This window comes from Delphinus delphis, chromosome 10, assembly GCF_949987515.2.
Source record: "Delphinus delphis chromosome 10, mDelDel1.2, whole genome shotgun sequence".
Classification (NCBI taxonomy): Eukaryota; Metazoa; Chordata; class Mammalia; order Artiodactyla; family Delphinidae; genus Delphinus; species Delphinus delphis.
In genome coordinates this window covers 34597768-34668916 of record NC_082692.2, presented here as the reverse complement: position 1 = coordinate 34668916, position 71149 = coordinate 34597768, and the positions used below count along the sequence as shown (strand labels likewise).

Sequence of the window (71149 nt, the reverse complement as noted above, 5' to 3'; positions counted from 1 at the left end):
CAAGGGGCAGAGCATCTTGTACTCAGCAAGTCACTGAATGTGAATTGTCCTGATTTCTAGTCTCCCGCACAGGGCTGCTGGCCTCTGTCTTAAAGTTCACGGCCCAGGTGTTAGGAGTCAGGACTTTAGGAATTAAGGAACTGTCTATGTTTCATATCAATTCCAACACAGGAAAATGTGTTTATTGAAGGCTTCCTCAGCCCTGTCACTCCCCAGGACTGTGACCTTGGACATAGAGGTTTGTTTAACCTCTCTGTGCCTCAGTTTGCTCATCTGGAACATGGATATCCTGCCCCACGTCACGGGCTTACTGAGGGTTAACTGGCAGAGCGCATGTGCAAAGAAGCACAAGCTTCTCCCTTCTCTACTCATAAAGCCCTTTCTGCATCGTTAAGAACTTTCCTTTTCATGGAGTCTCAGAACAGTCAAGGAAGGTCAGCAGGGGCCCCACCTCTTGGGCTTCTGTCTTTCATCACAGATGCCAGGGCTTGGCCCATCCAAGTGCCCCGGGAGGCTAGATCTTGGCATTCCTCCTCTGCTCCCCTTTCCCTGACCTCCAGCTTAGCCCCACTCCCCATACGCAGGAGTCGCAGCTGACCCAGGGATCGTGACGGTTTTTAAAAGACCGGTGGCTCATTATTTCCTCCCTCTGCACTTTGGTCCAGTGGGCGGGGCTCAGCTCATCTGAGGTCAGGACCTGGGTTGGGGTGATGGGTAGAGCTCGGCCACAGAATATTTATAGCGGAGTCTGGAGCCAGGCTTCTTAACTTGTCCCAGATGTGACAGCTGTTGTGTCCCCAAGAACATGTGCATCTCCACACCCACCGATCCAGGTTAAAAACTGACAGGTAAGAGTGACAGGTATCAGGAGCCCTGAGGTGCCCAACAGGGGGGACACAGCCCCCAAAGCAGGAAGAAAGAGCACCCTGAGGCCAGAGCACAGGCTCCCCTTCCTCAGAGGGCTGGCCAGTGCCTTTGTATGTTGACAGACACATTGGCTGCCACTCCCACTCCTGCCACGGACTCCCTAGTGGCTGGGACATGAGCATAGAGAAAAAAGAAAGGAAAAATCGGGGTGCCTCCCCATGTTCTGAGTTTTAGGAGTCTCCTCTTTCACTGGTCTAACCAGAACCAGGGGGTCTCTTCTGCATCTCTCTCTCTGTGTCTCTGCACCTAGCACTCACTTCTGGGTTTCAGGCTGTGCTGAGTTCTGCTCAGGGGAGGCCCGAGGGAAAAACAGGCTCACTTCACCACCAGTTCAGTGGTACTTGGAATCCTGGTGCCTCTTACCCCCCAATTCACTTGCTGGTACTTACTGTTCAGAGACTTCAAATAGCCGTTCCGTACACCCTGCTCAGGTTTTATAGTCAGTGGGAGACAGGCTGCCATGGGTTTACTGCATCTCTCCTGGAACTGGAACACAGTAAGATTTTAAAGCCCCACCAAGCTACAAAACACTTGGTCCTTCTCCTCTCTCCAGGAAGAAGGAGACGAGTCCTGGCTGACTGTCACATTGTCCTCCATCCCCATATGAAAACACAATCACACCTATTCACTTATTCATTCCTCTCACAAATATTTCTCGAGCTCCGGTTCTGTGCTGGGCCACTTCTAGACACCGAGAATTCAGCAATTAAGAAACAGACAAAGCCACTGTCAGGCAATGCAGTCAGAATATAAACAAATAATTAAATATATCCTATGTAGGCGATAAGTACTATTGTGAAAAATAAAAGAAGGTAAAAGGATGGAAATGCTTTTTTACAAAGGGTGGACAGGCAGAGCCTCTTTGAATAGGTAATGAAATCTAAGGAGAAAGTAGAAAAAAGTGAGTTCTCTAAATATCTGAGGCAGAAGTATTCCAGGAAGAAGAAACTGTCAGGGCCCTTTGAAGACAGAGAAAGCATGTCCGTTCGGCAGGTCTGAGGAACAGCCAGGGGGCCTGTGTAAGCGGGGAGCACAGGGCAAGGAGGGGCGCTGTTGAGGATGAGGTCAGAGGTTGGTGGGGGGTGGGGCAGATCACATGTAACCATGTAGGTCATTGTTAGGACGCTGGGGAACAGGGAGTTTGACACGGAGGAGTGGCATTGCCTGACTTCTAATTTAAAAGGATGGGACTTCCCTGGTGGTCCAGTGGTTAAGACTCCGCCTTCCAATGCAGGGGGTGCAGGTTTGATCCCTGGTGGGGGAGCTAAGATCCCACATGCCTCACGACCAAAAAACCAAACCATGAAACAGAAGCAATATTGTAACAAATTCAATAAAGACTTTAAAAATGGTCCACATAAAAAAAAGGTCTTTAAAAAATTTTTTTAAAGGATCAGTTGACTGCTCTTTTGAGAATAGACTTGGGCAGGAGAGTGGGGGGCCAAGAGGGAAGCAGAGGAATCATCTAGAAGACCACGAAATAATTCAGGAGAGAGAACACCGTGGATTGGTCCAGGGCGATTCAGATGGAGGAAGTTAGAAATGGTTGGGTTCTTAATATATTGATATGTTGAAGGTAGCGTGGACAAGAGCTACTGACAGTGAGCGTCCAGATGGAGAGAGAAGATGAACGGTCAACTTGGCGTTGCTCTGGAGACCGTTTGGCAATCACCCTGCTGACCCAGGAATCTCCAGCTCAACGTCCCTGACATGATATTCAGCCACTTAATGCACACTCCTGGGGAGAGAGGATCCACCACCTCACACAACGGCCTCACGCAGTGCTTGAAAGTTCTTTCTTTCTTTTTTTTTTTTTGCGGTACTCGGGGCCTCTCACTGTTGTGGCCACTCCCGTTGCAGAGCACAGGCTCCAGACGCGCAGGCTCAGCAGCCATGGCTCACGGGACCAGCCGCTCCGCGACATGTGGGATCTTCCCGGACTGGGGCACGAACCCGTGTCCCCTGCATCGGCAGGCGGACTCTCAACCACTGCGCCACCAGGGAAGCCTGAAAGTTCTTTCTTATACTCAAAGGCTACATCTGTGCTTTCTCTCACTGCTCCTAAAGCAATATAGGGCAGGTCTCCAACACCTCCCTCACACAGTCCTCCAGATTGTCTGATTTCTCTCTCGGTTCGCATCCCCCATCAATGCCATTTTCAGTTGCTCTGGACATGAACACATTCCAGAAGGAAGTAGCTCTGGGTGCTCTACTTCCTTCCTCGGTAGAAGGGCCAGGGACTGATTGTTCTCTGAGGTCCTTCTAGAACATCATTCACAGATTATGGTAAATGATTTGCATTCAGACCACAAATTTAAATTTGGCAAATTCACTCAACCCTTACCCTTTTTCAGGTGGGAGGAATTAGAGAGTTAGCTTAGATCTTGCTTCTTACCACTGAGAAAGCCAAAGCCATTAGAAGAGCATCTCCTTAGGTACCACCTGTCAGCATCCATGTCCACACCCCCTGCTTTCCTTCCCATTACAAAAATGGACTATCTGTGCTCCTATCTAAATTCAGCCCCTCCACTTTTCTGCTATATTCCACCCCTTCTCTCATGTTCAAGAACACTGGTGACCTGAGAGTTGGAGGGAACAATGGAATAGAACTAATATTTTTAAAATAAAATTTAAGAATCCTTTATAGAAATAAAAGAAAGCCTAAATTTATGTAAGAGCTAACCATGTGTCTGGGAAAATTGAGAATGATCAACTCAGAGACACAGCCTAAAAAATGATTAGACTTTAAAGACAAAGAAATCATACTCAAGGACTCCAGGCACAATACTCGTAATACCTACAAGAGTATGAAAATTATATTGGCATCAGGATATTTAAGAGCAACCTGCAAAGCAAGGCAAGAATGGAACGTTATTTTCAGGTAACCAAAAGAAAGGAAACAAATTGTGAGCCAAGGACTTTATATGCAACAAAGCCATCATCTAATTACCAAGACTATAGAAAAATAAATTATATACATAACGAGTAGGGCTTCCCTGGTGGCGCAGTGGTTGAGAGTCCGCCTGCCGATTCAGGGGACATGGGTTTGTGCCCCGGTCCGGGAAGATCCCACATGCCGTGGAGCGGCTGGGCCCGTGAGCCATGGCCACTGAGCCTGCACATCTGGAGCCTGTGCTCCGCAATGGGAGAGGCCACAACAGTGAGAGGCCCGTGTACCACAAAAAAAAAAAAAAAAGAGTAAAAGAATCTGTGCAAATGAGCCCTTCATGGATAACCTGCTAGAGGATGAATTCTATCCAATCAAGAGATGATGGGGGAAACTTTGGCAAAAGAATGATGGAGGATGTAATGTATTTAAAGTGTATTTATTTATTATTATTATTTTATTTTGCGGAGGTTCCTTAAAAAACTACAAATAGAACTACCATACGACCCAGCCATCCCACTACTGGGCATATACCCTGATTATACATTTTATATGGTTTGAAATTTAGAATCATGTTAATATTTCACATATTCAAAGAATAAAATGGAATCAATATGAGGGAAAAGATACTTACATCATCTCTAAGTATCTGCCAACAAATTACTTACTAATTCCAAAAGAAAAAAGTAATAACTTTACAATGGTGAAATCTGGCTTAAAAACATTTTGATGAAGTGATGAACATTAGCCTAACCAACAATGAGACAAACCAACATCATGGTCCCCTATTATTTCACTGACAAGGACAAGATTCACTTAGAGTTTTTGCCAAGGATGCACTAACTGAATCCAATCTACGTGTAATACAATACAAAAGAAGAGGGAACTGTTCCAGATTAAAGAGACATGACAACTAAATGCAGAATGATGCTGAACTGAATTCCGGGCTGGAAAACATAATTGGTACAAAGGACACTACCTGAATAATAGAAGAAATTAGAATATAAATACAATATAAATTGATTAAATACTAGTATTGTATAGATGTTAACTTTCCTGATTGTTAATGATACCGAGCTCATAGGACAGAATTTCCTTCTACTTAGAAAAAAAATAACTATGGAAGAGTAAACAGGCATGATGAAATGTAAATTACTAGTAAATGAGAGAGAGAGAGAGAGAATGATAAAGCAAATATAGTAAAATGTTAACCATGAATAGATCTAAGTAAGCAAATATAGGAATTCATGTACTATTCTTGGAACTTTTCTATAAATTGGCAACTAAAACAAAATAAATGTTAAAAAATTGTATTCACACCTCTCCTATAGCAGCCCTTATACCCATTAAGTACCCCAATTTCTATATTCCATAACACTTAAGTTCTAATATCAAATATATAGTATGTTTATCATGAATCTCCCTCCATAAAAATACGAGTTCTCAGGGACAGGAACATTTGCAATTTTGTACAACGAGGTAATCCTGTTTCTAGAACTGTACCTAGCATTTCGTAGATGTAACATAGATATTCTTCAGTGAATGAATAAATGTATAATTGGTTAAAATAGGCTCTAGGGTCACATGAGTCAAATCCTTGCTCTTAGTGTTCCTTGATACAACATGGGCAAGTTACTGAACCTCTCAGGAGCTTAGCTCCTAATAAGTATTTACTTCAATACTTATTGAGGAGAGTGACATGAGGATATGAGGAGAGTGACATCCGCAAAAATTGTGCAGTAGGAACAAACTCCAAAAGTTTGTTCTCCACAAAAGCAATAAATATACTGGCAAAAACTGTGAGAATCAACTTTTTTCAGAACTCTGGAATCGAATCAAAATTTACCACAAGCAGAGAAATGATTAATTGATTAAGAAAAAAAAAAAAAACAGATGAGTCTAGATAAGAGAGCTTTGTGACATTTTAACTTACCCTGATACCATCTCCCACTTCCCAGCTTGCAGTGGCATGAAGACAACAGCTGGCATTCCTAGTATGTACCTGGAACCAGAGGGAGCAGAACAGACTTTATTCTCAAACAAATGTAGTTTTTTTCTGACCTGTCTGGTGCTTCCTTGAAGAACCCTGTCAAATGGCTTGCTTTACTTCACCTCACTCAGAACATTCCCAGGGTGGAAGCAGCTACCCAGGGAAAATTTGTTCAAAACATTTAAAGGCAAATGTATTAGCTTTTGCTTCCTGAGACCGGGAATAACGGTTGGGGAAAACAATAGACTAACCTAAAAGTTTGGGAGGAAAGGCTGGGAAATGAGATGATTTGGGGAATAAGGATTTTGAAATGCAGTCACATATTTCTGGGAATCTAGAAGGCCATGCACCTATTCAGGGCTGGGCGTATGCTAAGAAAAGACCTGAGAAGGCCCTAGGTTCTTACCTCTGGCTGAATCCAGGCTCTGTAGGAGCAGGGAGTGAAGGCTTAGGGGGAGTTGTAGTCTGCTTGACTGAGTGCTGGAATGCATGTCCCAACACACACACACATACACACGCACATGCATGCGCAGAGTCCATCTGCAAAGACTTGAGGAATTTTTTCTTTTAGTTCTAAGAGCATAAGGAAATTTCTCTTGAACCACTAACTGAGCATTAATCTAACAGAACAGACTTTAATGACCACACATAACAAAGGATACAAACTTTCCAAAACTAGTTCAGAAAAGTCAAAGAACAAGGGACACGCAAATCAAAACCACAGTGAGATGCCATTCACACCTACTAAGATGGCTATAATTTTTTTTTAATAAAAGTAAAAAGTGTTGATGAAGGTGTAGAGAAACTGGAACTCTCATATATTGCTGGTAAGAATGCAAAATGGTACATCAATTCCATGTTGGCAGTTCCTCAAAAAGTTAACTATAGACTTATCATATGACCCAGCAGTTCCACTCCTAGATATATATCCGAGAGAGAACTGAAAACAGATACTCAAACAAAAAAACACGTGTACACAAATGTTTATAGCAGAATTATTCATAACCGAAAGGTGGAAACAATCCAAATGTCCACCAACATGAATGGATAAAGAAAATATGGTATATATGTGCAGCGGAATATTATTTAGCCTTAAAAAGAATGAAGTACTGATACGTGCTACAACATCGATAAACCTTGAAAACATTAGGCTAAAAGAAGTCAGACACAAAAGGTTATATACTGTGTGATTCCACTTACATAGAACGTCTAGAATAGGCAAGTCATCAAAGCAGAAACCTGATTAGTGGATGCCAGAGGCAAAGGGGAGGGGAGAATGGGGATTAACTGCTTAATGTGTACGGGACTCCCCGGGTTGTAGGAATGGTGCGTGACAAAATGTTCTGGAATACTGGTAATGGTTGCACAACGTTGTGAAGCCACTGAATCGTACTTTTAAAAATGGTTAAAGTGATAAACTTTATGTTATGTGAATTCTATTTCAATTTTTTTTTTTTTAATGGGATCTCAGTTCCCCCACCATGGATTGAACTCCGGCCTCTGCAGTGAAAGCTGCAAATACTAACCACTAGACCACCAGGGAACTCCCTATTTCCATATTTAAAGAAATAACATGGGATGCTCAAATACAATGATGGATTTTGAACTTTTCAGGACTGACTCTTTCAAAATAAGTGCCCAGTGAATATTCACACATGGGCCTCCTCCAACTGGCCTCTAAGACATTTTCTTATTCTCATTGGTCAGGGGCATCCTCATCTGCTCAGCAACCCTCTCCCATTGGCTGGATCCTTCAACCCTCTCCCATTGGCTGGATCCTCGATGCCAAGGCTCTGAGTGAGAACCCGGGTCCCCCAGGTTCTGTGGCAGGGACACAAGGAAGCATGGGATAATGGCAAACCGTCCTAGAAGGGTCTGGGTCCCCAGGGGCTGGCTGAGACTGGGTAAAGCTTCCTCTATAGTGAGAGGCCTTTGGTTGGTGGGAAAAGGTCGGAAGTTGTCATTAGGGGGCTCTGAATTGCAGCTCAGCCCCTAACTCCTATGAGGCCTCAAGCTATTCACACCTCTCCTGTAGCTCCTATAGCTGGACGGTGCTTTTCTCTGAGGTTAAATGGAAGTGAGGACTCTGGGATCACAGGCATCACATTATCAATGTGGTTTGATGTTCTGCTAAATATAAAGTGAGGACCACAGCCCTCAGAGGCCAGACTGCAGCCTATCTACATTCTGGACGGTCTACGGGCTCCCATCCCCTCCCACACCCCCAACTCCTACTCACAGTGCTTGGCCCATCCAAGACTCAGAGGTTCCCTAGAAGCCCCCAAACTCCATGGAGTCCAGGCGGCCTCTCCCCCTACTCCTGCCTTGGGACTGCTGGTGTAGGACCAGTCGAAGGCTCTGAAACGTTCTAGAAGGCGCGAGGCCATCCTCCGCTTCCCTCTTACACACCGCAGGGGTGGGCAGAGGGAGGAGGGCCTCTGATTGGAGGAGGCTTGGTGGGAGGGTGGCTTGATGGGCGTGGCCAACGGCTGGAGGAGAAGCAGTTGAGAGCAGTTAATTTCGGGAAGCGCCCTGAGCATTTTTCCTGAGGTGGCGCTGACTTAGTTGAGGAACAGGCTTTTGGGGATTCCCCCCTCCAGGAAGATCAGAACTGCTATAAGGACGCAGGAAAACCCTTGAGGCCCAGGACGTGGAGAACTGGGCACACTCTCCCTCAACCCAGGTTGGTCGCAGAAGTTGCGGCCGGAGGGTCCCCTGGGACCACAGCCCTGCCGTCCTTGGGGCCTGGTGCTCCTGTCCCGCCAGGAGATGGGCGGTGGTTGGCAGGGCCCCGAAGCCCCTCCCAAGCCCCCTCCCCCTGGCCTCTGGCCTCACCAGAACGTTTCTCTGCTCTTTTCTCCGTTTACCTCTTATTGCCTCTCTCATGGAGGAAGGATTCCAGTCTCCCATCCCAAGGAGGAGAGCCACCTGAATGCCATGAAAGACACTGGGACTCCGGGGACAAGTACGTGCCTGGCAGAGTGACCTCCCAGCCCATTCCTGTGTGCCCTGCTCTGCGCTCTGCCGGCTTCTACCAGGCCTCTCTTTCCGGGTCTGAGGGTATTTTTCCTGGCTTCTTAGTCTCATTTCTCAACTCCCTTTCTGCTGTGACTTGTGAAGGGTTGGGGTGGACAAACTGGAGACCTGCGGGGTCAGGGATCTCAGTTTCGAGTCCAAAGACGTCCCTCTAAGCTCTGGGTGATCATGGGAAATACGCTAGCCCCTTCATGGGTGTGTGCTCTCACGTGGAAAGTGACAAAATCATAATGCTAATTCCGAGTCTTGGTGAGAATGGGAGTGATTTATGTGAATGTCTTTTGAAAACGGATGTGCTACAAATTACTTATTGTGATTTTAACTCTGTTCTTCCCACTCCCCGCCACCCAGCTGCGGCCTTTCTAGGTACCGAGTTTCTTCTGATTGCCTTTTTACTTCCACAGGATGGGTCAATCAAGCCATAACAAAGAGCATGGAGGCAGCCCTTTTGTCCACCCCGCCATCTTCTAGGAACTGGGAAGCACCCTTCAGGAGTCTCCGCTCCAGTGGACCTTCCCAGGCTCCTTCCTTCCCAGCCTTTGCTGTGGCATTAGCCATCTGGAAAAGGAGCTGCTAGTAGGACCCTGACTTTTGTTCCCGGCGCCACTCCCACCCCTTCCCCTCCTGATATCCAGTACTCTACCTTCAGGGAGGAGACGTGAATTTCAGGCAGCAGGAAAAAAAACCGAGCCTTCAGGGTTATGGTTCCCTCCGAGGCCAAGGTTCCCATGACCGTCAGTAGAGAGGGCTGGGCTGGGCCCCTTCCCTTCCTCACTCTTCTTTTCCCTTTTTGTCTAAGAGCTCCGCTCTGACCCCAAGGCTTTTCCATTTACCATCAACATGGAAACTTGACTCTTCACACAAGTATATTCTTCCTCGTTTGTGCATTACGTTGTTCCTCAAAACTGCCCTTCCATGCAGGAGGCCTGTAGGGCTCAAGGGGCCTGGTCAGTCAGCTAGGCCCCCCTTTAGGGCCTCTCAAACCACAGGTCGAGTGGAAAAGTTTAATAAAGGCTGCATGTCCTTCTTGACCACTGGCTTGTGGTCAGTGTGCTGATTTGGAAGTGAAGACTCAGGGATCCTTTCTATCCTTCCCACCCAAACCAGGTGGATGGTGTTTGTGCCGCTGGGAAATGCAAAGAGGGGCAGGTGGGAGGGCTGTTCAAGTGGGCACCCCTGGCCCTCCCACCTCCCTTTTGAATAAAGCTCGTCACTGTCTCATCTCGGGACCTGGCCCCAGCTGGTTTACAGACACCTGGCAGAGTGCGCCGAGCATTTGCGTTGTAATAGGGCAGGAGCTAAAGGAACAAATTTATCCACCAGAATGTCAGGTCACGGGGAAGGTTGTAGGAGCAGGTAAACAGTGATTCACACTGAGGTCCTGGAATTTGATTAGTTACTATTTTTATAACTTTGCTCTTTTAGTCCTTGATTGAGGATAAAGGGGGAATTGGAACAAATCACAGGTGGGAGGGCATGGAGGGGGTTGTCGTCCTCATTAGAGTGGGAACGGAGGAGTGCAGGTATGCGTCATCAGCCTGTGCTGTGTACCTGAGAGGTGTGGAAAACTTTCCTGGATCCCACAGTGGGGAGTGCAAGTCCCAGAACACAAAACATCGGCTTATTGGGGCCTCAGAGGTTGCCCGGTGCCCCTGCCCCTCTCCCCCACCTGTTTTCCCTGTGTGCCATGGAGACCAGAGCTGATTTGGCAAGAGCACAGACATCCCTCAGACTCCCCATCTGGGGCCCTGGTTCTGTTCTCTTCTACCCCAGTGGTGACCACAGAATATTCTGGGAGTTGTCTTCTGTTGTGACTCTGGGGGCCTTCTAAGGAGCAGTAATGGTGGAGTCTGTACAAACCTGGAGCTCATTGACACACAGGGCACGTGTTCTTCATCTATTCTCTTCCTTGGTGGACTTCGGAATTAAAGGTATAGACCCATTTATAATCATGATGCCACCTGGCAGGGATATTGGTGCATGGAGGAGGGCTTATTTGGAGACCTCTGATCTCTCCAGCCCTCAGACTCTGGGCCTGATATGCGTATAATAATCACTAATGTCCTGGAATTTATGACAGTGTTATCATTGATCCGTGTCATTACTCATCATGAATTGGTGACTTCTCGAACCCTATGGGTTATTTGTACTGCGTAGAGCTCTGTGATTAACAAACACAAAAATCGTTGGAGGTAGAGAGGTACTATGCTATTTTACAGATGAGGATACTGAAACGGGAAAAAGACCCAACAACCCAAGCGAGGGGTTATGCAGTGCACTTGCCTTGCTGTTGCTATATTACTCCTCCCCTGTCTCCAACCCTCACACTTTGGAAAGCGAAAACAAAAAAGAACAGGCATCTGGGGATTATTTAACGCTCAGTTTGTCAGGACAAAGTTTAAGGACTCTTAGGAGGCACTGGGACAGGCACAGAGAAGTCACTAGATATTTGCTCAGTCCATTTCTCCATGTCTTCTGCTTTTCAATGTTACATTTGTTCTTAACTCTCATGGCTCACCTTCCAGAGAATCTGCTGAAATTCTAATGTCCTTTGCTGTTCCATAGGTTACTTTGGGGCAACTCCAGTTTTCGAGTGACTACCTAGCCCTCCCCCTAACTAGTTGTATGACCCGGCAGCAAGTCATTAACACCTGTCTGCGTGCCTGTTTTCTCGGTGAGAAAATGGGTGATCTAACCCATTTATGAGGTGCTTACTACACTGTTTGCTAAATAAGACTAGTTCCCTCTCTCCTGCTTGGACAGTCCTTTGTATTCTGTCAAGAGCTTGCCTGTTTATGGTGTATCACAACCAAAAGGAAAGAGTCCCAAGTCCTCCCTCCCGTAGCTGGTTCAAGACCAACCCAGATACCATAAAACTTTCTGAAAGACTTCCATCCTTCTGTGCAACAGCCCCCCTGCCCAACCCAGAGACTGGGTGTGACAGGTCAGTGCACCTGGAACAATCTGAAAGGCCTGGGGCTCACTGCCTTCCATCACTCTCCACTCATTTAGTCTCCAGCCATCCCCTCGTGGAGACCTGGAAGGGACAAGCGGACTTGATGGTGGGGCCGTGCCCCGAAGCCTACAGTATTCATGGAGAAGCCAGCCCTTCCTTCCTTCACTAGGCCTCGAAATGCAGGTGTAGACATAGCCACGATTTTCCAATGTGCTTCTCTCTTCCTACACGGGGTCAAGAGTCTTTGCCGGACTAGTTCCTTTGAGGAATTAGAGCCTCAGAGCATACAGCACAGTCACTCGAATCCTGAAAACGACCTCAACTCCCGGATAGCCTTCTGGCTTCACTAGGTAGAGGGCCCTCCAGGACACTCCATGTGGAGCCCGAGCCCTGTCCTGTGCTCCTTCCCCCTTTTCTAGATGTGGACGTCACATGGGCTGGATCCACACCTCGGACCTGCACAGCTGTGTCCTCCCAACAGCTCTTCTGGTCCTGCCCCTCATCCCTGCCCTACTCGACCCTGCCTGGACCCGTCTCACGCCCCTTCTTTTTTGCTTAGCCCCCAGTGGACGATGGTGTCTAACCCCTGTCCCAGCTGGACTGGCCCTGGAGGGCTGAGAGAGCCTCATGTCCACAGAGGATCCCTGGCAGAGCTGCCCTTCTCAGCCCTATCTCTCAACTTTCCAGGGTCCTATAGCCTCTGTCTGCCTCTCCAAGACCTGCTTGTGGGGCTTCTGTCTTTCCTACCTCTGGCTGCCTTCCTATCTATCGTGGCAGCCAGCACTGTAACGGCTGAGTGTCAGTGGTGTGGCATGAAGAGAACTCCAGTTGTGGGGTCAGAAGATACAAAGTTTGAGACCCACTTCTGCTTTATAAGCTCTATAAGAACTTGGGGGAAAATGAACAACTTTCATCCTCAATTTGGAAAATCTATAAAGTGGGGAAAGCAGTAATGTGTAAATTGGAGTTTTTAGGTAAGGAATGGAAGGAATGATAATCCGTGTGAAGGAATTTATTTGTAATAGTGAGATGCCGTACAGTCTAACTCTGCTGCTGACCGTGTATCTTAAATGTCTCCAGTTATGTTTCATCCCTCACGATTCTGCAGACACGTTGGGGGTAGGGAAGGAAACTTGGTTGACCACCCCTGGAATTGGATACTCTTGCCTGGGCCCACTCCATCTTGTTCTTTACTCCAAACCGAAGATGGAGGGGTTCAGGCAAGAGGATCTTGCTTTTTCACGCCTGGCGCAAAGCCGCACTTTCCAGAAATCTTAGGGAGGTGGAAGGCCCTAGAGCTCAAGAGAAAAGTCCCAGCCTCTGCTTCCCTAACAAGTCAGGGCTGAACTAAGCTACAGCTGTTTGCAGGATTCCTCAGAAGGTAGAATCTCATCAGAACGCTTAAAAGTGTGAAGATCAAGAATTTGGTCCCTTGAGTGCTGTTAAGGCCCTCCCCACCTCCTCCCAGACCTCTGGGGTGATCCACAGTTGTCTCCATTTACTCTCGACATGGAAGCCAAGCTCTTGGTGTGTGGGGGTCACCTAATCCCCGGCATCGTGTCCTGCTGTCCTTCCTGAAGCACCTGTGCACCATCAGCTCTCCCAAGGGGCCTGTCCAGCTATGCACACTCTAGCCAGCCCCCTCTGACCTCCAGAGGGAGTGAAATATTTCTCTAACGTTCCTTCTTCATTCAAGCTGGGACTAATGTGCTGCTTCAGAAGTAAAATCCCAACTGGGAGCCAATCTTAATCTTCCCTCCTCAGGCAGGTGGATGTCGTTTGTGCTACAGGAGACCTGGATGTTAAGGAGAGGCTGCCTGGGGTCATCCCATCACCCCTCGGAAAGTGCTCACCGCCTGACTCAGGTGGGGACCCTCTGGCCCACTCTACGTCCTTGAACAGAGCCGGCCTCTCCCTGGATGGCTTACCTGGCACCTGGCAGAGTCTTCCCATGGGTATTTACATTGTAGAAGGGAAAAAGTCTTTTAACCCAAAGGAATAAAGAAAAGCCAATGGGAGATTTTTAGTGGCAGCATTTGTGTCATTCCAGAGCCCTGGCTGTTAGATTTTCGTCACTATGCCAGATGTGAGACAAGGGTGAAGTGTGAGCAGGGATAAGGGAACCGATGAGTGAGGGAACCCAGGGGAGAGGTCTGGAATCTTCCAGGTCCTTCTAGCTGCTGGGACAGTGGATCTCAGAACACAAAGGAGTATCGGGCTGCAGAGGCTACCATGTGCTTTCTGTCCCTTTCCTCCCTCCCTCCTTTTCTCAATGTCATGACCAGCGTTGACTCAACAGGGGAACAGCCCCTCCACAGATGTTCCCAGGCAGGGCCCTGGCTCTGTACCTGGTTTCCTACCTACCTGTGGTTTGGCCACAGCAGTCTCTGAAAGCTGCTTTCTCTCTGGGCTCTGGATTTCACGTGAAGGCAGGAATAATGGTTCTGCAAGGGCCCACCAGGAATACGGAAACATAACCATCCGGCACTGATCTGATTGGAGTAGAGGGAGCCACAGCCTGCCTGGGTAAATTCTGAAATTCCTCCTGCACGATCTTGCCTGTAGTGAGATTAATAACAGTTTTCATGGATATTGAACAGGGGATTCTAATACCCGCTGAGGGAGGCTAGAGCGGATGACCTCTAATAGCTCTGTGACTCCTGGGATTCGGTGAACTTGAGATACCTATTATCACTAATATGCTGTAATTTATAATAATGTTTTCAATGATGCATACCATTAATAATAATGACTTTTATCACTCTGCCTTTTCCAACCTGATGTGTGATCTATATAACTAAGTGGTAACTCCTCAGGCGTACTTACTGAAGTTGACGCTTACCATCGATACTTTACAGGAAAGGAAACTCAGGCCAAGAAATAGGCTCTGAACCCAGCTCCTCCCACTGGATGGCCCCTCCCCGCCAGGAGCAACTGCACCTGCCTTGGGCTACTCAGGACCCTCCAGTTCTTTGCAACTTCCCCTCCTGCCCTCCTCCAGGCCTGCTTTGTTGTCTCATCCCCCCTCCCACCCACCTCAGAAGCTCCTGGGCAGCTAGAATTGTCTCCTTCTGTCCCTGCTTGTCCACTACAGGATTCCAGTCCTGGCTGGGCCCGTCTGACCCAAAGCCAGTCACTTCGCCATGCTGGTCCGTTTGGAGATTAAAATCTAGTGAATTCTTCCAGCCAGAGGCGCCACATGGGCTCCTGGCCAATCCATCCACCCATCTGTCTCCTCCCGGATAGTGGGTTCTTCAGAGCTATAGGTTATCTTAAAACGAGTGAAAACAGGCCATCTTTGTAAAACCAGAGATCTAGAAACCAGCTAATGTCCCTGCCCCTCGGAAGTGTGTGAGGCCCTCCAGTGCATGCCCAGTGTCCTTCACTTTTATTTTGATTTCTCTCGATACCGGGCACAGTGCAGGGCACACAGTAGGTCAGCAAATGCATGCTGAAAACATACAGCAATGATTTCTCCACTCTCTCACTTTCTCTGCTGGACTGTTTTCTCACATTCAAGGTTTATATACCAGGACTCAGGCCTTTGACCTGAAACCCAGCAAGCTCTGCATTTCTAATGGTCTGTGCAGTTCTGTTAGTAACTTCAGTGTAAATCAATTTATTGAGTGTTTACCCAGCTCTGCCACTCACTAGCTGTGTGACCTTGGGCAAGTTATTTAACCCCTCTCTACCTTAGCTTCCCCAGTGGGGATGATAATGATACCCACTTGATTGAATTGTTTTGATGATAAAGTGAAATGATCTATAGCAAGCTCTTAGAATAGTGCATGGCACATAGGAAACTCAATGAACAGCTGTTATCAATTTAATTTTGCAGTTCAACATCCACTCGGAAAATGCCAACCTTGTGTCAACCTAATGAAGGGATAAGAACTTTCTCATAATTAGTCAGGGTAGGTAAGGCAACGAGGCCATCCTTGGTAGACAGGCAGAATCATATCCTTGAGAGATTCCCCAAAAGAATGTGTGGGGAAAAGTATGACAGAGAACCCAGGAGGGGAACCTTCAAGATCACTGGATGTAAATGAGGGCTTAATTCTCTTCTTCTCGGTAATATTCCTTCTCAAATGGTGAGCAAGATACTTGCTTGTTACCAGGACATGCCAAGTCAGTGACTGAGGGGACAGGTGTGGGGCTCTGAGGTTTTGTCTCATGAGAAAGCGGGAATGGTCTCAGGAAGGTCAGCTGACAGAGGTAACCACGGTTTGGGGAACAGGGGACATCTGGAGATAGCCCTGGCCGTTCAAAGGAAAGAAAACTCACCCTTGCAAAACATATAAATGCTGGAGTCCTTGCTGGGTGTGCCAGGGAGCACCAATGAACACATGTTACAGAGGAGGTGGCAGAAGAAGAGGGGGTATGACAATCATCACCTAAGCAGATGGGCAGCCCGGACGGAGGGGCCCAGGGCTGTGGGAGGCTGGTCAGTAGGCTGACTGGCTGTGGACCAGATGGGCTTGGGGATCCCATGGAGATGGGTGTAATGCCAGATTCACCCCCTCATCAGTAGGGAACCAAGTGGGTAACTGTGGGAGACACTGACATCTCCGAAAGGGGCTGGATAGTGAGATCTTCCTTGCTGCAGCCCCAGAGAGACTCCAGCACAAAATGGTGGAGAGAATGCTGGCTCTGAGTCACTTGGGCTACATTTGACTGTTGGCTAAAGGGATCAGATCAGTTATCCCAACAAAAACAAGAAAATAACCAGACAAGAGCCTGCAATCTGGGCCCATTTCCCCGGAGTTGGTGAGCAGAAGAAAGATGCCAAACGTCCCAAATGTGGACATGGCTGTTGCACCTGTGGGAAGATGCTAAATGGCCAGGATGGGGACCACAGGATAGCTGCAGAGGTAAAGCTCAGCTCCCCTCCTTGGTCTGTTGGGAAGCATATCAATTTCCCCCTGCCAGAGGCTGCAGGGAAGGGAAGCCTGCGAGCCTGTAAACATTCACTGGCTGTGAGTTGGGGGACCTGGAATAAGATAATGCAATAAGCTGAGAAAATAAGATCTTTGGCTTAAAGGCTGAAAGCACAAGTAGATATTTTTAAACGGAGAAGGGGGCAGCGTTCCTCTGAGATGTTTGCAGAGCAACCTGGATGGGTCTGATTCTATTACGCAAAAGTAGAAGCCTCAGGTGTTTACCTGTGAGAAGCCTTCTTGTCACAACGAACTTTTCCTGCTGCCAACTGCATCACACAGAACGTTGCTGGGTTTGGGATCTGGGTGTGCTGTATAAAATTGTGTGTTCAGGTTTTGACTGCTGCCTGCCAACAGTCTTTTTTTTTGAATAAGTGTGTCTAATTTACCAGCAGCCGTTTGCAAACCCCCATGGCTGCAAGAACAGAGGAAACCCCACCCAGTTTGCTGAAGCCCTGAGACCTTTACTGCAGACACACTGAGAACAGAGAACAGAAGACACGGAAGTACTCAGGCTGTACTTATGAAAAGTCTATACCCACAGACTCTGGGAGAAAAGTTACTACCCATTTGGGAAGGGGGACATCTGAGACAGTGACCTTCCTCTTACCTGGTTAGAAATGATATCCCTTATAAAAAAAAAAAAGCGAGTCTAAGTTATTTTGGAATTTCAATGCTGTAATCATGGCAAAATGAAAAAAATCTACTTTGAGGGGAATCTGAGGGATGTGTCATTATCAAGAACTTGGGGAGAGGGGGTCGAACACTTGCCAGAAACTCAGTAATTCAGCCAGGCTCAGAGTGTATCAGCTACCTCTCTTCTGTGAGAGATCAGAGAGCTAAAGGCTTCTCTCTGTCAGGAAAGAGGATCTGGGTAGGCAAGCATCTCTCCTGATAGGGACAAAAGTTTTGAATTAGGAAGAGGCGAGAAGATGGGTTTGGGCATTAGAGTGAGCTGGTGTGAGGTTTTCTGTCTTAAGGGTACAGAGTTATAGGTTTTCAGGGCAGAGGGGGCCAGATGAGGCTGGAGGTTGGAAAGCTATTAAACAAGGGACCTCTAGCGGTCACCAGGCCAGGAGAAGGGATGATCAGGGGAATTTTCCTGGGATGGGAATGTGTTACAAGCTAAAAAAAGGGCCAGAAAGGCTCGTGCAGGGTCAGAAGAAACCACTTAACCAAGGGGCCCTTGCCTGGAGTCAACACTCTGAGAATTTTAGCAGACCTTTGGGCCAAACCCAGGGTTTCCAGATCAGGCTATAAATTTGAGTACTTCAGTCACTGTAAAATATAGTCTGTAACGAATGAGTTGAAGAGAGGAAGAAAGGATAGGGGAGGCCGTGTGATGTCACGTGAAGAGCTAAGGCTTGCAGCCATGTGTGACCTTGGGCAAGTCACTTAACCCCTCCGAGCCTCAGCCCCTTCATTTGTAAAACTGGCATAATAATAGTTACCTTGAGAGGCTGCAGTGAGGATTCAGCGAGACATGCGCGTGAAGCAGCAACACAGGACCTGGAACCATTAGCTTCCTTCCCCTTCCAGAAGCTGTGCTTGCAAGTCAGTGGTTGTGTGTGTAGAGCTGCACTGCACCAGCCCCATGCGGCTCTCAAGCACTTTAAAGGCAGCTAGTCTGAACTGAGATATGCCATGTGAAACACACATCAGATTCCCAACACTTTGCACAAAAAAAAGAGTAAAATATCTTATTAATCATTTTATAGTGATTATACATTGAAATGAAAATATTTTTATATATTGGGTTAAATAAACTATATTGTTAAATTAATTTCACCTGTTTCTTTATACTTGATTTAATGGGCTACTAGAAAATTTAAAATTACAGTGAGGTTCACACTTTATTCCTCTTGGACAGTGCTGACCTAGACACTAGAGGAAGATAGGGTCAGGAAGCTGTGTTCCAGAAGCTCATTTGTTTCTCTACCGTGGGTCTGTGCTTTAGTTTGTTGTCCTGGTTCCCCGGTAAAAGAACCTTTTGAAAAAATGCCACCTTGGGCTCAAAGCGGGTAGAAGGTACTCGGGCTCCCCTAGTGGCTACGTGCGGTAGTGGCCATCCAGGGAAAAGGAGGCAGGGCTGGAAGGCAACGGGATGGAGGGATCAGGTTGTAGCCGGGGATGGACTATCCCTTCTCAGCCTGGAGCTTAATTCCAGACCCTCTACTGACCTTTACTCCAGGAGGCCGGCCCCATTCTCTCTTATTTCAGAAGGCTCCCATCTTATACGTGAACTTGGCAGGAAGCAGGCTCTCACTAGGCGGTAGCAAACACAGGTGTAAGGGAAGATGCCACCTCAAAGCCACCTTCAGAAAACCACAGCGTTTCCAGAGAAATAAACAACAGACATTCACAGACACAGGAATGTTCTTTTTTCGCTCTCTCCCAAGAAGTGTGATCCGTTGTTGTTTTTAAAACTGTACATTTTACTGTACATTTTTTTTTTAGCAAAAGAGAAGATTGGCATTTGTATTCTGCCCACAGGGATGTCACTTTCCAAAACTCCAAGTCAGAAACCTGACAAACACAAGCGTGAGTACATACCATGTCACGACAGAGCTCGTAGCCGCTGATGAGGACAGAGAGTTGATTCCCCCCCTTCCGATGTCCACCACTTTCCCTCTGGGCATCTGAACCCAAAGGCAAAAAGAGAGGTGGTATTTGGGGTCACTTCCTCAATGGCTACATTTAGAAAGGCTTAGTGAGAAAGTGCAGAGGGAAAAAAGAGTGGAGGAAAACGGGTCCGAGAAAGAGGGAGGATGGGAGAAAGCATGTGCTCTGGCACCGGGGCTGAAAGTCAGCTTGTGGTCTCAGGAAGAGACTGGCCTGGCCTGTTAATGGCCTGGTCTGTTTAATGTCCTGGTCAGGACCAGAAAGGGACTGGGGGAGGCAGAGAGGCACCAGAAGAAAAAGAATGAAGACAGGAGAGTAGAGGGAAGATGAGGAGAGAAAGGAGGACAGGGAGGAAGGACGAAGGCATGGGTTTTGGAGGCTCCTGGGAGGAGCCAGAAGGCAGTCCTGCATAGACAGCTCCCCGCCCTCTCCCTGTGTGTTCTGGGCGAGGTTGGGGGCCACCAGCTCAGCTCCAGGTCTGAGCCCATTAGAACGTTTCAGCCCCAAATGGACTCACCTGTATGCTTCGTAGGCTGTGTAGTGAGCAAGTGGCAGAAGGAGGGAGAACAAGAGACAGAAGCTAGAGATCTATGGCAGATGCTCGGGAGAGGGAAGAATGAGGTGGAGAGAGGTAGTGCGTTGACAATGAGGAGAGACCTGGAACAGACAGGGACCAGGAGAGACAGAGATGCGGGGAAAGACCTTCAGATGCTTCCAAAGCCTTTTCTCCCCCGCCACGTCTCGTCTGCCCCCTCTGGCCACCATCTGGGAACGTAGGGGTCAATTCCTAGATGGAAAGGAGCCCGTGTGTCCCTCCCATCGCCATCCTGACATTTCCATGACGGACCCTCCTCATGGAAGGCATCCCCCGTGTCCCCATGTCCCACCCTGAGCCACCTTCTTCAGGAACAAACAAGGGACAGACTTTGGACATAGAAACACCCTAGCTACAGTGAAGACAGGGTAATGGATTTCAAGCACCACCCCAGGAGGTAAGTGGCCTTGGGCCCTGCCCTGACTTGGTCACTAATGCACTATGTGACCTTGGGCAAGTCCTTTAGACCCTTGGGGGACGGGAAGAGAGGGTTAAGGATGAGATGATCGCAAACACCTCTTCAAGCTTCAGAACCCTACAATTCATTTAGTCATGAAGGTCCTTAGTCCTTCGAGCTGGAAGGGAATTGGAGACTTCGTATGATCGCATTCGTTTACGAATTAGGAGCCCGAGGTCCAAAGAGAGAAAGGGTCTTGCCCACTGTGTTTAGCTGGTTGTTCGGTGGTGGCTCTGGAACCCAAACTCAGAGCTTTGGACCCCGTGTCCAGTGCTCCTCTGCCACCCCACTCTGCTCTCCTTAATTAAGAGAAGCCCTCTTGCCCCCCCCCATGTCCATGGGGACTCCCTGTGCCAGCTTCCCCCCAAAGAGGCAAAAATCCCAAAGCAACTCCAAAAGTTAACATCCCTTATGTCCTTGTGTCTCATAAAAACCCTTCTCCCTCTCCCGCACGTAGAGTCCCGGAAGTTACCCTTCTAGTTTAAGCTGATGTGATGGGTGTTTGAGAAGCAAAGGAAGCTGAGCCAGGGATGGGGGAGGTCACTTATCCCTCCCAAGTGTGGGGACTCTTGGGAATAATGAGGCGTCTGGGCAGGGGACTCCAGTCTTCCCCCAAACAAATGTGCAGCCCAAATCATTCCCTGCTCTTCTCAATTGGCAATGATCGCCCACCGCCAGGGCTGCTTTCGTGTGTAGAGTAAACTCTCCGTTATCCGTGTCACTGAAGAGAAGGAGTCGGGGAAGTGGAAGAAATAAATTAAGAAATAAAAACAACACCGGAACCATCAGCAATGCAAAGCCGCTTGCTTATAGGCTACATTTGTGATTAGAAAGGCAGGAGCCCCGCCTTTCCAAACACTCAGGGCTTAGTCTGACATTTGAGCCATCGAGCCTGCTTTCCCTGAGCACAGCCTGATGGGCGGTGGGGGACGGGCCTGGGAAGGTGGTGTGTGTGGTGTGGTGGGGAGGGGAGGCCGTTGACAGGGAGACAAAACTGTCCCTGGATGTAAACATCACCATGGAAACGCCACAAAGACTTGTGGGTAAAGATGCTTTCCTCTTCTCTCACCCTGACAGGGTGGGAGGGAGGATGCCCACCCGCCCACCCAGGCCTACACCGTGCTCTCCATCACCCACTCGGAGCTGCCAAAAGTTCCCCGGGCCCCCGCCAGGTCACTCTCCTCAAAGGGCAAGAGCATGCCGTTGACAGAGAGACTGCGTTTTGTCCAGATGTTCGAGACCCTCCGAGGGGGGCTGTAGCCACCAGGGGCGACCCCTCCCGCAGCCGCAGCTGCAAAGTCCCCCATGTCGAAGGAGTGGCTGCGTTTGGCCTTGCCCTCCAGGGGCAAAGGGAGCAGGCTCCTGGCCCGGGCCGCAGGCGGCCCCAGCAGTGGCTCTCGGTCCGAGGGGTGGCCCCTGGCCGATGTCCCAGACCCTCTCCCGCCTGGAGTCCTGGAGTCCAGCAGCTCCTCCTTTCTCTGACTTTTGAGGTCCAAGGAGGCGAAGGCCCCCATCAGGCGATCAAGGTTGGGCTTGGGGCGGGGGGCGGGGGGTGGGAGCCTCCAGGGGCCCCGTCCCAGCCCTGCAGCCTCCCCGAAGCCCAGGGAACTGGAGGAAGAGGAGTCGCTGCCTCGGGCCAGGCCAGCGCTGAAGTCCATGAGCTCGTGGCCCACCACCACCTTGGGTGGCCCAGGTGCGGGGGCCCCGCTGGGTGCGCTGCCCAGCGCGGGGGGCTGGGCCCCATTGGTCTGCGAGTGCATGTTGCTGACGGTGGCCGCCGGCTTCCCGGTGCCCTCCTGGTTGCAGACCTTGTAGCGCACCATGAGGATGACGATGAAGACCAGCAGCGTGGCCACGATGATGCCACCGATGACGAGGATCATGGTGCCGCCCAGGATCTGGCTGTGCATGGACTGGCACTGTGGGTAGTCGGCCTTGGTGAAGAACTGGGCACAGCCCACGATGTTGGTGGCCGTGAGCGTGGTGGCCGTGTCATCCCACATGGCCAGCACGCACAGGTCGTAGCCAGTCCCTGACACCAGGTTGTTGACCACGAAGGCCTTGTTGGAGGCTGGGATCATCCTGTGGGGGGTGGGTGGGCAGAGAGGGGGAGGGATGGTGAGGGACAGTAGGGTGACGGGGGGACAGAGGAGAAGTAGAAAAAAGAGAGAGGGTGACAGAGACAGGAGAGATGGAGAGGGAGAGGGAGCCACAGACGCAAGGACACAGAATGAGGCAGAGCAGAAGAGGGTGACAGGTGGAGAGACAGGAAAAGGGAGAGACGGGGAGACAGAGGGGAGGGGGAGGAGGGGGACCCAGGTGAGAGAACAGAGACAGGTTGGGGTGGAAAGGGAAACGAGAGAGAAAGATTCCGGGGTGGAGGGTGGAAGTGCCAGAAGCAGGTACACAGAGAAAGACACCGGCGATCAGTTGCAGGGAACAACCCAGAAGATGTGGAAATAAAAGAAGGGAATGAGATGGGGGATAGTTGATGGTAGAGACAGTGGAAATTGGTTAGCGATGGAGGTTCAGGGAAGAAAGGGGAGAGATTCAGCAGAGAGGAGAGAGGAAGCACACGGGGAGGGGCAGAGGGAGGGACAGAAGAGACAGAGATTAAAGGTGTGAAGAAGCAAAAACTGAACAAAAGGGACTCCCCACCTCCCCACTTCTGCCTTGTCTGCTGCAAATGGTCCCTGGGTCTCTGGACAGTGGGGTTGAGAGTAAGGCCGGCCCTGGCCCCTCAGCACCCTCCCAGAGGCCGGGTCCACCCCTTGTCTGTCCTGCGAGATTCCTCAGCACTGACAGCCTTGTTCTGAGCCTGGAGCTGTACTGAGTCACAGACAAGGTCCTGCCCTCAGGGACCAACTCCATCCTCATCTCCACATGGCTTTCTGGTGCCTCGGGAGGGAGAACACTCGCTGGTGCAGACTGGGGTCTAAGCAGAAGAAAACTGGAGGTGGAAAGAGGGGGTGTTGCGTGGAGGGGAAGGGCACGGTGCAATGTTGAAGAATGGTGGGCAACTGTTTCTCAGAAGGAGGGGCCGGGTCCTCCATCACTGCCAATAGCAGGCCAGGTGCATCCAAAGACACCTGGGAAAGGGTATCACTGGTTGGGGAGGCCTTGACTGGTCTCTCACCTTAAGGGAGGGTCTGAGGGGGCAGCAGTCTCCCCTCACTGGGGCCCATCCACCATAGCCTGGGCCCCTTCTGCCTGGACCTTCAGGAAGCGTGGATACAAACTGTGACCTCTAAGGCCTTTGTGCAAGTATCATGCCTTCTGGTGGGGGTCCCTAGAAATGACACCTGTCTCACCCCATAAACACTCCTGCAGAAATACCTCGGCCTGAAGGTGGCACATCTCTCTCTGCAGCCTTCCCCACCTCCCTCCACTCTCAAAGAGCCCTCCGTTTTCCTGTCCCCTACTAATCCAGGGCTCCATCTATACTTGCCAACCCCTCACACCTAGAGCCAGGCAGCTTAATTGAGATCTCAAATATGAAATACTGGAGCCTGAACACTTCCACCCGGGAACCGCGCACGGAGGCTGGGACTGACAGGCAGGTATTGACAACCCGTCAGTGGGCAGCCCTGGAGGCTGCTGCCTCCCTGCTCACTCTTGGCCCACACAGCTGCTGGGGAAGCCACATGGAAGAAATTGAGTACTCTGCCCCCATCCCCATCCCCAACCCATAGCTACAGTGCATGGGGCAGAAGAGGCGGGTGGAGGAGGTTGGAGCCCAGATCCAGCATGCGTCCTGCAAGCCAGACCTTTAGGTCTATCTGTCTCACCTGGGCATCATGGTAATGCTGTGTCCTCATGTCACAAAGGAGGAATGGCCAAGGCTCAGAGAGGCTGAGTGATTTGCCTCAGGTCACACAGCTGGGACTGCCAAGATGAAGCAGTTGGGGCTTTAACACTAGCTTCTAGATCCACAGTCTGGTCTTATGCTTTTCCACAAACTCGGACGTTTTTCTTCATCTCAGTGAAAACTGCAGGCCCCGCCCCGGGCCTGTGGCAGGTCAGCCACCCCCTTCCCTGGAGAATATTCAGAGCCCACTGAGGCTCAGTTCTGCTGGGCCAACTGCTGTGCAGAGCCCAGGGCTACATGGGCCCACTTCCTCCCCCCTCAGGGAAGTGATGTGAGTTGGAGGGGCAGGAGCTGTGCACACCCAGAACGGTGACAATAGTAGAGCAAACACTTAATGGCAAGTGTGTGCCAGGCTCTATTTTTGGTGTCCTACTTCTATCAACTCACTTAGCCCTACGGCAACTCTCTGAAGCAGCCACTGTCGTGACCCTTGCTCTGCAGAGGTATTAAGCAGATGTAACATGGCAGAGCCGGCATTCAATCCCAGGCAGTCTGGCTCCCGTCCACTCTGACCCACCTTGTTCCGCCACCTCTCTGGGTCGTGAGCAATGGAAGAGCATATCCATGGAGGAGGGGATGGGCTGGCTGCTTTATTGAACACTTGGTATGTGACAAGGGTTTCCACATTCAATATTGCATTTAAACTTCACCACAATTCCAGGACACAGGAGATGGACTCCGAGCCCAGAAATCATCTCAGTGTTTAGCCATCTTATCCTGGGAAGCAGACCCCACTACTACTACTACTTCTAACAGTTTAACACTAGCAAACAAATCTACAGCTGATTTCTACAGCTGATAACAGAGGTTTAAGAAGAAATCACACGGGAGCATACTGGTTATTCTGCTATTGGCTCTCAGGTCTGTCTTCCCTTTCACCTGCCTTCCCATGGACAACAAGGAACTACATTTCCCAGGCTCCCTTGCCTGTTCCCAGGCTCCTTTGCCTCCCAGATAGAGCTGGCCACTGGAGACCCCAGAGGAAGACTGGAGGGTGGGAGGAGGGGAGAAGCCAGGTATTTCTACCTTTTTCTGCTTTAAGTGGTGTCTCCCTCTCAGCTCCTGAGCCTCCTCTGTGATCCCAGTTCCAGGGGCTCTACCTCCTGCCAGAGAGACCTGGATCTTAGGCTCTGATGAAACCATCTTCTCCATTACCTCCATCCTTGGGCGGGGTGGGTGGTGGCAGTGGCTTCCTGCTGTAGCTAATCTCTGTGATGCTGACCCCTCAACAATCCCATCACCTGTAACCCAACCCCAGTACTGCATTCCCTCTTCTATCTAGCGTGTTCTTTGTTTTATTTTCTCCTTACAGAATCCTAGGTGACACAAGGACATATAATTTACACAAGAAGGAAAAACTTATTTTTTCCTTGCACTTTGGGGAAAAACTATCATTACTTGACGTCAGCAGTAGCACATCTTATCTAGTAGAACCCCAGCTGGAGGAAGCACTTTGCCACCTTCTCAGAATCATTCATCACTCCCCAAATCTACCACCTGACGCCTTTGCGTAGAGCAGCCCCTCGTCCTAGAAACCACTTATCTTTCTCCACATGGTGACCTCATCCTTCGAGGCCTGACTCAACGTCACCTCTGACCCAACCTCTGCTCTCTGCTCCCACAGCCCCCCTGCCTTCCTCTGCTAGAGGCCCTTCTCAGTGGATGCCTGTGTCTCCCCGGAAGAAATGGGCTGTGTCTTCACCTTTGTATCTCTGTTGCCAGTCATCATATCTGGCCTTGCGTCACTGCTGAGTAAATATTTACCCTATAGTTGAGCAGTGAATGAAAGACTGCTTTGTTAAATACTAAGGCCTGTACAAATGTCAGGGATTCTTAGTTAAATATGACAGCTGGTGACCCTTAGACACTGCCTGGTCCTGAGGATGTCTCGGGAGAGGCGTTTCTACATCTTTGAAGTACACCCCTGACGATCTTGATGGACTTGCATGTAGATATGTGGTGGGGTGTGTGAGTGCAGATGAATGTGTGTGCATGTGTGAGAAACGATGTGTGGGGGGCATGTCTATCATTTGAGAGCCGGCTGCATGGGTATTTGTGAACGTGTGTGTGTGTGTGTGTGTGTGTGTGTGTGTATAGGCGTTCACTTATACATAGTACACAAAGGTTCTAGTTCCAGACAATGTTGGTCACTGCTTTGTCCCTCTTCCACCCAGCCCCCCAGAGGCTCCACATGTCCCCTAACACTTCTGAGGGGACATCCCATGTAACCTCTCCCAGAGACACTTGCAGACCAAGTTTGCTCTTTCCTAACTGCTGCCATTAAAGCTACTATTTGGGGCAGCTGGGAACGGAGATGGGAGAGGTTCTTAGAGTCTCCCCCTGAGCCTCAGGGCAAAGCCTATGAGCTGACCACCAAAGTCTACTGTCCCCCTTTCGTGGGCTCAGTCCAGACCACATTCCCCGGCCAACTGTGCACTTAGTGGTGTCCAGGTGGCGAGTTCTGGCCAATGGAATATGGTGGCAGCAGTGTGTGTACCTCTGCGCCAGGCCTTACAAGAGGGGGAATACTTGCCCAACTCTCCTTCCACTCTGCTGGCTGGACCCTGGGTGCAGTGACCAGCCTTGGCCAGGCAGATGACAACAAGGCCCACCCGAGGGATGCTGGAGTCTCCACACGAGGAAGGCCTCCTGATGAAGCCGGTAAACCGCCCTGGACTCTCAGGAGAGCGAGAAATCAAATTCTGCCGTGTTTGAGCCTTTATGCATTTGCATCCATTTGCTGTAGTAGTTGGCCTCTCCTAGCTAATCCAGGCCCCTGCAGATACGATGAGGTGAACTTGAGGAGTCTGTTATGTGTAGGCGTGACAGAGAAAAAGAGGGCGTGAGTGTGTGTGTGGGTGACTGAAGAGGTGCGTGTGTCTTTGTGTAAGAGGGGGAAGTCGGTGCTGGTGTCTACACAAGAAATGCGATTCTTGCCTTCCTGGACTTGTCAGCAAACGCCACCTCTTTTACCTCCAGCCTCCATCCCCCTCAGCTCCCAGCATCACCACTTTTAGGTGCTCTCCTCCTCCCCTCCCCCATCGATGAGGCACCGGCTGCCTGCTGAGCCCCAGCACTAATTTGGAGACACCATGTCAAGCTGCCCTCACTCCACTTCCCTGGCTCTGCACCCTCATTACTGGCTCTTCACAGAATCACCAGCCTGCCAACCTCTCTGGCCGGCCATGACATCTCAGGGCACATGAAAGGGACTCATTAAACCAAGGCAAGCATCCTGGCTCCCCAGCCTCTCCCTCTAACTGCCAGCCCCAAAGGGGACTGTTTGCTTTCCTGCACAACTGCAAGGGAGCAGAGGAGACATGGCTCGTTCTATCTAGCGTACGATTCATTGAGTACGTACTATAAGCCTGGCACTTGACAGGCTGGGTCTCTGATTCTGCACACTGACTCTGTGAGGTAGGAATAGTTATCCCCACACTACAGATGAAGAAACTGAGGCTCAGGCAGATCGGTCACCTGCTCAAGGTCACACAGCTGGAAGGCGGCTGAGCCAGCGTTGTTAGCCAGGGCTGCCAGGCCACCAAGCATGGTCTTCCCTATACTGTATTACCGTGAACTGAATTGAGCAGAATCAGATGGTAGCAGGAAGCAAGTCTTAGAGTCAGGGTAACTATCTGACAGCAATTAAAAACCAAAAACAGAAACATGTATTACTACAAAGGCAGCTAACATTTATTGAACACACTATATGTCAAGCAGTGTTCTGAGTACTCTACCTGTATTAACTAATTTAATCCTCACAGCAACTCTATGAGGGAGGTACTATTATTATCCCCATTTTACAGAAGAAGAAATCAAGGCTCAGAGAAGTTAAGTGATTTGCCCAAGGTCTCATGGAGAGAATGTTTGTGCCTAGCCAAGATTTGAAGCCAGCACTGTCACATTATTTCAATAAATGCTCTTGATAACCCTGGGAAGTACCTTTCGGTACTTCCCCATTTGAGAGACAGGTATGAACTGAATTACCCCCTATAGCTAATTAGGGGTAGAGATGAGAGTCTCATGAGGGTTGTTTTGCTACTTCTGAATGCTCATGGGAAGACTGAAGGAAGTGAGGGAGCTATGTGGATGTCTGTGGGCAGTGTTCCCACAGAGGGAGCTGCCAGTGCAATGGCCCTGAGGCAGGAGCCATGAGGAGGCCGGTGTGACAGAAAAAGAGTGAGGGAAAGGGAGAGTGGTAGCAAATGAGGTCACCAAGGTAGTAGCCAGGAGCCAGGTTCTAGAGGCCTTGCAAACGCATTGTGTCTTGTGTGCCAGCGCTGAGGATTTGCTGGGTGCCAGTTTTGAGAAGGATTCTGAGGCTGTGCTCAGACTCAGTGGGACTCAGTGCTATGGGTCTGGAAGAATCTGTTTTATATTTGTTGCTTCTCGTCTCAGGATCAGAGAGCCATTAGAGAGGAGTACTGGAAATACCGGTACAAGTGGTAGAAGCCCCTCTTCTGGTTTCGGTGCCGGACGCTGGCCTTCCCTGAATGCACGGCCATGAGTGATAACAGGGGAAGGCGCAGGGCTGCTCTTTAGAGCAGGATTACCATAGAGCTGGCGTGACTCAGTGAGGGCTCCGAGAATCAGGAGCCTCTCGTTAACTTCTGAGACAGGCCAGGGGCCGGGGGCCAGGCTCTGTCGCTGCCCCACTGCCTGTGCCCCTGCTGAGAACATGGGGCTCCCCTGGCTGCCCTGAGACACTCTGTCTTATTGGCAATGGCTTTGCCCCATCAGCAAGTAAAGGAGGCACATTCAACATGACTGAGATTCTGAGGCGGGGAACCCCAATATCCATTCCCACAGCCCTCAGAACAGCAGGCAGGTGGGGATCAAAACTCTTGGTTGCGTTGGCCTCTGGATGAACTCTCTTGCTCCCCTCCCCCCACCTCTCCTCTACAAGCAGCCAGAGGGATCCTGTTAAAACCCAGATCAGACCAAGTCCTTCCTCTGCTCAATGCCCCCAGTGAGGCCTGTCCCACGTAGTCAAAGTCCTGACGTGGTCCCCAGACCCCTTGTGACCTGACTCTCACCCCTCCGAGTTCCTCTCCTCCTACTTACCCTGCTCACTCTGCACCAGTCACCTGGCCTCCCTGCTGTTCCTCAGGGTGTTGCCAAGGGTGCTCCTGCCACAGGGCCTTTGCACTGCCTGTTACCCTTGCCTGGATGCTCTTTCTCCAGATGTCCATATGCTCTCTGCCTCACCTCTTTCAATTCTGCTCCAACGTCACCTCCTCTGACTGTCCCGTTTAACACTGAGGGCTTCCCCCATCTTTACCTTGAGCCCCCAGCCCCTTAGTCTGCTCCATCTTTTCCCATTACACTTTTATTGCCTGACAGACACTAACATTTGCTTATTTACTAGGCCTCCTGTTAATTCTCTCTCTCTCTCCTTCCACTCCTAAGAGCAGGCTTTTTTGTCTGCTTTGTTCCCTGATGTTTCCCCAGCCTCTAGAACAACACTCGGCACATAGTAGGCCCTCAACAACATTCTGTGGGGCAGGTGAATGAAATGAATGTTCCGTACCGGCACTGTCCAATACAGTAGCCATATGTGGCCTTTTAAACTGAACTTCAAACTAATTAAATTTAAATGAAATTAAAAACTCAGTTCCTCAGTCACGTTAGGCACACTTCAAGGGCTCAGTAGTCACATGTGGCCAGCGGCTGCCACACTGGACAGCACAGCTCGGGGGCAGCCCACCGTCTCCGAGTTCTACTGGCCAGGGCTCTTGTTATGCCCTCTGGCAGGTGGTAGGAATCCTGCCATCTCCTATGTGAGTCCTGGCGCCCCAAACAGATGGGCCAGGCCAGGGAGGCTTGTCCAGCTCCAGGACAGCTCCCGCACCGGGACAATTGGTCTTGAAGGCTTCAGTCCGGGCCTCTGCACTCTCTGTCTCCCCAGGCGTTCTCTCCATGACGCTGGATAGCTTCATCCCTTCTTTTTGGTTCTTCCAGCTTCTCTCGACTCCTGGGACCTCCAAGTTCAGTGGGGTCTCTCTGGGGCTCCCCCAGGCCTGACTCAAGCTCATCTGCCCCCCAGGAGTGCTCTGACTCTCCACCTCCCACTCAGCCTGTGGTCCAGCCCCTTCCCAAGACTCTGTCCTGTGGCAGTACCACCTCCCTTTACCCACGGTCCACAGGCTGGGCCAGCCCTGGGCCAAGTGGAGCCTTTGGGCCCCTCTGGTCCTCCATGGCTATACCCTGTTCCTGCTTTTCCACTTCACATCTACTAGTTACCCTTGTACTTCTGTTGTGTAAGTCTCTATTAAGAAAACTCCCTGATAAATCCAGTCACCATGATGAATGTCACCCCTCTCAGGAACAGTGACCATTAGAAAGAGAGGCGGCAGAGGGCAGTGGTGAGGAGCACAGAGTCTCGAGCTAGACTGCTGGGGTCAAACGCTGGTTCTGCCTCTTCCTAGCAGTAATCACTTACTGTGGGCCATTCCTTTACCTATCTGTGCCGTAGTTTCCTAGAAATATCCTATTTCTGGAAAAAATGGGGCATTTATAATCTCTGCTCTATAGGGTTATTATGAGGTTTGAATGAGTCGTGACTCATAAGGAACCCGGGTCAGTGTCTGGCCCACAGTAAACTCCACTGGAGGGTTTGTTATATAAAGGGGGGGTGATGATGAACTAAAAGTAATGTATCTCTGATAGTGGAAATCCAGGCCTCGAGGGTTTGTGGCCGGCAAATCTCATGCAAGCTAGACCCTGGGACATGTGTGCAGCTCCTGGATCCTGGCTGGGCTGATAGGAGACATCGTGGCTTCGACATTCACAGCAGCAGGACATGTTCCCCCCTGCGTGTGGCTCCAAAAGTCTTTTTCAGAAGAAATGTGGTGACAATGTTAGTCCAGCCCTGGCTGAGTGAATGAAGGGATTACTGGAAATTCAACCAAAGCGAGCCAAGCCCCAGCAGGCTGCCTCTTCACTCATCGCCCCAGAGTAAGTTCCATCCTGTTCCATGGTGCTCCTTCACCAATGGGATACAGCCGGGAGTGAGAGTGCGAGCCTGGGACTGGACCACCAGGGTTCAAAGCCCAGTGCCGTCGCTTACCGGCTGTGTGACCTTGGGCAAGCCACTTAACCTCTCTGTAATGGGGGAAAGATGATAGGGCCTCCCTCACAGAGTTGCTCTGAGGACGAAATGAGTCAGTGCCTGTAATTTAAACCATGCCTGGTCCATCGCGAGCTTAGCATATGTAGTGATTCTGACTGAGGGAGTCATCTGGCCCCAACAAGGATGGAGATGAATCCCACAGCATGAGGTTAGATTAAATATGGGCTAGTGAGGCAGGTACACAGCCCAGCTCAGGGGCCAGCCAGCTGAGCCCTGGCGGTCTGTCTCTTCTGCTGGCCTCAGCCTGCCCTCCAGCCTAGCACTTCTCTGGCTGACCCACCAAGATGATGCCGGCTCTTTCTAGTTCCCCCTGTGCCATCTCCACTCACAGACCACAGGAAAGCCGGGTTGAGGGGGCCCATCGACCCCCTGGCTGTCAGCGCTCCACTCACACACTTCCAGGGACACGCCAGGCAGCCCCCCATCCCCCAGCTTCGCGCATCTCTGAGCTGCTCAGAATCCCTGCTCACGTTGCTATGGTCTGACGGCTGCTGCTTGGTCCCACCAGCCCCAACTCAACCCCACAGAGACACCCGGGACAAGGTGTTTCTTTCTTGAACACATTTCAGCGCTTCCCAAATTGTGCACCAGCTCCCTCACGCGCCCCCCCGCCTTGAGTTTCCACTTCTCCAGAGTGAACATTTCCATTCCTTCCCACCATCTTTTCGGGACACGCTCTCCAGCTTGCCTCGCAGCTGCTCCTCACTGATCACACGCCAATCTGTCTTTGGCCCTCCTCTGAGTGTATGGGGGCGGTGGGCAGGGTCTGAACCGGAGGACAGAGTCACGTTCCCCCAACCAGACGTCCTGCTTCTCCTGAGGCCCCCCACCCAAGACAACACGGAACTTTCTGGAAGCTGCATCGCCTCGGTGGCTCACACTGAGCAGGTGGCTAATGGAAACACCCTGTGATTTCCCCAGAGCTGCAATTAAGCCACGTTGCTCCCATTCTGTCCCCTAAAGTAACGTTTCTACCATCATAGGCTGAGCCGACCCAGGCGAGGTCCCCTCCCCTCATCAGGCCTTTTCCTCTCTCTGTATATCTTTATCTCTCTCTCTGTTTCTCCTCATCCAAGTTTCTATGGATGTGGAACTTTTTCCTGCATCTAATTGTCCTTAGCTCCCAACCCCCAAGGATTGGGTGGGCACATCACAGGAAAAAAAAAAAAAAAATGTGGGCTCTGGGATCTGACAGAAATCTCTCTTCGAAGGCTGGTTCTGCCCCTGACCAACGGTGTGACTCGGGGTCAGTTTTTCCTCTCTCTGAACCCAATTTGCTCATGTATGAAATGGGACTAGCGGTCCCAACCTCCTGTGCTGAATGCGAGACATTAAGTGTGCTGGGGAAAACATGACTGCCCTCTCCTCTCCCTTCCCAGGGCCATTCAGTACTCCTGTGACGACAACGATGGCCACGATCTTGCCATTTATCTCCTCAAGGATCTGAGAAAAGCTTGCTCAATAACAATTCATCACTTACAGAAGAAATGCAGAAGGTGTCAGACCAATTATACCTCGTTGTAAACACAGGAGTGAACAAAATGAAGATTCCCCACCAGCCGCCTCCAAACGCACTAGAACCACCGGCAGACGCCAAATCAGCACCATCCAGTGATGTACCTGATCAGGCAACCCTGCCCGGTTAGCAGATCCATAATTTCCCAGGGGCACCACGCAGGGGCAAAGTCACCTGTGGCACCGACTCCTTAAAACGGCTATGATGGTGCTCACGTCAGCTGCACATATACTCAAACTGGAATGATGGAGAAGAGATTAGTATGGTCCTTGCACAAGGATGGCATGCAAATTCGTGAAGCATTCCATATTTTTATTCTGACCCACGTTACAGCTTGGATGAATGTTGAGGACATTATGCTAAGTGAAATAAGCCGGAAGCAAAAGGACAGATATTGTGTGTTTCCCCTTATATGAGGTACCAGAGTGGTCACATTCATAGACTGAAAGTAGAAGAGTGTTTGCCACGGGGAGGAGGAAATGAGGAGTTGGTATCGGATAGGTACAGCGTTTCAGTCTGCGATGATGAAAGAGTTGTGAAGGTGGATGGTGGTGACGGTTGCACACAAATGTGAATATACTTATGGCCCCTGCACTGTACACTTAAAAATGGTTAAAATGGTAAATGTTATGTTATGTCTCTTTTAGCACGACAACCAAGTGACCAAAAAGATGCTATCGCAGAGCAAATGCTGCCAGGTGGGCAGGAAGAGGAGAGTTCGTTGGTGTCATTTGTCACGTCAGTGTGGCTGATGTGCACTCGGGTGCAGTCACCCCCGGCAGGACCTTGTGGGTCTGTTGTTGCCAGGCTTGGTTGGCCCAGTCAGGTCTGGGGAGGGCACAGGGTGGGGCAGAGTGGCCCCCTGGCCATCCGCTTGCTCTTTTATATCTGTCCTGTTGTTGGAGAACAAGGCAGCTTCAGAGCAGAACTTGGCACACACCAAATGCACGCAAAGAGGTTGCAGAAGATAAAGCATGGTGGTTCCCAGCATCCGCTGTGCTGTCAGCTGGATCTGGGTTCAAGTCTCACTCTGCCACTGACTGACTAGTTGTGTGACCTGAGGCAGATTATCTAACCCTCTCTGTTTTAGTTACATAGAATGCTAGTACCTACTTTGCAGGAATAGTGTCAGGATTAAATGAGGTAAAATGTGTCAAATATTTGGCATGACTCCTGGCAATAAATCAGGGAACAGCAAACACAAGGTTTTGTTTGAATGACAATGGTGACGTCAGTGATGACCCTTGATAGAAAAGCTCAAGATGAAATGAAGTCCTCAGTCATCTCATGGATGGGTTTTGGGGCCCTGCCTTTTCCCCCAGTTCTAATCCCCTCCCTCTGTCAGATCAGAAGCTCCTTGAAGAAGGCAACTTTATCACCCCCCAGGTAAGTTTGTACTATGGTGTAAAAAGCTTACTGACTGCGCAATGTAGGTAAGTCACTTCATATCTCTGAGCCTCAGTTTTCTTGCCTGCAAAATGGGTTAATAGTATTGATCCTATGGCATCTTGTGAAACTTAAATACAGTGATACTTGTTCAGTACTGAGTATAGTGCATAGGCTATATTTGTGCAATAAGAAGCGGCCATCAGTAGAAACGAACACAACATTTTAAGTCGACTATACGCCAATAAAAATTTTTTAAAAATAGCAGTAATCAGTATTACCTTTAGTAACTTGGCAATAAGTGATTCTCTGTGCTGTTTCTTTCTTTCTTTTTTTTTTTTTTTTTTGCGGTATGCGGGCCTCTCACTGTTGTGGCCTCTCACTGTTGTGGCCTCCCCTGTTGCGGAGCACAGGCTCCGGATGCACAGGCTCAGCGGCCATGGCTCACGGGCCCAGCCGCTCTGCGGCATGTGGGATCTTCCCGGACCGGGGCACAAACCCGTGTCCCCTGCATCGGCAGGCGGACTCCCAACCACTGCGCCACCAGGGAAGTCCTGTGCTGTTTCTTAAATAAGCCTCAGAATTTATTGAAAAACAAAAGCAGCCATGATGACACTTGGATTAGGTGTCTGAAGATCAAGTTCAAATCCTAGCCCTGAGAGCTGCTAGCTGAGGGATCTTGAACCAGGAGATCGTTGGGAAAACCTACCAAGCTCCTTGGCTGCACTTAGTAAAGTGCTCACAAAGCTGAGGTGTCATTTTTTATAATGGGGACCCTCAGAACCCCTGCATGAATGAGTGACTGAGAAACTGACAGGCACCTCCCTGAGGGCTTCTCCAAGCTGCAAGCCTGGAGGCTGGACTCCACGACTAAGTGGCCTGCCCGACTTCCAGCTCGCTAAGCTGCAGTGCCGGAGTGCCTGCTGCCTCACCCCGAGGAGAGACGCCCTTTCCAGCTGGTGGTCTGGAGGAGCCCGCTTAGCACTTCTCCAGCCTGTGTTTCTGCTGATCCGGCCCTAGACACCTCCGCCTCTAACAAGCAGGCTGGCCGGGATGGGACGAATCAGGTCAGGAGAGAAACAACCTCTGAAGTGAGATCTCATTGGGCAGTGGGGAGGTCACTGTCCAGTCAAGTGGATGGAGGAGCAGAGCTGTCCCCACCCACCAAATAGTCTCAAGTTCAGCTGGATGGACAAGGCTCTAACCCTGACTCTCTCATGGAATTGCTGTGTGACCTTGGGCAAGTCACTTTCCTCCTCTGTGCTTCAATGTCCAATTCTGACATTCTAGAATTCCAAAGAATATCACCAGGAGAGGGGTGACAGGAGCAAGGGAGAGGCAGGAGGAAGGAAGGCAAGGCACAGTCATCAAAGAGCTGTGGGAGTTCGGGCACCAGGTCCCCAATTCTGAGCACACGTGGGATTTGGCAACAGAGTGACCGGGGTTCTGGGCTTAAATCCTGACTCATAACTTATGGGCTGCATAATCTTTACCCCAGTACTTAACTTCCCAGAACTTCAGTCTTGTTTGTAAAAGCAGTCTGCCAACCTAATTTGCAGAGTCATATGAGGATTAGAAGTAAAGTATGGAAAGCACTGGCATACGATATATACTCAATAGACCATATATGTATCTAGTGAATGCTTACCTACTTTATCATCTATCATCTATCTATCATTTGTCCATATCTATCTATCTATCTATCCATCTATCTATCGTCATAGTTTTTATAGAGAATGCTAACACCATCCAACCCACCCATCTCCCAGAAGGACCTCTGGCAGTGGCGAAGGTGAACTATCTGGGGGGAATGGTGGGTTGCCTGGGGGTTGGCCCTTTGTGCTGAGTGGGAAGGTAAGCTTCACTGTGGAATTCCTTCATTTGTCATGAGTTTCCAGGTGAGGCTGGCCTGGCCTAGAGGTGCATCACCCTGGTTTTAACTGGGAACAACTCAAAGCAGTATTGTTGCCCTCCCCCTCCCCCTCCCCTCCGCAAGCCTGGGGCAGCAGCTCCTGTGGGGACAATGAGCCCCTAAATGTGCTTCAAGGCCCCTGGAGGATGGCCCTGTGGGTGTGTGATCTTAGTATGGAAGTAATCACGTGAGCAAATCTAATGGAGTAAATCACAGACTTCCATCTGTAACTTTCTGGTGGTCTCCCCAGCACTGTATATTGGGGTGCATGGGTCTGAGGCTCCAGAAATTGGTTTGCTTTCCTCCCTCTTCTGGTGCAGGCTGGGAGGGGTGTCGCTGGGCTGCAGAGGGGGCAAAAGGCGGGTGAGCGGCCTGCCCCTCTCCCACCCACACAGGCGGGATGGAGGCTGGAGCCCGGCGGGGGAGCTGTGTGTGTGTCTGCTGACTGGTGTGTATGTGTGTAGGTGTGTTGTGTGTGTGTGTGTGTGTGTGTGTGTGTCTACTGACCAGACTAGAAGCATCATTGGTGTGTGAGTAGATGAGAGGAGGGTGTTGGCTTGAGGCTGTGAGCCTCTGTGAGCATTTAAAGGAGGTGAGCATTTGAATGAGTCAGAGCCTGGAGAAAACACCCTCCCGGGGCCTGCAAGGCTCCTCGTGGTCTGGCCCCACTACCTCCCTGCCCCGTCTCCTGGACTCTGCCCCTAGCTCTCTCCCGCTACTGCGGCCACCCTGGCCCCCGTTGCTCCTCAGACATGCTCCAGCCTTGAGGCCTCGCCCTGGCCGGTCCCTCTGCCTGAAATGCCCTTCCCGCAGACCTGTTTGGCTCACCTCCTTCAAGTCTCGGTCCTGACTCACCTTCTCAGTGAGGTCCGCCGGGCCACCCTATTTAATATTGCAATTTGCCCACCCCCTGGGTAAGACAGAGCTCCTTACCCTGCTCTGTAGGTTCCTTTTTGTGTAACACTGATTTTCTCCCCTCACCTCTATAATTTGCCCATATATCATGCTTGTTGCCCGTTTCCCCCGCGAAGACGAGGATCTCCAGGTGTTCTGTTCACTGATGCATCCCGAGCACCCAGAACAGTAGCATTTATTTGACGGCATATTTGCCTCTAGTTTCTCATCTGTAACACGGGGACAATAAGAGAAGCTATCCACTTCAGAGAGTTGTTGGGCAGATTAAATGAATGAATACCTAAAAGCACCGAGAACGGTGCTCGGCACACAGCTTAATACATGTTAGCTGTTGTTGTCACACTCCATCACTGCTTGGGAGGTGGAATTGAGTGAGTGATCCGTGTGAGGGACCCAGCACACCGGCCGTCACCCAGGGGTGAAGGTGCTTACTAAACGCTTCTCGCTTCACTCTCACCCCACCCCTTAAAAATTCCCAGGAAGGAAAATTCCCTGACCCCTTCCAGTCATGGAGCCCGTATTTTTGGGCCCTCTTTGGGTTAGGAAGTTAGTTATCAGTAAATTTACTATCTGTTCGGGTTTTGTTGTTGTTGTTTGTTTTTTATCAAAGGAAGAAGCAAGCAAGAACCCAGCCTGCCCCACCCGGGGCTGCATAGCTCCCAGGTCCTATAGGTAGTTAATAGCATGTGACTAACAAGCACATCCTTTGTTGGGTGCAATAGCAGCTTGGACTACGCGGCACCTGAGCCCAGGAGTCGGGTGCCCAGATTCTTCTCCCAGCTCTGCAACCCCCGATAGGCTGGATGACTGGGGCACGTCCCAACCCCAATCTGAGTCTCTGCTCTTCCCTGGTAAAGGGTTGGGATTAGACCATTGCTAACGTCTTTCCAGACTCATCTGTTCATCCGATTTTTATGGAGCACCTGCTATGTGCCAGTGCTGCTAGAGGGGATACAGCAGTGAGCAGAGGACACAGGTCCTTGTCCCGTGAAGTTGACGTTCTGGGCGGGGGGAGGGTGAACAGTAAATGATTAACACAATTGGTAAATCATGTACTATGTTAGAAAGTGGAGTGTGCTATGGGCAAAAGAAAAAGCATAGCAGATTAAGAGAAGGTGAAAGGGTTTGGGCGTGGGGAGGGCAGACTCAGCTCCATGTGGGCTGGTCAGGGATAATCTCCTTTAGCGGTGACATTTGAGGTGAAGGACATCTTACATTCCAGGAACCTACGAATCTCTGTGATTCTCTATTCCGTTCGGGGTCCCCTGGAGTCCCCATCTCTTATTTTCTCTCCTTCTCTGAGCACACTGAGCCCCAGCTTGCCCAGTGGGTGACGGGGCCAGAAGACAGGTCAGCCAAGTCCCCAGCGGTGGTGAGTGATCTATCACCATCTTCATTCACATTCCAGTATTTCACGGCTCCCGTGGCTCTGATGGAATAAATATGACCTTTTATTCTTCACCTCGCTTAAGGCTCAAGGTCAACAGCCCAGCTGCGATCTATCGGCTGCTCCCGCCACTGGCTGTCTGTGAGCCAGGGAGCCCCATGGCTGCCAGAGATTCATGGCGCCACCTCCCAGCCCCACGCTCCGCCTGCCCCTAGGCACTGGGCCTGGGCCTTGCTTGTCTGAGGAAGCAGCAGCCACGGTGGCTCGGGGGACCACGGCTTATTGAGGGCAGAGACCAAGCCGTAAATCTCCCCCCTCTCCCCTGAGCACCGCCCATCACTAAGGTTGAACCCATGACCCGGGTTTCATTTCAGTCCTGGGAGGAGGCAGCCACGGGAAGGCCAAGCAGCCACGGTTCAAAGGGCAAGTCATACATTAGAACGCCAAGGGCACGGCCATCAGTCTTCTCAGCATGGAGAAGGGACGAAAAGGCATCGGCCTGCCTGCCTCAGATGGAACCCTCCAGGCCCTTCCGGCAGCCGAGGCTCCTGCTTTCAGAGAAGCCTGGTTTTGCTTGTCAGACACCACCAGCACTCCTGGAGGTTCTTCCACTTGTCTGACGGAGACCCATCCCTGCAGCACCCGCCTCTTTCCTCTCGTTTCCTCCTTATGTGTGGGTGGTGGGTGGGATGGGATGGTCTGGTTCATACTTCCCCTGCTTCCTCATGGTAGTCTGAGTGACACGGGCTGCTGGTCTGGGTTCGCTAATAGATTAGGTGGCTGGGAAGGGGCGGCTAGACAGTCTAGAAAGGAAACGCAGTCACTGGCCTGTATTTTGAACACACCACCTGTGACCCTAAGATACCATCTTGCTCCTCTCCATCCTAACTCATGTCCTGGGAGGAAAAGGAGGGGTCAGGAGCTCTCTGGAGCACAGCCAACCTGGGTTTGAATTCTGGCTCTGCCACTTCCAAGCTGGGAGAACTTGGGCAGCTTACTTACCCTCTCTGATCCCAGAGATTCCTACCCTGCAAAGCACCCGTAATAGTCCCAGCTGTCTCCCAGGGGTGGTGCACATGCTCGATGCGGGGTGGGGGGGTGGGGGGGAAGCACAGAGCAAGCACTCAAATGCTAAATGAGTATTAGCAAGGCCTCGAGGTGCAGACTCTAGAGCCAGCCCACCTGGGTTCAAATCCCAGGTGGGACACCTTGGGTAAGATTCTTAACCTCTTCGGGCCTCAGTTTTCTCATCAGGATAATAACATCTCATGGGGATGTTGCAGGAATTAAATGGGCCAATAAATGGAAAGCACTTAGAAGAGCACCTGGCACGTAATCATTTCTCAGAAAGGTCGGCTCTTATTATCATCACCATGACTGGAGGAGAAACCATCTGCAATCACTTGGCACTTTTGACCTAAGCCCCATCAACTGTTTTTGGGATTTATAACCCACCAACCTCCAACCAAGCTTATAAAGGGCCTTGCAACATAAAAACATATATAAAACGAGACGAGTAAATTTTTAAAATGCTTTATGGCAGATCATGAGCCGGCAAGAAGGCTTGAACTAGAGGACCCCAGGATGCTTGCTGTGATGTCCAAACAGTAACCTCACTTATAACCCCCGCATACCCACCAGGTTGCCACACAGTGCTGGGCCACTTCATCTTGGGAGAGCCTCGGGAGGAGGGGGCGTGATGGCCTCAGAACATGTGAGGGCCACCCTTTCAGTGTGGGACTTGGACCAGAGGAGGCCAGTGGGGCTGAGGCAGCCTTCAGATGAGGGGCACCCCCGGCCCATGAGGAACTGCCCCAGTCCACTTTGCTCTGGTCAGGCCACATCCAGCATACTGCCCACTGTTGGATCCCACACATGCAGAGGGATGGCACAAGCTGGTACACGTCTGAGGCAAGAGACCAGGAGATGTGCCACAGGACACACCCCAGGTCCCTTCCTGCTCCAGGGACAGACATGACAGCCCTTTACCTGTAATCCCTCCCACGTCTCTTCACTGATCGCCCTCCTACTTGACCTTCTGGGTCACCTCCAGGAAGCCTTCCCTGACCGCCCCAGGCTCTCACAGGCTCACACAGCTTATCACAGCTGTAGTATCTGAATCAGTGACTACACAAGTACCTAGTCCTTTAATGCCTGTCTCCCCAGGAAATGTGAGCTGCAGGAGGGCAGGGGTGTCCCATTCTCAGCTGTCTTCCCCGTGAGTGGCCCAGACCCAGCATCATAAATACCTCTTGAATGACTAAAAGTAAAAGGCGAAAATGGACGGTGGCAGGGAGGGAAGATGTTGCATCTGAAAAAAATAGCACTAGGTAAACCATGAGAATTATCTGCAAAAATTAAATAGACATATTATGGAAGAAGAATGAGTTTTATTCCTGATGAGAATGAAGACAGAATCTACGGCTAGGAGGTAGAGGGAGATGGAGTTTGGGGCCTGTAAAAAAAACTTCTTAGCTTAAAGGCACCCAGCAGTGATCTGGGCTCTTGAATAAAAAAGAGGGCAGGTTCCTGGGTCTGGAAGTTATCCCCACGTGGGGCCAGTCAGCATCCCAAGGAGGTGGTAGGCGTGGGGGTGGTCAGTAGGAAGGGTGGTGGGCATCATAAGGATTCATGAACAAAGGAGAGAGCTGGCCTGGATGACTTTGAACTGTCCCCTTTTCACTCTGGACTTTTTTCAGTCTATGAGAGTAGCAAGAACTAGGCCCATTTTAAAGATAGAACAACTGAGTCACAAGAGAGTTTTTAACAAATGAACAGCTGAATTGGTCCCCAGACCTCGGCTTTTCCTCCCTCTCCCTGAGCTCTCTCAAGCCCTCGGCAATGTGTCCACACAAGGGAACTAGGCTTTGAGGATGCCTGATGACCCCTTCCTGACCCCCTCTCCCTCCTCCTGTTAGAGCCTCCACTGTGCCCTCCATCATGTCTGCATCCTCTGTTGGCCAGTCCCAGAGGAAACCACTTGAGTATCTCCCATGGCAAATGCAAAGAAACACATCTCTAATGGTGGGATTTCAGATCTTCTGATCTTTTGTGAAGGCAGTATTTTTGGATGGGATTCTATTCCTAGGCCCACTCTAGGCAGGACGAGGGAGACTGGAGTTTGGGTCTGGACCTGGGCAATCCTTTCCCGACCTCAGGAAGGTAGGCTCCACCCACTCACTTCTTCTGCAGGACAGAAGCTTCTTTCCAGCCCCCCTACCTGAGGGCAAGGACTGCTGAACACCAGCCTAGCCAACCTGAGAATTTTCAAAGCCTCCCTGTTCCACGCAGACCTTCTTTAGATCAGTCTTTTAGATCGATAGTCAAAGCTTGGCGGAAAAGCAGCCTTGGGAACCAGCCCTTGGCACTGGCTCATAGACGGTGGCATTCTGACGGGTGGTAAAAATATCTCTCTGGTGTTCAGTGCCAGCTGCCGCCACCATCTCAGCTTCTAAGATCCTGTCTCCATGCCCAGGACCTCAGCAACCTCCACACCTGTCCACACACACACCCCAGGAGACAGAACACAGGTCACCCAGCCCCTGACCACTGGCCACCCTCACACCCACAAATGCCACCCCAATTGTTGCAGCCAGGCACCAGCAGAAAAGGCCCTTAAGAGCCACCAGAGAGGGAGATGTATTCTCAGAAATACTGCAGCACATTCCTAATGAGCTAATTAAACAAGAACATAAATAATTACTCCCTATCAGAGTGAGAGGACTTGGGGGGAGGGGGGGTGATGACTGAGGAGCTGGGACAGTGATGGGTGAGCTGTGATGCTCTGGAGGGGGAGATGGGAAACTCCTGTCCACTGTGGCTGTGGGTTGGGCCTCAGGGAGGTCCCCGGGCCAGGGAGATGGAGCCCCAAGGAGTCTGCCAGAAACATCATCACAAAATGCTGCTTTGTTCCCTACCTGAGTGTTTCCTGCTCACTGACGTGCCCACGCCCTGACCTCCCTCCGCCGTCATAACAAGCCCAAACGGGAAATTTTGGTGGAAGGGGTCGTTCCCCCCATTTTATGGATGTTGACATTAAGGATCAGGAGGGTCTCAAGACATTGCTAAGACCCCTGAAACTGTCCCCTACCTGGTCTCCCTGCTTCCACCCCTGCCCCGAGAGTCTCTTTTCCACTCAGCTGCCAGAACCTTCTTTCTTAGTCACGTCATGCCACTCTCCAGTGTTCAACCACCCAATGGCTCCCATCCCATTCCAGATAAAGTCCAAGGCCTCGCCATGGCCTATGAGGCCCTACATGGTGCAGCCCCATCCAGTTCTCTAACCTCATTCACTGTCACCCTTCCTCCAGACTCCCTGGAGTCTTGCTGCGTCTCCAGCATCCTACCCTAAGGGCCTTCGCACTTGCTGCTTCCCCTGCATGGCTCTTCCTCTCACTCCATTCAGGTCTCTGTTCCAAGTTCACTCTTTAGAGAGGCCACCTCTGACCACCCATGTAAAACAGCGGCTCCCCAGTCTCTGTCTCCTTACACTACTTATTTTTCTTCCTAGTGCACATTTAAATTTTTTCCTCCATAAGAATGGAAGCTCCTTGTAGAAAGCACTTTGCCTATCTTGTTCTAACCCTATGGTCTTGACTAGATTCTACCCCAAAGCAGACACAAAATAAGTATTTACTGATTGAATAAATAAAAGTCTAGATACCAAAAGTCGAAGTGTGATTTGTGCCTAGACTATCCAGTTCCAAATCCAGAGTTTTTCCACCACAGGTCATTTCTCCCCTCAGAACTTGACCATGGTTCCCCACTGCCAACAGGAGAAATCTTGAAGTCAGGAACAGAGCACTGGCTACAAACTCCAGCTCTGCCACCTCCAAGCTGGGGAACCTTGTAAGTCCTGTCACCTCCCTATGGCTCAGGGTCTTCAACTGTCAAATGGCAATGTCATACCTCACACGGTTAATGTACCAAATAAGAGAATAACTTACACAGCACATCTTTAAAACCATACCTAGAATGTAGTAAGGGCTCAGTAAATATAGCTATTGTGTGTGACACTCAAGGCCACCCTCTGTCTGCCCTCTTCCATCCTCTCTGAACAAACGTCTTATTATTTCCCTAGACCAGAGGGTCTCAAAGAGTGGCCCCCAGATGGACAGCTCAGCATCACTGCGAGAATGCATTAGAACTGCAGATTCTCCGACCCCACTCCAGACCAAATGAGTCAGAAGCTCAGGGGGGCTGGGCCCTGTATCAGCGTGCTAACAAGTCTGCCAGGTGATTCTGATGCGTGCTCAAGTCTGAGAACCACTGCACTAGAGACAGCCTTTCCACCAGGTAAGCCAGATGTGGTAGACTGAGCTGTTGGACCTGGTTCTTCACTTCTCTTTAATAAGATAAAACCTCCACAGCCTTGCCGTGGCCTGACAGTAGGTGATATGCAGGCCCTGCTTGGCCTTGTAACTTGCTTTGGCCCATGGGATTTAGCAGATGTAATGCCAGCAGAGGCTTGACATTTGCTTCTTCACCTGCCCACTTGCATTTCTGCTATCACCATGAGAAGAACATACTCTGGGTGGCCACTACACCCTACCTGGGCTCCAGAACGAGATACACAGAGAACATTTAAACCAGACCCAGAGCCTGGAGCCCAACCCAGCTGAGACCAGGTGAACTCCAACCAACCTGCAGACCCACAAGTAAGAAGATTCAATAGGTTGTATGTCATGTAGATTTTGAACTTGGTTGTCACGCAGCACTATCCTGGTGACACTGACTAATATACTGGGGCTCTCAGGGGTCCTTGACCAGGCCTGATCATTCCTGCCTCGGCCTCTTTATTGCTTCCACCTAAAAGAGCTAACCCCTCCCCTCTTCCTTCCAAATCCCACCTACTCCCCCGGACACAGCTTATACCTCACTCCACCTGCTCCCAGAAGCTCTGCCCCACCCAGCCACAGAATACACCCCTCCCAACCCAGGCATGTGAACGCACTTCCATTAGCTCATGAAAAAGCTCAAGTGTATCAAGTTCACCAAGCAAATTCATTTACATTTTCACCTTTTGGGTGGCTAATTACTAAGCTGAAATGCCCCTTAACTTAGTATCATCACTAACTAATTACCTGGTTAGAAGGTTAAGGGTCTTATAGTTCCGTGTGGTGTTTAATTTCTGAACAAGTACCTTCCTGACGCTGCAACAGTAGTTAGTTCCCACCCACATCATCAGCCCTGCAGCCACAGCACAAGTGGGAGCCCGTCTTTGGAGCCCACCCCAGCTAGAAATAGCTCTCCTTTGTAAATAGCTAATGAGCTTGTTCATGCGTGTTGCGTGTCTCCATTGCCCTGCTTTCACCTTGGGCTGGCATATCACAGTCTGGTTTTGTCTGATTCTGTGGGCTCACCACCCCCCACCACCTCTGAGGCTCTGAAGATGATGGGCATTAATCTGACTTCATGTTTGGAACCCTTCTGTCACCTACGGGGTGCCCACTCTCGTCACACACACACATGCCGGACCACAGGCCTAATTGGCAAGGACTCAGACAACCCTCTTGGCTTCTCTCTCTGTCTCAGTGTCTCTAGAGATGAGCAAAGAGCACGCACAGAGTGGCAGAAAATCAGCCCAGATCACCTTCCTTCCCAGGCTGGCCTCAGCTAAACTACGCACTGGCTACTGGCTCCCGGGATCTTGTGGGCAGGTGCCAGGAGACGTGGATGACACAGACGCTTTCGCCCATATGGCTCTGTGGCGGTTGTACTCCTGCCCAACATCCATCCTCTTCTTCTAACTCCCCGGCAGAGCCCTGATTTTATTTGGGAAAGCAACATGCCCGAGCAAATGACCAACTTTCTTGGGCTCTGATGTGGTCTGAGGAAATACAATGAGATGGAAGCAGGAGTCATCGGGTGGGACTTCTGGGGGACTCTTTAAAGGGGCTGACTCATCCAGAAGGTTGGTACCTGTCTTAGTTGGGCTTTCCCGGGAGCAGACTCTACGATGAAGATTTGAGTGCCAGTAGTTTAATTGGGAGGTGGGCCCAGGATTCTCTGGAATGGGCAAGAAAGGCCAAACAGGCTGTTTCGCTAAGCAACTTACCCTTGTGCGCAATCTGGGCTCAGTCCTACTGGGACCCTCTGGGAGACAGCACAGAACATGCCTCAGCTGTCCTTCTTCTTTCCCCCCGGGGGAGGAAGCTGGGGTATTAATCCTCCAACTCCCTCTGGCATAGGGTGGGGCTGCTCCTGGGGACGTCAACTCTGCTGCACTTCAGCTGCCCTCCCTGTGGGCTGGGCACACCTGAGGAAGTCCCAGAGGGAAGGGTCAGTGAGCCACATGTTGAAGACGGCAACTGACCTAAGAAGGAGCTTCAGTCCCTGAGGCCCATGGAACTCCCATACCAGCCCTGAGCTATATCCCTCTGGAATTCCATGACGTGACAGAAACAAACCCCCAATTTTGTCAAACCACTACAGTCAGATCTTCGCTACGAGAAGCACTTCACACTATCTGAAGATGCTCTTCACGTCTTACATCTTTTATCATTTCACAACATCCTTGTGAGTTATTATCATCCCCATTCCGCAGATGAGAAGCTTGAGGCTCAGAGAAGGAAAGGGAGGGGATAAGAGACCACGTCTGGAGCCCTGGATTCGATCCTCCTGGTATTAATCGCTAAGCCTCAGCTGAGGGGTAAGAAAAATGACTCCAGCAACTAAAATGCACAGGATGCTTTTGTTTCCTAAATGTTTCACATGCTTTATCTCTTTGGAGATAACCCCATTTGAAGGGGTTTGTATTTCAATGTTATAGACGAAGCAAAGTCTCAGAGTGGTGAGATGACCAGGGCAAGGTAGAGCTGGATGGGAAGCCAGGTCTCCTGACTTCTTCCCTCACCAGAAGTTCAGAGACCAAACCCCAGCTGTGGGATTTACAGCAGCTCTGCCCACCAGTACTGCCCATTCCCTAGGTGCAACGGCCCAATGCTGAACACACACCAGAGTCACCGGGGGAGCTTTAACAACACGGATGCCTGGGCCCCACCCCAAGCTGACTCAGGGTCCCTTGGAGAGAGGATACAGCTCCCCATGGATTCCGGTGCACAGCTAGGTTTGGGGAACACTGGGGTGGTGGGAAACCTCAGGCTCCAGGTCAGAATGCCTGGGTTTCACACTTCCCCCACCCACAGTTCTCCTGGAGCTGTTACGAGGCTGAAAGGAGCTGGCTGCTGTGAACGTGTTTGAGGGAAATTCTAGTTGTCAGGTGAGTGTTTGTGTTTGGTGTCATTCTGATGGCTGCCACCACCAGCATGATCCCCAAGTCCCAGACACTCCTCAAGCCTAACCCCTCCCTCTGTAAACCTTCTTTGGTAATTTCCTGGTGAGAAATAAGTAATATCCCCACCCGCACCCCCAAACCAACCAAATGTATATAAAATTAACAAGGAACTGGTTCTCTGGTTCTCACTTGCTAGAGGGGGAAAAGCCACATTCCAAAAGAAAAGTAGACTGGATGCGCAATTCTACTCCCTTTACTCCTGCTAATTATTTCTCCCTTCGAAGATGTCTTCAGACAGAACTTTTTGAGAATAAAGAGTGAATGACAAGTAGAGAATTTAGTCACTTCTGAACAGATGCCCTGAAGGTTTTTGAATCTGAGTGGAGTCATCTTCTTGTGCAGAGCAGGAGGGGCAGGATGAAAAAATGGTGATATGATTTGAGATGCTCTTGGAAGGCACCCCTGAAAAATGTCTCTCCTATGCACAAACTTGCTGTGGGTTTTGAAATTCCACCATTAGAGATTCACTCCTTTGGGTCTTTCAGAGTTTCCAATTGAACTGCGAAGATTTCTGAAAGGGGTGACACCTTATACTTTGATCTCTTAAAACTCTATCAGATTGTTTTCCTAATTTACAGTTCTCTTAGAGTAAGGTTTTGAAGAATGGAGCCACAAGAAGAAGCCTGGAGAACAGGGACGAAAAGAGGGGGCTAAGAAAGGAAAGTGGACAGGCTCCTAATAACAATAAGTAATGACATGTATCCTGTACTTCACAGTTGACTATGAAAGATGCACTTTCAAATAGGTGATCTCATTCAGTTCATGCCACTGTCTATATAACATATGCAGAAAGGAATCTCTGTTCCCATTTTACAGACAAGAAAACAGAGACTGACAGTGACGCAGTGTTTTGCCCATGATCCCAAGACTAGTAAATGGTAGAGTTAGGGTGCAAACTCAGGTTCTAGAAGTGCTAGCTGCCTCTTTGTCTTCTGTATATTACTGGCAGTGCATTGTGCCTAGTTTTAAAAGAACTACATTTCCCAGCCCCCCTTGCAGACATGTGTGGCCATAAGAGATATAAGCAGAAGTTATTGGGTAGAGTTTCAGAGAACCTCTTCCCCTTTGCCCCCTGGCTCGTCTGCTTTTTATCTTTCCTGCTGTATAGAAAGGAGATGTGAAAGCTAGAGTGCCAGCAGCCATTTTGCACCATGAGGGAACCTTAAGGACAGAAACTGTGTGCTGAGGATGGCAGATGAGAGAGGTAGGAGCTGGGCCCTTGGTGGCCATGCTTCCCAGAAACCCAGGCTAAACTCTCTTCCACTGGACTTCTCTTACACAAGAGACATAAACCCTTATGAACTTAAATCTCATTAGGTTAAGTTTTCTATCCATCCTAATTGCCACGGCTAGGCCTTAGAGATGTGGGGAAAGCAACTAAAGCTGGAAGAGAAAATCTCAGCAGACTCCCAGTGGGTTACCCCATCCTTCCGAGAAAAAGAAGTTATAGTTGGTGCCCCCCAGCCCAAGTCTCCAGCCTTAAGGAAAACTCCTTGAGGTATCAGTGAGATGTGCCCCACAGCATGGTACCTGGCATTGGATGTAGGACACCACATTTCTAGTCTTTGCTTGTGGAACCTTGGGAAATCCACTCAATTCACTAAAGACGTAGTTTCACCATCTATAAAATGGGTATAATATTGGTCCTGTCCATCTCCACTTGTGGACATCAGATTTCTATTGTCAAGCAATGTAAAAGAAATTTAGAAAAATATAAAACCCAAGGCAGGCTGATCTGGCTCTGACCAGGGAGTTGCCAGGGATCTTTCTACCCCACACACCCCAATTTCCTTCTTCACACCTTTTTTTCCTCTGCCTGTCAGGGTTCAATCCACTGTTTCAGGAGAAGCTGAGATGTCAAAGAAGCAGCTGAGTCAAAGAAACTTCCCCCTGTATAGGTGTCAGGTTTTGCATATGGCATGACCCTTCCTTTAGGGAGCACCTGTCCCTAGCAGTTTCTTCCCATATCCACAAGATCCCAGGTTCATCAGTAAATTTGCCTCCACCCCAAGGTGGGGAGGGCTACATTTTCATGGGGTAGGGGGGACCAACTGAGGTGTTGATTCATAAGATCCTGATGGGGTAGAAACTGGCTGAATCTGCCATTTTATTTTTTCCCCAGAGGGGAAACAGAGCAACAGTTAAAAAAAAAAAACAAAAAAACAATGCCCTAACCCCAGCCCTGCAAAACTCTGTGGGGTGGTTCAGTCTCCCCCAAGGTGGGGAGTGTGTCTGACAATCATGGAAGAATATGGCATGGAAAGGGGGGTCTGAAGATAATTGGGGGTCGGGGCATGGAATGGTTACTATCTTCTACTACCTTCAGGTCTCTTGCCTCATAATCCCTCACGTTTTCTACACGGAATTGATGACAACAGACTAAGCTGCACGAAGACAAGGCTGCATCCTGGCTAATTCCACACTGTGCTATAGAAGTATGCTGGCTGTTCCCCTGGCCCTCCTGGGGACTGTTCCAACATCATGCCTGGAGGCAAGTGTTTGTGAATGTCATTTGGGCTGCTAATGACATGCAGGGCACTTAACTTACCATGTCACACGGGGGATGAAGCAGAGCTGGGATGGGCTTCTGCTTTCTCATGCACGAGGGGAGGCCCCCTTCTTTCTGACTCCCCTCTCGCCATCCTTCCTCTTCCCCTCAATGACTCCTCCCCACCCCCCTGACACTGCCCCCATTAATGCCAGCCACTTCCTGAAAGGGCAGGCCCTGGGGCAGACAGATGCGGGAGCTGGCCCTCCCCAGTCACACGGGAAACAGGCCAGGCCCTACTTGTGGACTGTACGTGTCCAGCATGACCCAGGGCTGCCGGCAGGGCTCAGCCGTGTGTACTCAGGGAAGGCAAATGGCTTGGGAAGTCAGCAAAAACCATTAGATAATTAGGGAGCTAATTATCTGATTTAAAAAAATAAAAGCGAGACACTATTTCATAGCCAAATTCAAATCCTGAGTTATCCATGGCTTGGAATTAGCCATGTCTCTGCTCCCCCTTCCTGGTATATAGAATGGAACCTGATGTTTCAGACACAGCTCACAGCCCCCAGGGCTTCTGTAGGCCCATGGTGTTGGTCAATGGTGACCTGTCAATGACGTGTCCAATCTGGCTGGACAACTGAGCCTCCACCAAGGTCCCTGTCTGTGGCCTCAGGCCTCAGGGCTTAAACCCCTATGAGACAGGGCACCCTAACCCTGGGAGGCAAGATGCCATGTGGCCCCAGCTGGCTAAAGCAGGTGGATTTAGCAAGTGTGGTAACCATACTGTCTTGATCATGGGATAATAAGAAAACAGAGCCATAGACCATCAGGGTAGGCTCACTTAAGTCAAATGTTACAGTTAGGCTGACCACTCAGCATCCCTGGCATGGAGTTAGTCGGGTTCTACTTGAACCCTTCTGGTACGGGCAGCTCACTACTTTATGGCAGCCCTTGCTTATTCTGCTGTTGGGCAGCTCTGATGTTCATTTCCATTCTGTTCAGTTCACCAGGTGTTGACTCAATAGCTGTTGTGGGCCAGGACTTACTAGGAGCTAGGGATCCACAGATGAGTAGGTATGAATAGCACATGCTAGAGAGGAAGAAAGACACAAGCCATATCATTTTGCAGCCAGATGGAGAGCAATGAGAGAGGTAGGTACAGACGCTGCTATTGGAAATTTTTTATTGTAATGGGTCAGTGCCTGCTTTCGTATGTGTGTGTGTGTGTGTGTGTGCGTGTGTGTTCCTCTCTCCTACTCATACATTCTTTGAATAAATTAAGGGATATATGACTCCTTTCCCAAATCCTGTCATCTCCAAGGTAACCTCTGCCCATCTCACAAGATTCTAGAATCCCATTCTCATCAACGGATCTCTGGATATATTGCCATTGGTAAAGATAATCTCTTGAGACTCTGTCATCCTGTATTAAACGTGTTACAGCTCCACTCCGACCAGCTTGGATGATTCAGTGATTAAAATCGTAACCTCCCATGATCTGAGCACTTCACCTCTGTTAACACAACCCAAAATTACAGGAGTCTTTTGGCAGCTCCATCACCTTGCGGCCATGATGTCCTTGAGATCAGCTAAAACTCTGAGCCGATGCCACACAAAATTCCAGTCAACCCAGATGTGCCTCACCTTGAACTCATGCAGTTGAGTTTTTGAACCGAAAGAGAACACATATTTTCTGTGTCTTCATCCATGTCAATAAGAAAACATACTGAGCAGTACAGCATGGGGGCAGGTATGGGCACAAGGCAGAGGCTTTCTCCCATGCTCATATCAATTTGTTAAGCAACCTGATTACTTGACCAGTTACAAGTCCACTTCACCAGTTCACACGTCTCCATTTTGGCCCAAACACAGGGTAAGATTTTTGTCAAGTGTCCTTTACAATTGTGATGTGCTCTGTTTATGGCAGTGAGTCACAGCCATAGAAACTCCTAGGATGTTTTCCAACAGCATCTATCACCGCAGAGGTTCTGGCCCACTTCCCCCTTGGAGATGCATAGGGGTGAGGGTCTCGTGGAGAATCCTGTGTCAGGAGGGATGTCACTGAGGAGGGCTGCCCTCGTGAATGACAAGGAGGCAGATTGAAAGAACTACTGGGTCACAAACTAGTGAATATAACAAAAAAGAAACAGACTCACAGATATAGAGAACAAACTAGTGGTTACCAGTGGGTGGGAGGGGCAAGATTGGGGTAGGAGATTAAGAAGTACAAACCATTATGTTTAAAACAAGCTGCAATGATATATTGTACAACACAGGGAACATAGCCAGTATTTTGTAGAAACTATAAATGGAATATAACCTTTAAAAATTGTGAATCAGGGCTTCCCCGGTGGCGCAGTGGTTAAGAATCCACCTGCCAATGCAGGGGACACGGGTTCGAGCCCTGGTCCTGGAAGATCCCACGTGCCGCAGAGCAACTGGGCCCATGTGCCACAACTACTGAGCCTGCGCTCTAGAGCCCGCGAGCCACAACTACTGAGCCCATGTGCCACAACTACTGAAGCCGTGTGCCTAGAGCCCGTGCTCCGCAACAAGAGAAGCCACCGCAATGAGAAGCCCGTGCACCGCAACGAAGAGTAGCCCCTGCTCGCCACAACTAGAGAAAGCCCGCGCACAGCAGTGAAGACCCAACACAGCCAAAAATAAATAAATAAAATAAATTTATTAAAAAGAAAAATTGTGAATCACTATGTTGTACACCTGTAAATTATGTAATATTGTACATCAACTATACTTCAATTTAAAAAAAAAAGAAAGAAATACTGGGTCATAGTGTCCCCTGAAGACAGCTGAATACTTGGGCAGGATTTGTCCCCTGGAAACCCATGCTGGGTCCTGGCAACCAGCATTCTTTGCCAAGGGCTTATAGCCATCTGTTGAGCAATTCTGCCCAGCCTAGCATCCTATGCTCTATGGGGTCTAGTCTTCAAAAGGAGACTATCCACCCTTTTCCCATCTTGGGCACTTCTCTTTCCCTCCATGCTGTCTCAGGCCCACCCCCATGGGCTTGGGAAACTCAGCTAGTGTCCTCTAGTCCTGGAATGTGACCCTTTGGGTACGTGTGATGTGTCTCTGTTGGCCTTGGTTTCCTCCTTGAGTATTGGTCTTGCCCTTCCCATGTTGCCTGGATTCCAGTTCTGTCTCTGCTACTTTCCATGTAACACCTTGGGCAAGTTTCTTATATGGGAAGTGGAATAACAATAGTTCTCACCTCCTGGGGTTTTGAGAAAACTCAATGAGTTAGTACCCATAGGGCCCTCAGAATAGCGCCCGGTTCAAGTAAGCTCTCAGCGCAGATGTGTACCATTATTGCTGGCCCTGTTCTTGCCGGGGAAGGTGGAGGCCAATTGGAAACTGTGCAGCTTTCCCTGTGGCTCTTGTCTAGTCCTCCTGCAGCCTCCTTCCTAACCAGCACATTTGTCCTTCCTGCTGTGAACATGGATTAAGAGCCCTGCCCTCTGTACAGTGTGTGCTCCTCTCTAATATTCATCTTTGGATAGAAGGCTTTCTGCCCCTCTTTTGTACACATCCCTGTTGAAGGGATGTTGAAGGCCCAGCGTGTCACAGAGCCACTGTGCAGCCCATTGGTGTCTCTTCTTTCTTATGGGGACAGTTTGCTTTCTAAAAATCCACTGTATCCTTCTTGGAGTCTCCCATTTGTCCTAACAGCCAGCTTCACTGTTTGGGTGAGGGCAGCACAGCCATGGTGGCTAAGTCTAGGCACTGAAACCAGAGGCCTGTGTTCAGATCAGTCCTGCCTCGTTCTGGCTGCACAACCTTGGGAGAGTTTTAATTCTCTTGGTCTTTTATATTTCTTGGTATGTCCAGGAGATTTAAATGAGATATTTACTTCTTGGAAAGCTACATTGAAACCCACAGTAAGCTGGCAATAATGTTGTCTGGTGATTGCTGTTACTATTATCGGGCTACAGACTCACGCTGTCCTTTTTCTCTAAATTTTGGAAATCCAACTTCTTAAAGACTGAATTGTATATCTAACCATACTCTTCCCGTTTCTCGCCCAGGATGGCAGACAAGATAATGGTCTCAACTCTCACCATTACTGTTACTACAACCATCACTATTGCTAATAACAATAATAATAATAATTTGTATTCCTTGAACACGTACTATTACGTGCCTGCACTGTTTGGAGAGCTTTCCATGCGGCTTCTCTTCTAATCTTCAAGACCACAATAAGGGGAAATCTGCATTTTTTCCCTAAGATTTCTGATGTTTCCATTTACTTCATTTTATTGCACGTTGCTTTATTGCACTTTGCAAATATTGTTTTTTACAAATTGAAGATTTGGGGCAACGCTGCATTTAGGAATTCTATAGGGGATATTTTTCTAACAGCACTTGCTCACTTCATATCTGTGTCACATTTTGGTAATTCTCGCAAAATTTCAAACATTTTCCTTATTGTTCTATTTGTTATGGTGTCTGTGATCAGTGATCTTTGACATTACTACTATGACCCACTGAAGGCTCAGATGATGGTTGGCATTTTTTAGCAATAAAGTATTTTTTAGTTAAAGTTTGTACTTTTTTTAGACATAATGCTGTTATACACAATAGACTACACTATAGTGTAAGCATAACGTTTATATGCACTGGGAAACCAAAAAAAATCACGTGGCTCGCTTTATTGCAACATTCACTTTCTTGGCGTGGTCTGGAACCCAACCCAAAATATCTCTGAGGTGTGCCTATATTTCTACCTATAAAGCTAGTGTCTCCAGGATCTCAATCACCAAATAAAAGCACTTTGAATTCAGCTTTGAGTGACTTCAGAAGTACACCTCCGATCCCTCCCGCGGCCCTCGGAGGGTTTCTGAGACCCCGAGGGAGGGGTACCATCTTGGCCACCTTGGCTTGCTGCCACCTTGATGCCAGTATCTCCCCCTCACAAACCGCATGTCCCTTCATCCTGCGCCTTTGCAAACCTCAGAGCTGGTAGCTTTTTGCCTTTACACTTTATATCAAAGTCGAAACCATATAATAAATTCACAAGTGAAGAAATATACTTATTTTCAAAAGGTCAACCTCACAAGGTATCAAAGAAATGCAAATTAAAGCAAGGTCCATTTTTCACCTATGAGATTGGCAAAAATGAAAGTAATTATATATTCTATAATTGGCAAAGGTGCGGTCAAAATGGGCACTGTCACCTTCCACCGGTGAGAGGATAAATAAATGTTTATATGCAATGTACAAAGGTTATAATTTACCCGTGAAACCAGTGATTCAACCCTTAAGAAAATATGCTAAGGAAATCACTGAAGTTGCACAAATGTATTTATGTACAAAGATACATCCATTGCTGCATTACTTTTTTTTCTTTGCTGCGTTACTTTTAATATTGAAAGATGGAAACAACCTAAATGTCCAACAATAGAAGACTGATTAAATAAATTACGGTATAGCCAAATGAAAAGTACTTTAATACCATGGGATCTAAGCAAGCTACAATGTTGAGTGGAAAGAATTAAGAAACAAAAGGACACACTAGATTGATCATAAGTATTATTTTGAACTGAAATAAAACTTAGAGGCCAAATGCTCCTGGTAAATTTTGAGTGGTGGGATTACAGGTCATTTTTTTCTCTCTCTTTATCATTTTGTCTATGTTCCAAATTTTCTACAAAGACTATTACTTTTATAAGTAGGAAAAATATATATGCAGATTGTTTAATTTCATATATATATGAATACATAACATATATTGTTTAATTTCATATATATATATATATACATATGACATGCATATACTTCAGTTAAGTTCTAATGTTGTTTTCTCTACATCCTGAGAATGAAGCTGTTCTACAGACAAGCTACACATATGACGCCAGGTAAGGGAAGTTCCTTGGCTCCTGCAGCTTCCATGGTGTACCCACCCTCCATCTCATGGACTCCGTTTGGTGAATAAATGCCTTCCTTTCCCCACAGCTTCCCATCCAGAGACCGATTCATCAACTGAGAAAGTCAGAGTAGGAAGAAACCTCATTGACAGATCAAGGTTCTTGACCTCTCTTGTACCATGGACGCTTCAACTGTCTGGTGAAGTATATGGGATCCCCTCTCAGAATAACCATTTTAAATGCATACAATAAAACACACAGGATTTCAAAAGAAACCATGCATTCCTTGAGCTGTAAGATTCTAGGCCATGTCTGTCATGTTCAACACAAGCTGAGGCTGGCCAAGAAGGAAACACACCTGTGGTCAGCCCCCGACCCTTTGGCCTGGACCCATCATCTGTGGGCACCTCCCTCCCTCCGAAAAACGTAGGCAATTCTGTTGCAGCTTTTCAGTCTTAATCTCCCTTTCTATCAGCCTAGGAAATGGCCCTTTGATTATCACAGAAGGAGATGAACATCAGTGTCTCCATTTCCAGATGAGGAGACTGACACCCAGAGTGGTCAGGATAGGTGGGCAGGATGGCCCCACCTCTAATATTCAGTAGGCTCACATGACCTGCTCTGGTTAATCAGAGCTCATCCAGGGCTTCTGAGAGACCAAATGGGACATGAATGCTCTTCTCCTTCTAGGGCTGCCTAGAGGAAAGAGGTTGTCTGAGGGTGAAGCCAAACCAGAAGAGAAATGAAACTTAGGGAAGCTAAGAAATTGAGAATGCAGGATGTTTGTGGGGCCTTTGATCTACCCTGAGGCAGGTCCCCAAGTTTTCAATTACATGAGCCAACACATTACCTCTCCCTTTTTCTTTTTTTCAGCCAGTTTGAATTGAGTTCAATTACCTGCTGACCAAGTCAGGTGCAGATTATCCCCATTTTACAGATGAGGACAACTGAGGCAAGGCAAGAGAGTTAAATGACTACCAAGTGGCAGAGTGATGATCTGAATTTTACACCTCCTGACCTTAACCGTGACTGCCTACAAGTCCAGGTGAAGGTCAGGTTCATCCCTCCTTGAAGGAGTCAGATTCTTTGGCCAAGAGTTCTGCTCATTGTTATTGTATGCCCTCCATCTGAGGCTCAAAACAGAAAGTTCTGAGGCTCACAGCCACGAGCCCACCTACCACAGTCACGGCCCTGGGAGGTACGGTCCTCCGACATACACCTCTCTTTGGGCTGCCCATGTGGGGTCCCGTCTTCTTAAACTTGTAGGTAATGTTCATTCTACTTCCTCTCACCTGCACAAATGGCGCAGTTTGTCCCCAGAATCCCACAGCCACCTCTGGGGAGGTGGGGCATAGGTGGGAACAGCTCAAAACCCTCCCCATCATTTCCTCCTGGTCCAGCCAGACACCTCCCTGTGTTGCCACAGTCCCGGGCTCACCTGTAAATCAGTACCTCATCGTCGGAGCAGTTGTACTGCAGCTGGTACATCTTCACCCGGGGGGCGGACTTGCTGACCGACCACTTGACCAGGGCCGAGGTGGTGGTCACATCGGACACCAGCACAGCCCGTTCCGGGGGGCTTTTGGGAGGCTCCCCGCCCCCACTACCTCCACCTCCCCGGCTGGTCTTGCTGGAGCCAGTGATGTCCGAGAGGCGGGACTTGGGGGACGCCGTGCGGCCGGTGCTATTGCTGAGGTGTGGCAGCTGGACAATGGAGACCTCCACTGTGGCCGTGGCCTCCCCAGCGGCGTTGGCAGCGATGCAGGTGAAGGCACCGCTGTCCTGAGACGTGGTGATGAGGATGTCCAGGGTGCCATTGTCATACACGGCAGTCCTGGAGGAGTTCCCCACCAGGCGGTCATCGGGGGCCACCCAGTGGATGAGGGGGCTGGGGTCCCCGATGGCCTTGCACTTGAGTGTGGCCGCCTGGCCCTCCAGGACCAGCAGCTTGTGCGTGTGCTGGGTGATGAGAGGCGGCTCGCACACAAACTCCTCCTCACGCACGTGCCAGAAGTAGCGGCCCTTCAGGCCCCCCGGGGAGCCACAAGTCTCCAGGTCATCGTCCCGCTCGAGCCTCCGCAGCCAGAGAAGCTCGCAGTTACAGTGCAGTGGGTTTCCCCCAAAACTAAAGGACAGGGGCGGAGCGAAGGGCGTGGCCGTCAGGGCGGAGGCCTGGGAGTGGGCGAAGATGGGGTCCGGGGGCAGCTTCTGCAGCCGGTTGGAGGTGAGGTCCAGGCGGGCCAGTTTCTGCAGGTCGGTGAAGGTGCCCTCGGTGATGTGGTCCAGCAGGTTGTGGTCCAGGCTCAGCTGGTGCAGGTTGACCATGCGCCTCACGGAGCCCCAGGGCAGGCCGTGGAGGTTGTTGTAGGAGAGGTCCAGATCCTCCAGCGTCAGCAGGAAGTCCTCGAAGGCCTCGTCTGCGATGCCTCCCAGCTGGTTGTTGTTCACAATGAGGTGCTGCAGGTTGACCAGGCCCCGCAGCGTGTCCTCCCCGAGGCTGGGCAGCCGGTTGCTGTCGAGGTGCAGGGAGCGCAGGCTCTCGAGGTCCAGGAAGGAGAAGGGCTGGATGTGGCTGATGGTGTTCCTGGACAATGTCAGGTCCACCAGCCCCGTCATGTTGGCGAAGTCCTGGCGGCCGATGTGGATGATAAAGTTGCCGCCCAGACGCAGCTCCACCGTCCGCCGGTCGATGTCAGGGGGTACGAAGAGCAGCCCCTTGGAGGGGCACAGGGTCCCCAGTGACTCAGACAGGTTCTGGCAGACACAGTACTTGGGGCAGGCGTCGACCACGGTAAACGCCATGACAAACGCCAGCAGGCCACCAAGCAGGGTCTCCATGGTCTGGTCACTCAGGCCACGGCGCCTGGAAGGGAGGGACACAAGGTCAGGGTCAGGAGGCGACTTCCTAAAGCCCAGGCCCAGAGCTTCCTCCCTCACACCCACCCCCGCCTTGGGGAGCAGTAGAGTAGCATCTGCTCACGCAGGTGTAATCTCTTCAACCAGTCCCTCCAATACAATTCCACTTTTTCCTTTCTCCTTAGCTCTTATCACCTTGGAACAGACTATTTAATTACTTATTAATTATGTTTATGGAATATTTTCTATCTCCCTCACTAGAATGTCAGTTCCATGAGGGCAGGTACTTTTGTCTATTTTGTTAATTGCTATAACCTGCACATCTAGCACAGTGCCTGGAACATAGTAGATGCTCAATAAATATTTGTTGGATGGATGCATGGATGGATAATTCCATACCAGTGGTTCGTCGAATAATCATTGGATTTGAAAAGTGTTTTATGGCTGGATTTTGAAGTGGTTTTGCCTTCTTAATTGGATTAGGCTCAGCATGAAATCAAATTGGACCAGCATTCCCTAAGAACAAGAACATGGACAAGGAGAGAGCTGTCAGAGAGCTGTCAGAGAGCTGGGAGATGCCAGTGTTAGTGGGGAACTGGCTTTGGGTAAGTTCTTCACCATGGAGAATCCACATAGTGGGTGAATCTCTGGGAGTTCAGGGAGGTGAAGAAGGGGGTGGGGTGGGAAGCCAAGGCATGGACCTCTTCTGAGCACTTAGTATGTGCTGGGTCCCCTGCCCAGACCTTCATATACATCACCTCATCTGGGCTTCAGGAACACACTTCATGGGGAAGGGCTTATCTGTGTATATAGATGAGGACTTGTCCATGGCCTAAGAGCCTTCTTTAGGTCCTTATGCAAAAGTCACCTTCTCACCAAGGCCCTACCCTCTGTGCACATCCCTCTTCCTTGCCCTGCATTTTCTCCTTGGAATTGATCACTATCTAAGTTACTATATGTTTCACCTAAGTGTCTTGTTATTGTTTGTGTTCTGCACTGGCAAAAAGGCCCCAAACGGTTGGGACTTGTTTTTATTCACCACTGAATAAAAGGCCTATAGCACTGCCTGTTGCATAGTAGCTGCCTTTGTGAGAATGACTATCCAGGGAAGGAAGGAACAGGGCTTTGGATCAGGTCTTTGAATCTCCAAATCCTACAGTTTCATCATTATTCCATGTGGCTCTATTTATGTAGTACTAAGAACATCAACTGAGCTGGACTTTTGGAAAATCATTGCACGCTGGCCGTGTAGCATCACGCAGACCAACAGCTCTCGATTTGCCTTCTAGGAGTGCTAATTAGGGTTCTGCAAGGAAGGCTCCTAAGGCCACTGCATTGGGAAGCACAGCCCACTCTCGCTCACCCTTTCAAAAGCTCTCGCTGCACTAGCAAGTTCGTAGAAGTGTTGAGAAATTCTGTGGCAGTAAAGAAATATGAATTAATGTTTAATCCTGCACTGCTCCTTTTTTTAAGCTAAATATACTCCTATTTTTTTTGCATAACAACTATTAATGCCTTGAGGAAGTAGAGCTCTATTGCTCCCAGTTTAAGGAGCACAGATGCAGACAAAACAACCAGCTGATAAAAAAAAGATACATAGTAAATTTAAAAACCTATTCCAATCAGATATGACTTTATTGTGAAGATTTGAGTTCCATCACTGTGTCTCTTTAAGGGTAAATCTCCGACCTGAAACCCCTCAGGGTGAGATTTACTCTGCATTTTATCTGTAGTGAGTGTTATTTCTGAACAGCACTGTCCGATAGAAACATAATACGAGCCACGAATATAATTTTAAATTACATATTAAATTACATTTAAATTACACGGCCATATTAAAAAAGTGAAAAGAAACAAGTGAAATCAATTTTGATCATGTATTTTACTTAACCCACTATATCCAAAATATTATTTCAACATGTAATCAATACAGTTATGAATGAGATGTTCAACATTCTTTTATTTGTACTAAGTCTTCAAAATCCAAGTGTATTTAACACTTAGAGCACATTTCAAATGCTCAATAGCCTTATGTGACTATAGGCTTCCACAATGGACGGCACCGTTAGAGCAGGTGTTAGCCAACTGTAGCCCAAGGGCCAAATCCAGCCTGCCACCTGTATTTGTAAATAAAGCTTTATTAGAACATGGCCATGCTCATGTTTGCATACGGTCTATGTCTTTTTTCATGCTACAATGGTGGAAGTAAGTAGTTGCAGCAGACAGAATATGGCCAGCAAAAGCCTAAAATATTTGCTGTCTTGCCCTTTACAGAAAAAGTTTGCTACCTCTGTTCCAGAGGATTTTCTTTTCTTTACATCTTCTTCATTATGGTCACCCTCATTAAAAGCCTTTGTCAACGTGCCTATTTCCATGCAGCTCTGCTCTGAGCTCCCATGAGCAAAAGCCCACCCTTCCAGTCCCTGCTTTTGCCCATCTCCTCCTTGAGGGGTACCAGCCTGCCCTGACCCAGGTCCCACCAGGCACGTCCATCCCAGAGGTGTCTACATGTGAAAGCTTTTGTGCCACCTTCTCCATGCCCAAATGCATGGCCTTCTAGGTCCATACTTAGCTGGGTCCTGATAAAGCAAACAGGAATCTTTTCCATCTGCCTTGACCCTCTTATGTTTAGCACAAGGACAAGTCTTTGCAAGAGCTGGTTCTGCCCATTTTTCCACTTTCTTTCTCACGACTCTTTCTTCCTTTGTTCTTCTTGCTTCAACTACACTCAACTGCTCTCACTTATAATTGCCAGGCTTGATCTTCCTCCGGGACTTCCTCCAAGCCCTGCTCTCGTCCCGGCTTCTCCCTCACCTCCACTCCTGCCTGCCCAAGCTCCTAGCCCACCTCCAGGCTCAGCTTAAATGTCACCTGCTCCAGGAAGCCTCTCCAAAACCTAGACCAAAACAGACCTTCCCGCTGTGGACCCCTCAGCAGCCTATACTTGTCCTACGTATTGCTCACCACACTTATACAGTTCCTTAATCACTTACATATCTGTCTCCCTAGGCTGGAAACTCCACAAGGCAGGGAATTTATCTACCCTGTCCACCCGTCACCCAGTACCACACCCGACGTGTAGTAAGTGCCCAATCAGTATCGAATGAGTGAATGAATAAAATGTGGTGCTGGGCCAAGGGAGCTGCTGGCATTGTCACTGAGGTTCTGAGTTCTGTATCAGCTCTGCCCAGGGCTCACTTGGCTAATTAGCTGAGAAAACCATCTTCGTGGAGTGGCCTGGTCACGCAGAAGCTTCAGAAGTATCTTCTGCCAGCCATCCGTGTGCTTTCAAGCGTATGGTTCATTGTGGTCAGGGAGGTCAGAGGTCTCTGGCCCCTTCATCTGCTCAAGGAGAGGTGAGTGGTATCTCCTACACCCACTGGGGACCCAGGGATAGCCACACCCAAGGAGGTCCCTTGCTAGTTAAGTGCAGGTGGCTGTGTGCACGCGTGCCTGTGTCCATGTGCATGTGTATGTTTATGGGGTGGGGGTAGGGTTCTGAAAGCCTCTGGCCCCTTGAGAAGGGCATCCTCCTCATGAGCTCTTGTCAGTAGACACCGCAGTTTCTAAGGCTCAGCAGCACTTTCCAACATCTTCCCATTGCTGCACACACAGGAAATGGTAATAATCATTGTCAAGTGCATCTGAGTCCAGAGCCGAGGCTGTTGGTGGCCTGTGGGGGTATCTTCCACTGTCCCTCCAGATCCTCTTTCTCCTCCCTCTCTGACCCTGCCCTGTGTCCTGGAAGGCTGACCAGCATGGGCGGCATCAGTGAGATACGGACTGACTGCCCTGTCCTACGGCATCCTTGGGCCTTTCCATCCCTGCCTGTGTCGCCTGCCCTCCGGCAGAGAGCGACGGCAGTGGCAGCAAGCAGGAATGATCCGGACACTTTGGGATGCACTCCCTGCATGCGGCTCATGGTTTCAAACAGTTTTGCCCCTGTAAATTATGCTATGCTAAACAAACCACATTTTAAAAAAGAGTTTGTTGAGGATTAACAAACATCTAATGAATTCAAATCTGCGACATAATAGAGCTGGGTAAATATATTTTAAGTAATCAGCATGGAAGCTTACTGACAGAGAAGTGACTATTGAATCTTAATTAAAATTGTATTCTGAGAACCGTCACTTATTACTCTTACAGCCAACAAAAGGCAGCTTAAACCCCAAGTTGGGAGGGAGGTGAGGGGAACGGGGTAGGTAACAGGCAACTAGCGCACACCTGGGGGGGGGTGGGGAGGATCCCTCTTTTGAGCGGAGATTTGAACAAATGCTAGAAGGAGCAACCCAGGTCCCTCTAAGCATCTTGGAATGGTGTAGGTGGTGGAGGGGACCACGGAGAGGTGGCGGATTAGGAGTAGAAGGCTGGTATGAGGAACAAAGAAGCAGATGAAAGCAGGCAGGAGGGGCCAAAGCTGAGAGAGGTGCGTGGGGATCAGAAGCGAGGCTATGAAATGGATGCTGGTATCAAATGTCAGAATCAGCCTTCATGGGAGGAATCCATCCGCAGAGGAGCAGAAGCTTGTCTGCTCAGAATGTCTATGAGCCAGGACTGGGGGGAGGGGAGGGGCGAGGCAGGGAAGTTGCCAGAGGGACCAGGCGATGAGCGGGAGAGGAAGAGAAACAGTCTCCCCTGGCCCTGCAGTGCCTGAGAGAATCAGCATGTCTCTGGGAGTTTGCCCAGGGTAGGAACAGTTCTCCTCCCTTCCTCCCTAGGTTTCTGGACGCGGTTTTCACAACAACTCTGCAAGGTGAGTGCTGCCACTAGTCCATTAAGATGCTCCGGTGTGATTGCAAAGAGGTGTCTCCACCGGGCGTCTGGAGTCCTCCTTAGCTGAACAGCCTTGTGCAGTGAGCAACCTGATCTACCGTACCTCATGGCCTGAGTATTGCTACCCCTGTTTTAACCATCAGGAAGTGAGGTTCAAAGAGACTTGGACCTGCCCAAACTCTCCCATCTCCCCTGAGAAGAATCATGATTTGAACTCCAGATAGTCTGGCTCCAGGCTGCCCTGAGAGTAGAAGAGGCCCCTCTAGAGGCTTCCATGGGCCTGGTGTACGTAGAAACCGGCTGCCTCTACCATGAGACTGCTTAGTAACCTGCGACAACCCAGCTGTTCAACTAAATTTGGGCACTTGTGTTTCCTGCTTGGGGATGGGCCTGGAAGGAACGCTGCTGGTGTTCTCAGAAGCTGAGGCCTAATTGGCTCAGAAAGACCCACCCGCCAGGCCCGATGGTAGTGAGTCACACACATACACACGCACGCACGCACGCACACAATTAAATATACTGGCAATGAATACAGAGTTGTGGAACTAGGCTGGTGGTTTGTAATCAGAATCTCCAGATGGGATTTTATATTTAAAACCAAAGGAAAAACAGAACGATGAGGACAGAAAGGGGAAAACTAAGGGACACGGCAGACAGGGCAGCACAAAAGCAAAGTTCCTGTTCCTTCACTTGATGTGGAGACCACAGACTTTCCTCGCCCTTCCCCCAGCCCCTGGCCCTGCCTTCCTGCCAGAACCACCTCGAGCTGCTCCAGACAGAAGAGGCAGCATTTAGCAGATGGCTGGCACGATATATGTGATATCTCTCCACCCCATTTCCATTTAAAAGATACCTTAGCAACCAGCCGAGGAGCCACCCGCCCCTGGAGCCTGCAAATCAAGTAAGAGGCCTGTCTCTGCTTCAGGTGAAAAGAGCCCCTCCAGGGTGCTCCAGGCCGACAGGAAAGTGTGAATTAATAAGAGGGGGAGGGGCTCGTATCTGCCGGGAGAGGCAGCCGCCTGCGTCTTCTTTCCAGACTTGCCCTCTCAGAGTACATCGCACCACTCGAGGCGAGACCTGAAGGGACCTGCACGGGAGTCAGGGGACCAGAAAAGGACGCTTGATTTCCAGACATGGGTTTCCTGAAGGGGCTGCTTCTCTGATCTAGGAGTTGTCAGGTGGCGACCCTGCCTCTAGCGCGGTGCGTGGTTCCGGTTTGAGGCTTCCAGCCCCTGTCCTTGCCCCATCGCCAGCACCTCCACCTCTCAGGCCCTTAGGAAGTAACAGTCTGGGGCTTCCTCTAAGGGTAAGAGAAATGAGTTAGCATCAGAGAACTGTTATTCTCCATCCCCCTCCCTGATGCTGCTTTGCACAGGAATCCGTCTAGAATGTCTAGAATCTCGAGAAAGAGGGGATGGGGGCAAGTTCAACGAACGTGTTGGAGAGGGAGAGAGCTCCTGACCTCCGAGAGCTCCCAGTCTGATGGGGGAGGCCTAGCTTTTGACCACAGGCAGCTTCTATGTCGATGCTGGAGTCACGGATTCTAGTTTGAAGGGAGACGGAGAGAAGGAGAGAGAGACTGAGAGGCAGAGACAGAGAAAGCCAGGAAGCTGGCCTTGGAAGCTCTTAGCTCTGTGGCTGCAGAAAGACACCCACACGGGATGGGCAAAAACATTCCCTGTGCTGTCCCCAGGCAAAGCCGGGGAGACAGAGGCCACAACCCAAATCCTGGGACTTCTTCATAAACTAGCTACAAAGCCTGGTCTTAGATAGCAGAGGTAACAGGAAAGAAAAGGGAAACGAAGTCTAGAACCTGCAAGGGCAGAATGAGCCCACTTAGGCTCTGTTTAAACTTCTATTGTGCAAGGTAAGCAGCTCTTCTCATAAGTAAGTTGCTAAGCTCAGAACTGCTTCCTGTCTGCTCTCAGCGACAGCACGATGCCTCCGTGTTAGCGCATCCACGATAGCTTTGATTCCGTTGCAGTGTAGTTACGTGTTTCCCTGTTTTCTACCCTATTCACCCGGGAACCCCTTCTTGGTATTTTGTTCGGCTCTGAATCCCCAGTAGCAAGCCCAGTACTCAGCACAGAGCAGGCACCAGGGACATGTTTGATGACAGAATGAATGACCGAATGAATGACCGAGAGCTGCAGCATGAAGAGCCGTACACCTTGGCCCTGCGACCCCGCACACGCCTTCCTACGGCAGGAGCGTGCGCGCCCCCGTCCGGGGCAGGCCAGGCGGGCTGGCGCGTTCACGCCCCGGAGAGCAGCCCCCCAGCCGAGGCCAGTGAGGGGGGTGGAAGCTGAGGACCTCAGCTTCCTCCCGGTTGGGAGGACCGACTCCGAAGCACGTTCTGCACCGTCTCCCACGGGTCCCCAGTGAGACCGGGCCGCAGTGGCCCTTCGCAGTCACCTGCTTCTAACGCGCCCTGTTACTGGCTGCCTCCCCTCCCCTCGTCCCCTCCCATCCCTCTTCCTCTACCCGGGGGGCCTGCGATCACGGGCCAAACAAGCCACTTGCGCTCAAATCCGTGTTTCAAGCCCGCTTCTGGGGAATGCAGCCCAGGGCACACTTCTTACAACTCTCCCGCTATAAGGTACCCCGGCGAGCCTGGGCCGTTGTGCAAACGTCAGATACGTGGGCATCAGAAATGATGGGAAAGCCATGCACGTTCTCGTCGATGACCAACGCCAACAGGCCACTTACGGAAGGAAAGAGACCTTCGCCCCCGCACACATGGTAGGTATCGAGAGCTGCATGGAAAATGGCTTCTACCCAACACGTGCGAGCCGGCGTGTGGACGCGCGTTCGCGTGTGGATGGCGTGGAGCACGGGCGCAGAGGCGTGTGTGCGCGGGGGCGGGCGCCCGGCCGAACGTGCCGGAGGCGCCTCCGTGGGTGCGCGAGCGGCGCCCCCCGGACGGAGGCGACGACTGAGGGAAGCCGCGGGTCTGGCGAATGGCGGGCTGTGTGGGTGAAGCAGGGCCTGGCTGTGCGTGAGGCGGCCTGTGAGGGGCGGGTGTGTGCGGGAGGGGCGGCCAGCGGATCTGTTCAGCTTTGATGGGAACAAGTGCTGTTTCGTGGCTGCGTTGTCAACCGCAAGCGCGCGCATCTCCATGGCCGCCTGGGATCGGTCCCCGCTTGGGGGACACAGACAGCCTGCGGGGCCGGCGGCCCTCAGCATCGCTTCAGGCCTCTCCATCCGGCCCTCAGCTGAGGGCGTGTGAGGGCTCAGCTTTCACACAGAGAGGCCTCGGCTTTGATTCAGTCGTGACTCTCAGGACTTTTCTCTGCAGTAACCCCGGGCCCGTTTCGAGCATCTTTTAGATTCTATCACCTGGGGCCTCAAGCGAGCGAGGCTCCGGCTCTGGGCACCTGGGCGGGGCACCGCCTTCTTACCTCAGAGGTGGAATGCGGGGAACGCGGATACCCAGGGATGCGTCTGCGGTCCACTCGGCCTTTCCGGCCCTTTCTCCCTCTCCCAGGGTCTTCCCCAGCAGATTCACAGCCGAGGACCCGTCTTCGCCATTTCAGCCCCTTCATCTTCGCCTGCTCTAAACCAAGGGCACCCGCCGCCAAGCACCCCGGCCTCTCTCTGGTCCCCACCCTCAAGGGAGCAGAGTGCGTGGTCCCCCCTAGGACCCTGGTGACGGAGGGAGAAGCGGGGTGGATAACTCAAAGCGGCAGAGAATCCAAAGCCCATTTCCATTCGGCCGGGAATGTTCACTCTGTGATGTACTCTCCTCATTACGTTTGGCGCAGGCTAAAATGGAAATTGGCTTTTCTTCTTCAAGCCAACCAGGCTACGGGCTAGGCAATGGCTGGAGAGCACTGAAGTTTAGTCCGGCTAGACAAATTAATTCTGGGTTAACATCTGACGAGGGTATCACACTTGAAGGTCAATAGAGGTAGGGGTTGGATCTCCCTCAGCCGACTGGGACTCCCTGAGGGCGGGGCCGCGTCTCCCCTCGCTCCCTGAGGGCGGGGCCGTGTCTCCCCTCAGACCGGGGCTCCCTGAGGGCGGGGCCGCGTCTCCCCTCACACCGGGGCTCCCTGAGGGCGGGGCCGTGTCTCCCCTCAGACCTGGGCTCCCTGAGGCAGGGCCGTGACTCCCCTCAGACTGGGGCTCGCTGAGGCCGGGTCTGCGTCTCCCGCAGACTGGGGCTCCCTGAGGGCGGGGCCGCGTCTCCGCTCAGACCTGGGCTCCCTGGGGGCGGGGCCGTGTCTCCCCTCAGACCTGGGCTCCCTGAGGCAGGGCCGTGCTCCCCTCAGACTTGGGCTCCCTGAGGGCGGGGCCGCGTCTCCCCTCAGACCGGGGCTCCCTGGGGGCGGGGCCGTGTCTCCCCTCAGACCTGGGCTCCCTGAGGCAGGGCCGTGACTCCCCTCAGACCTGGGCTCCCTGAGGGCGGGGCCGCGTCTCCCTTCGCTGCCTGAGGGCGGGGCCGCGTCTCCCCTCGCTCCCTGAGGGCGGGGCCGCGTCTCCCCTCACACCGGGGCTCCCTGAGGGCGGGGCCGCGTCTCCCCTCGCTGCCTGAGGGCGGGGCCACGTCTCCCCTCACACCGGGGCTCCCTGAGGGCGGGGCCGTGGCTAGCATCTGCCCACAGTTCTTCCTCTGGGATCTGAGGCTAATATCAGCAGTGTCCTGCTCCTCACAGACCCCTCTCCTTACCCTACCCTGGGAATCCCAGGTGAGGGCCAGGCCTCCCTGAAGCAGCCCTTCCCCGCAAGTCCACAGCTGAGCCTCAGCAGTGGCGGCCCCCAGCGCAATATCACTGAAGCTCACAGGCTGCTCTGAGAAGGGTGACGTCTCGTTGCACAGGCCTGTGGTTATTACCCTTCCCTGTTGTTATGCATCTGGCGCCACGTCAAGCGTGGCATATTTAATCTTGGACTCCTAGTAACACCTCTGATTATTAAAAGAAAAAGAATTTAGACAATCAGATTGGCCTGATGGGAGTTTATCTGCCTGTTTGTGGGTGGCGGGGAGGGCGCTCCTGCAGCGGGGGACACAGTCACAGACAAAGATTCCCATGTTGCACCTGCAAGGTCAGGTCTTTCTTTGGCCTTGAAACAGAATCCTCATCACCTGTTGGCCAACCTAGACTTACAAGGTGACACCAAAGCAAGAAGACTTTTCAGTCGGGGCTACCTTTGATGTTTTATAGAGTTCCCACAAATTCCCTCAGTAGACGTGCGTCATGCGAAAACGTCACACTAGGGAAAAGGCCTATCTGTGGGGTCCTGTGACGCGCTGTCCCGTGTCCCATGCCCCGGCCGAGCAGCACCGAAGGGCCAGGAGGGGTGGTGAGGCAGGGCTGCCCAGCCCCTCGGGGGTGGGGTGCAGGGTGCCGGGCCTGATGCCCGCTCTACGCCCGGGCAAACTCCTCCTCATAGACCAGCTCTAGCTCCAGCGCCCCAGGCTTCCTCCCACTTCGTAAAAAGTATCTTCCTGTGTCCTCCCAATTCTGGACGGAAGGGACAGAGAAACGTCACGAGTCGGGGAGGAACAGATGAAAGAACTGAAGGGATACCTGAAGGGAGTTTAGTGAAGGAAGTTTAGACTATTTACAGAAGTGTGGGCAGGGTTAGGGGAACCCGAGAGGGGTGATGTGGCCGCCAGGGGCTGGCAACAGAGGGAGACTTTTCAAACCTTTTCATCCCTAGGCCTGAAGGGTTGAAGGCAGAGGGCAGCTCCCAGGACGCACGCAGTGTTACAGACAAGGGAGCGGGATAGGGGTGGATACAGCCCGCTGACCAACTACAGCCTGGGAGGGAGCTGGCCAAGGAGACGGTCCCCTCTCTCTCCTCCCGCCTCTCACATCCTCCTGGGCCTCCCAGTCGCCAAACCCAGGAAGCTAGAGGACAAAGGAGCCTGCAGGAAGTGGTCCACACAGGCCAGCCTCCCGGGGCACAGGCAGGGCAGATAAAGGTGGGGAGTGCACCTGCAGGAGCAGCTGGACAGTAATCTGCACACGGAGCGAGCAGCCTTCTCTCTTGTCAACTTTCCCGGTGAGTTGTTGGGTAATAAAACCACTTGTAGGGCTTCCCTGGTGGCGCAGCGGTTGAGAGTCCGCCTGCCGATGCAGGGGACACGGGTTCGTGCCCCGGTCCGGGAAGATCCCACATGCCGCGGAGCGGCTGGGCCCGTGAGCCATGGCCGCTGAGCCTGCGCGTCCGGAGCCTGTGCTCCGCAACGGGAGAGGCCACAGCAGTGAGAGGCCCGCGAACCGCAAAAAAAAAAACCCCAAAACGAACAAACAAAAAAACAACCACTTGTAAGTGTAAGAACAGGGAGGAAAAAGAAGGAAGAGGAGAGAGAGGAGAGAGAGATGAATCCACTGGAAACAATAAACCCCACAGAATCAAGGGCAGTAAATATGAATTCAATTTGCTTTTGCCATTTACACAGCCCAGTCTTCAGTAAGCGCTGACAGGCTGATCAGATAAAAGTCTCCATTGCCACCAGGACGGCACATTTAAATTTTTATTACAAACATCAGGCTCCATTACCCTGGGATTTGCTCTCTGCATTCCTAATGTGGTCCTTCTTCATGTTGGAATGGGAGCACCCTGGCTCCCAGGGACTGACTCACACAGCAGGAAGAGCCTGGTATAGGAGTTCTGTGACCTGGGTCCCATCCTGGCCCTGCCCATGGCCTCAGCAAGCCGCCTCTCCTCTGTGAAGCCTCACCTTCAGTCTCTCTTCTTTTCCCAGACCTGACCAAAGCACTGCTATAGGCACAGCTGTCCCTGTCTGGTGATGCCTTCTTCCACCTGAACTAACTGGGGACCTGGGATGACAGGGTCTTGAGAAAGTGTGTCCTTAAACCTATATTTTTCTGTGAACTTCTCAGAAGGCCAAAGACTTGAATTTGGCTTCAAGAATTCTTACTCTTTAGCCCTTGAAATGTAGATGACGTCATTATCGTCTATCACCATCTAATGGTGAACATTTGCTGAGTGTTAATTTCATGCCCATCGTTTCATGGTTTAACCCTCTCATCCTCCCCCCCACCCTAGGGGTGTGGTAATTATCCCTATTTTACAGATGAGGCAAGGGAGGCTCAGAAAGGTGTTTAGGTGACTTGCCCAGAGTCCCCCTCCTAGTCAGGGACCGCTGGTCCCTCTGGGCTGTCCGAGTGTTTTGTCAATATTGTCAGTCTCTGGACCCTAGGACTCACCTAGCTCTCCAGGAGAGCCAGTCGACAACATGTACAGGGGCTGTAGCCAACCAGTAGTCAGAGTCACTTTATTATCAAATGTTCAACGGAGAGAGAATGGGGAGCTCCCCCTAGAATTTCGGGGTGGGGTTCTCTGCCCTGATGTGTCAAAGGTCAGAGTGCTCCCAGAGTTAAAGCACAAGCAGGTGAGAGATCGGGGGCTGGTTGCTCCTGAGTGGTGCCCTTCACACTGGTCCCAGTGGGGGACTGTGAATCGCTTTTCGACTTGCACCATCACTTGGCCTCAGGATTCAGGGGGGTTGCCGACTTGGAGGAAGGGACTCACACCTTCCTGCTATGAAGGGGAAAAGCAAATCAGTGCTTAGTCGAGGCAGTGAGTTTTATGTTTCTCCTGCAACCCCCAGGGTTTAGTCCCAGCAAGCAAGTGCTCCCCTTGAGACCCTAACTCCACCAGACTCAGGTAGGGTGAAAAAAATCATTCTGATCATCAGGAGATCAGAGTGAAGTTAAAGCTGAGAGGAAGCCACCCCTGCCACAGTGTGGCCACAGCTGTCTACATCTCTCCTACCACCCTCGGTTGCCTCCAATGTACATGGGAAGGGAGTTTGGGAGCAAGGTGATCTCTGGATCCTCTTCCAGACGTAACCTTTCCTAAGCCTATTCTTGCTGCCACACTTTCAAAGATCAAATAAATGGTTAAAATATTAATCAGTGGTTAAAATATGAATAGCTGATTAGGTGAATTGAGAATTCTGCACTGCTTAACCAAGGAACAGGGTCCCTAATGAAATCTTAGGCATTATCCCCTGATTTGTGGGAATGGTGTTAGGAGAGACTGCAAGGCTGGGAGAGTCTAATTGTTTCTCCTAATTCACATCACGTAACTGACTCCTGCCTTTGGACATAAAGCAGAGCCAGAAAGGACAAATGCCTCTGGCTTAAGTTCCCACACAGAGACAAGGAGATTGGATGGAGGCCCACTAGACGAGTGAAGGAGGACTCAGTCTACTTTGCTAAAGGAAGGAAACAGGGCAACTTCCTGCTGTAGTTGAGTGGAGGAGTAGTGGAGAAGTCAGGTTGGAGAGTTAGGTGGGCAGTCAAATCAGCCAGCCCTTCCTTGACGCCCAGCGTTGTGCAC

At 50.5% G+C, this 71149-nt stretch overlaps 1 protein-coding gene and 1 non-coding gene across 2 annotated transcripts; one reads left to right on the top strand and one right to left on the bottom strand.

Moving 5' to 3' along the window:
- Nucleotides 1–21215: 21215 nt before the first annotated feature.
- On the bottom strand, nt 21216–58033 carry LRFN2 (leucine rich repeat and fibronectin type III domain containing 2). Its single transcript, XM_060021289.1, has 2 exons — nt 56634–58033; nt 21216–22489 (listed from the first exon to the last, which is right to left on the bottom strand). The coding sequence occupies exons 1-2, from the start codon at nt 58031–58033 to the stop codon at nt 21520–21522; spliced, it is 2370 nt and encodes a 789-aa protein (XP_059877272.1). The 3' UTR covers nt 21216–21519.
- On the top strand, nt 33131–33237 carry LOC132433059 (U6 spliceosomal RNA). Its single transcript, XR_009521095.1, has one exon. It is a non-coding gene; the product is annotated as a U6 spliceosomal RNA (small nuclear RNA).
- Nucleotides 58034–71149: the final 13116 nt, after the last annotated feature.

What these genes read in the sequence shown, in the direction of transcription:
- LRFN2 (XM_060021289.1), bottom strand. Translation starts at nt 58,033, where the DNA reads ATGGAGACCCTGCTTGGTGGCCTGCTGGCGTTTGTCATGGCGTTTACC. An exon ending in GATGAGGTACTGATTTACAG is followed by an intron (nt 22,490 to 56,633) that starts GTGAGCCCGGGA and finishes CACCCCCCACAG; the next exon opens with GATGATCCCAGCCTCCAACA.